General features: G+C 37.4%; 1 protein-coding gene and 1 pseudogene across 2 annotated transcripts; one reads left to right on the forward strand and one right to left on the reverse strand.

Moving 5' to 3' along the window:
* Window positions 1-10010: 10010 nt before the first annotated feature.
* Window positions 10011-51484, reverse strand: LOC148055852 (uncharacterized; annotated as a pseudogene).
* Window positions 51485-52044: 560 nt separating this feature from the next.
* On the forward strand, window positions 52045-56085 carry SLITRK1 (SLIT and NTRK like family member 1). Of its 2 annotated transcripts, XM_087757198.1 has the most exons (2): window positions 52045-52218; window positions 53193-56085. In XM_087757198.1, exon 2 carries the CDS (start codon window positions 53396-53398, stop codon window positions 55208-55210), a length of 1815 nt encoding a protein of 604 aa, XP_087613324.1. In that variant the 5' UTR covers window positions 52045-52218; window positions 53193-53395; the 3' UTR covers window positions 55211-56085. The 2 variants fall into 2 exon arrangements, with proteins under 2 accessions (XP_087613324.1, XP_009466950.1); XM_009468675.2 differs by lacking the exon at window positions 52045-52218 and having other exon boundaries at window positions 52877-56085.
* Window positions 56086-72089: the final 16004 nt, after the last annotated feature.

Here is a 72089-nt window from a genome sequence, read left to right on the forward strand (position 1 = left end):
GTAGTTCTTCTATGGCCTAAAGGAGGGGTACAGACAAAAGAATGTCAGACTCCTTTCAGGGGTGCACGGTGAAAGAACAAGGGACAGTGATTACAAGGCACACAAAGGGAAATTCTGATAAGATATAAAGGGGGATGGGGACAAACCAAAAAAACACAATGAGAATGGATAAACACTGGAACACTGTGCCCAGAGATGCTGTGGAACCTCCATCTTTGGAGATATTAAAAATATGACTAGATAAGACTTTGAGTAATCTGACCTAACCTTAAGTTTAGCTGGGCTTTGAGCAGGAGGTTCAAACAGATGAGTATCTCCAGTAGTCCCTTTCAAACTGTTTTTTTTTTTTTTAAGTCCCTTCTTAATATTCCCCTCCTTGGCTCTGCTTTCTGAAATTTGCTATTAATCTATTGCTTGAACAAGGAGAAAAGGTTCTAAAATTACAAAAAATAAATTAATTACTATGAAGTTCTGTAACAGACTCATAAAAGACTGAAGACTGTAAGCCTCATCTTAAAGTATACTAAGGGTATAATCAAATCTAATATTTACAATGGGAAGAGTAAGTGACTGTGTAGAATTATGTGGGAAGTGAGTACATTTTGTTATGTAGCACGAAATGTGTCTGAATCAGCCCTTCATATTAAGTTATATTATGCATGACAGATGAAATCCTTCAGAAATTTAGAAGGTAATTTAGTATTTATTTTAACAGGAAGCTTGTAATTCTTATGCAGAAATGAGTCAAAAAAAATCCAAACTAGTTATTTTGTTTTTAAATATATTTAAATGCCTCATCAAAAAGTAGTAGAGGTCTTCCACAACATTCTTAAAGATCCTTGAAGATGAACTACAAGAAAGAGTGTCATTGCCCAGAGGAATTAATAAATGCTCTGTAAATGTGTATGCATTCCGTCACGATGTTGAAGCATTCAGCATTTTCAAAAAAATAGTTTGAATAGAAATGAAAATGACAAAAACAACAAACTTGAGGAATGATCTTTTTTCTCTTAAAAGTTCGTTTCAAAACGTTAGGGAGCAGAAAGCAAAAAAATATTCACATGGAAGTTACTCTTGCTGCCAATTTATATAGTTACTGAAATCAACAAAAATTTTGCAAGATATTTCAGTGTTTTGCATTTTCATCTAGGGAAAAATGTAGTAGTTTGTCTAAAATGACATAAGCTGAAAGTAATGCTCCTTTAAACATAATATGTCTTCACTGTTTGTTCAAACATAAACTTGGTTTTATAATTGACAGTGTTCATTGAGCTATAAATGATATTGATAATTCAACCTGCTGTCTTGGTTACACTAATGGTTTCGTAGCGATGACAGAGGTACAAAAAATCCTCCATTTCCCATAAAAAAATAGTTAGAACACACTCAAGAGGGCTAAAATTCTACATATGTTTAAAAATACTTATGTAGAAAAACAATAATTTAGAAGGGAGAAATGGCAAAAAGTGCCTTTTCTGTCATCTGAATAATATATTATGACTCAGACATGCAAGACAACTGTGTAAAGAAGAATAGAACAGTATAAGTGGTACCCACTTTAAGTGTCTTTAGGGTAATAATTAATTCATAAAAAGATGTGCTACCATTGTTATAGAATGATGAACTGAAAGAGTTTTTGACATTTCCTTGTCCTAAGTTAGACGTAGCAGACAGCTATCTTATAAAATGGCTTTAAATAAAATGCATTGGTATGAAAAATGAATGGAAACAAACTAAAAGTATGATTTTTGAATGAAGGGAGATTTTTCTATGTATTCTACATTTCATATCTGAAAAAGATGGGAAGAATTATTGTCTTCAACTACAGTCACGAGACTTGGTTCGTTTGCTTGCAGGAAAGTTACAGCAAATGTCCTAGGTGAAAAAATTTGGGGTCACGTGAAAGTTATAAAAAACTAGCTACACTACAACAAGTCTATTAATCTGGGTGAAAATATTTGTATATATTTCAATTCTCATTCCATCTCGGATAAAATTTTGGTCAAATATGTAGGGGGATGACTTTCCTAAAATAACTTTTGAGAAGAGGTTAGTTAAAGACGTTAATAATGACATGCAATTCTCAAACTACATAGTGCTGCTCAACCAGACCTGTAGGCAGACAATTATTTACTTAAGTTAATAATTTATTAGCTCATATTAATATTTTGCACTAATTGAAAAACAAGAAGTTAGTGTTCCTGAGTGGCTGGATCTGGGCCTAAATCCTGAGAGTGAAGGAAGTAAAGCCAGTCTTCCCTGGCTCTGAGTAACTACTGGACACCAAGAAAAAATCAAATATGAAAGAATGAAGCAGCTTTATGATGGATGAAATCTGGTTAAAGAAAACTTAAAAAGCAGTTCACACCAAATCAAGAAGCATCAACAAAAAAGAAAATCAGAAGCAGCAATTCTAGCAAAATGTGACAATTTAGATGTTTTAGAGGTTTTCAGTTAACTGAGAGCATCACTGTGGTGCTCCATGAAGTTCCTGTTATAGCTTTTGGCAACATAAGGATACTGAACACACTTAAAATGGAACTTGGAAGAAAGAGACATTTAAAAAAAAAATGAACAGAGCTGAAAGCATAAATGAAGGTGAAAGCATAGAACAATCTGACTGATACAAGTATAAAAAAAAAGAGACTTAAATTTTGAATCCCTGCCAGGAGATCAGATTTTTATTAGAAAATGGAAAAAATAATTTAGAGAGGGTTATGGAGAAAGAATGACTTCTCCAAAAATGGCAGAGAGCAAGAAGCTGTCGACTGAAGATCAGTTTATTGTAGAATTTCTTCAGAGGCAGTAGCCTAGCAGGCTTTGTCAGCTAAGACTCAGAAGGCAAACAAACCAGAACAAATTATTATACTGCCACCTGATAGCAGTCATCCTGATTTCATAAATTGTGTTAATGTAGTCTTTTTCAAATAAACATATGTTTGCTTTTCTTGTTGTTCAGTTCTGAACCATCTCTGAAACGGAAGAGATGTATCCATGGTAAAACGGACGCTGGACTTCAGACTGGGTATTCATACACACCTTTGGTAGTGTCAGGCTTTGTAGATGATGGCTTATGGGTACTGAGTTTGTAAAAGACCTGTAGATGGTTATGTACATATAGCCTAGAAGACTTTTGTTAGCCAACTTGTCAAAAAATGTCATTGTATTTCTTTAATGCATTTATTTTTAAAAAATTTTGTTGTTTGTTAATAATCTATTTACTGTAGGAAACATAGCTTGAGGGAATGTATCTTTACGATACTCTCCAGAGTCATTTAGAAGTAGTTGTTATGTAACGTGAGTGCTCATTTTATCCCATGCTGATCAGTTAAAATGAAAACACTCAATAAAAATTATTTCTCTCAGATTCCTTTACTTTGATCTCTAAAGATCATGGTGATCAGCTCTTAGAAAGGGAGAATTCATGTCCTGGTATGGTTGGACCCTAATACTGTCTTGTGCCTCAAAGGCACACACCTGTGCAAGGCAGTTGTGGTCTATTGAACCTGTGTGATTACCCATCATGAAGATTCATATTTACCCTAGAAAGCACCCAGTGAGGGTAGACACCTAAATAATATACCTAAATTTAAAAACACTCAAACAGTATATAGGCATTGTTTTAGAAATAGGCTTCTGTACTCTCAAAGGATAGAAGAAAAAGGGAAAGAGATGGGAAGATGGTGTCTGTGATGAGACCTTTCTGCAATAACTGTCCTGATCTGTATTTGTGGCATGCTTTGTGATTTCACAGTGTTACCAGTTTGGGATTGATTTGGGAACTAGAAAAAAAATTTTTTTTTTTTTGGTCTTCAGGGGAAAAAAATTACAATGGGAGAATTTAGAAGTGCCTTAATGTATGATGGAATTATTCTGTACAGAAACTAATTGTATATGACTAGGAACAAGCAGGTAGAACTTCTTATTGTCAATAGAATTGCTAAAACAATTATAATACAATATCCATACATCCCTATTTCATTCAGTTGGAAATCGTGATTAAAATTCTTTTTTACCATGACATAATGCCAAGAAATAACAAAGGAATAGAAGAAACTGCAAACAAAATGCAACCTAGCACACAAGGGAAAGATTTTATGAGAAAGAACAGCATTACTACCATAGCAACAATCTGTTGTGTATAGAGTTTTTTAGCTTTAAATGCAGCTTTATCACTTTAGTGGGTGAGGGAGGTGCCCAGCTGTAGTATTTTTATGTCTAAATCTTAAACTTGGGCTTCTAGCACTGAAGCACTTGATATTAAATCTGTTCCACTGAAAGGATGTTAAATTGGTTCACTATATTCTAATAAAACAGGTAGATTTAGGCAGTGAAAATTATAATGTAATAGAGACCAATTACTGCTGAAAAGAAAAAGAATGGATGTGTTGCCATAATAGTAATTAAAAGAAGTGAACATCTAGTGTATAAAGAAATTAAACTGGAATCTAATCTCATAAGAGGTGAATGAAGGGGAGAAATAACCACAAACCACAAGGTAGGAAAGGGTTATGAGTGATTGCACCTGAGTCACATGAATGCATACATGAAGCTTTGGTATTTCTGTCTGAAAACTCCATGAAAAATGTGTGTCCATGTCATTCATGCATGTGCTGTACAACTCCTTGAACAATGAAGCTGAAATAGAGGATATGCTATAATTGTAAAACATTCTGGAGGACTGCAAGTCAGTTCTGCAGGTCATGCAATACATCAAAAGGTCATCAGAGTTACTGTGCCTGAGCAAACCAAATTCACTGGGAATTTATAGTACAATAAATGCATCTCCAATACATCAACACATTGAACTCATTGAATTTGTGCTATGCTATTAAACTGCATATACACAAGAGCCATTTTTTTCAGGATTCCAGCTGTTACACAGCCCAATCAGAACAACCATTATTTCTCTGTAGAATACTACAGATTAGTCTCAGAAATCCCAGCCGCAGGTTTTATAGTTAGGATACCAAAGCCACATTGGCTCTCTCTTTCAAAATGACAACTGGGTAAAAGAAAAAAAAATCCCTGAATAAGTACAAAGAAAGATATCAGGGGAATGTGAAAAGAAATTGAAAAATTGAATTAAGGTTGTTCTAAACAAAGAGTACAGAAATTGAATATTATGCAGAATTTAAAGTAATTGCCTTAATTTTTACTGGCTTAGGATATGTTATCATGTATAAAAGGACTTTCATAATAGTGTGGGACCTTTAGTACAAATGAGATTAGATTATTTTACTTTTGGAGCCTGGCCAACCTACAGTATGGAAGTAGGTACATCTATTCCTACTGATGTATCTTCCAAAGGTATACGCACAGTGTTGTCATACTTGAAGGTCTCATACTGTTTTCAGGATTTATCCTCCAAGCACATTGTCTCCTGCCACTATACCTTGAATCTATACAGAGACAATTTCAAGGTTCAGCCTTCCTCTTACAGGTAATGCAGACATAACTAACTATGGGAAGATGGTATATTATACTCAGATATGCCCTCCAATGTTAAAATAGAGGTATAACCAGAAAAGGTAGGTCCAAATACAATACACAGGTAGGACACCTGAAAAAGATCCTGGGCACATTAGCATCTTCAGACACTCAGGTTAAAGTATACAGATACACAAGTTTTCATATTTCCTAATACACCTGAAATCTATTGCTCCCCCCAACCAGATCAATTTGCATTGTGGGCTAGGAAGGTCAACACCTGTTCCAAAAGTAAGAGACATGCTTGGTTGGAGCGAAGATTCATCTAGAACATTATCCCATCTCTGAAACTAACCCACACAGAAGCCTAAACAACAGTATATACATAACTGTTTACTTCCTTGCTGTCCACCAACTGTTTCCAGAGATTAGTGACTTAGACTTCTTTGTAAAGAAGCAGTATCTTACTACAGTACATATTGCTTAGTTTTAGGTGTCTGCAATCTATACACACAGCTCTACATCTCAGCTAGTGTCCTTATTCAACCTCAGTAGTCCATGGAGAGAAATAGAAACTCTGGGGGTAGGTTAAAGAAACCACAGAGACTGAGGAGACTACCTCAGATTTAGATTATTTCTTCACTTTCCACACTTGCATTTCGAACCAATGTAAGTATTTGGTATCACGAATATCTGGCACTCAGTTCCACAGCTTGAGTTATGTTCTGTGACCTGCGTTTTATGCTCTCCTTCAGCCCAAAAATGTTCTTTTCAGTGGCTAACACTGAAGAATGGGATGAACATTTCATTTTCTTACAGTGATACTGTGTCACCTTGCTGAAAGTATACCTTGGTCCTAAAAAGAGATGGTTAATCTGTTGTTAAATTGAACTAGACATGACACCCAGGTCTTCCACATCCTGAATGATTGCTTTGTAAGAAATCCATTGTAAAATGTTGTTGGAATGCCACCTACTTAGATGGCAAAACTGTTTATGATTTGAGTACTTAAGCTCATAACAAGGAGCATGTTCTGGATATATAATGTAATGTTAATGCTCCTAAGTAAGTTGTCTAATTTGATGCCCTAATCAAGGATATGAGCTACTTTCCAGGAGCAGCAACAAAGGAACAGGTTTCAATACTCCAACTCCCAAGTTTTCTTTGGATATGCTCCTACAACAGCTCCTGATGTTACACTGGATTAATTTAAACCAGCAAAGGTAGGCAGAAACAATTACAGGACAGGTATGCATAGGATCCTGCTTCAAAAATACATGAGCAGCCTGTACACAAACCGTCTCACCTATGGGTGCAGGAAAGATAGACTATTTTCATTGTCTCAGCTTGTCAGTTCAACCAAGCGTCTGCCTGATTTGCAAGCCAAGTTTAGCATGCCTAGAAATGTAAAAAATCCACATTAAAGTTGGAATCTGTTCTAAGAAAGGTGAAAAAGTTGTTATGTCATGTATTATGTCTTATTATTTCCCATATCCTAGTGTTTCCTGTTCCTCCTGTTCCCATCTCCAAACATGAATTTAAAAGATAGTGGATGAAATTCCTTGTTATAGTAATGTTATTGACAAGCTATACATTGACTGAAGCAGAATTTGAATTTAATGTCTTTTTCTAATTGATATTCTTGCAAATTCAACCAGGGATCTGACACACAAGTTAAATGTTTCTGTCTTTGTTTGGTTTACATTTTATAAATCAAAGCCAGCAAAAGAAGTTTCCCAAAGTATATCCTCCTATACACTTTTGCAACTGATTTGTCCCTAAATTTTGTCCAAAATTACATGTGCAAAACTATAGTTGTATGCATCATTTAGTCAAAAAATCATTTTGGTTTTCGTATTGTAATGCATTGGATAAGAAAAAACAATTTTACCTGTCAAAGTCCAGATGGAGTTCATCCTGATGTTATGGAAAACATGTATTTTACTGAAAAAAGGAAAATAAAGAAAACCTGATATAAAAATTAGTAGGACTCATGTTGTCAATGATAAATCATTCACATTTCAAATTTGCAACACCTTTCTAACATCAAATATTCAATATTTGTGATTTTCTGGAAAATATTTTCTGGGAAAACTTTTGCATGTTATGGGCTTGAGAGGTTTTGATTTTCTTGTCATTGGAAATATCAGTAAAAATAGTTCATCTTCAAGAAACAAAGTTTATCTTCAAGACACAAGAGAAAGAAAATCACCTTTCATAACATTATCTGTAACCTTCCCCTAACTTGGTGATTGCTGAATGGAAAGTCAATATCTTGGTCATGAAAGGCACTAGTTAAGAAGACATGCAAAATCACGTATGTGCCACCTCTGGGCCTACACTTTGGGACAAATAATTGCCGAAATTAATTCTTGCTTCTATCTTGTAGGTGTGATAAAATGTATAAAATGTGTGCATGTGTGTTTGTGCATGTGCATGCACATGTGTGCATAAATTAACTGACACAGAGGACTGCTTTGTGTGACTGTTTTGTGATAAAATTATAAAGCAACATTCTAAATTGAAGTGATAACACACTTTTTTAGAAGAGAGCAAATCAAAACCACAGATGGAACCTGTGCCATTTTTTAAAACATTACATTTGAGCTAAAAGAGAGCTTTGACTTGTTGCAAGATACAAGCCAATTTGCCTTGCAAGGCCAAGTGAGTATTTTTAATCATGAAATCTGCTAAGAGAAAGAAATAGTTTCCTCTAATTCTTCTCTTGCTCTGCAGTATAAATAAAAGTGAAGAAAATAGACCTTGATTTTGATTCTCTATGTGTTATTGAAATAGTTTTTATAAAGTTGAAATATTTCAGTGGTAAAATTAATCCTGATACTTTTTAAAAAGTTCATTTTTTTGGAATAACAATTTAACTCATTATACAAATTGAACACCTTCATTTTAACTACTAAACACTCTTACAAACCCATGAAGTCTGCAATTGTTCATATACAGAAATAGGTATGTGTAGATTCATTGGTATACAGAGCACAATGATGATGTTTTAAAATTACCTTGACTTGTTTTCTGTAGCAGGATGTGGTAATCTTTGTACAAAGTTGATTCCTTGTACAAAAGAATATAACCTTTCTTTAAGACCGTGTGTGTAATTTTGCTGTATGCTGCACATAGTGAATTACAATCTTATTCTAATACATTCTTAGATCAATGCCTCTTTTGAGTTTTTTAATTATTACTATAAAATCACTAATGTCCTTTTTTTTTTTTAAGGACTGAATGGGCTTTTGTTTATTTTTTCAACAAGTTATCTTTTTTCCTCCTGCAGAACTGTGATTTTGGTTCTCTGTCAACAAATGAATACACAGGGTATCCCCTGAATACTTTTAATAGAGGGTTTGTTTGTGTGGGGTTTTTTACTATTAGCTTTATTGTGCATCCTAAAAAGATGATGGACAACTGTGTTTGTCAATGTATGGGAGGCTCCCTATAGACCACATGATTTATTACTAAATGCAAATCCTGTTATATTGGGCTATGTAAGAACTTCGGAATCCATTGGTTCTTTATTTTCCCAGGCTGTGCTTTAAACAAATGTCCATAGTTTTTGCTTATGATTATACTTTCACCATTAGCTTTTTATCATTGCAGCATAACTCTGCTTGGATAGAGATAGATTCATTAAGGTGAGTTTCTGTAATCATCTTTGAGAAGTATATACTTCTCTGAGCAATCCATTAATTTCTGTAAGGTAACTGGATTTATACACAGGAGTTACTTTAAATTGACCTGAATTTTCCTGAAACAAGGTAAGAACAATACAAAATAAAACAACTAATGAAATAATAATAATAAAATATGTCAAATAACATAAAATAAAATAACATACAGTAATATAAAAAGAAAATACTAAAATAAATTAGAAGTGCTGTGTCAATCCTGCTTTTATCTCACTGGCTTTATTTTCTGACTCAGTTGTCTTGGCTTGCGTGTGTTGAGTCAGAGTGCTATACCACATTTTGTGGAATACATGACAGTTTTAAACTTGCTGGTGCAGCTCAGTTCCTATATCACTGGTAGATTCACATTTCCATATATTCTTTGTCTTATACTATATTCTGTTGGACTTTCTCTTGTGTGGCTATATATCACACACACTCTGGCCCTTAAATTACTCTATAAAATATCTTTACCTATCTATCTATCTATCTATCTATCTATCTATCTAACTATCTATCTATCTATCCATCTATCTACCTATCTATCCACTTGTCTATTTATAATGTTGAAATTTAGTTTTTTCTAAACTTATTCTCAAATATCCATTCTGCAACTCATGGAGCAGGTTTGATGAGTCTGTCTGGTGTCCTATCCTGCTGGGATATTTTGGGACACAAACCCCAGTGGCCTGGTCTGTTTGACTGTTATCTGTTTGAGCAAAGTATACATCTCATTCAGGCACCATTTCTTTTCTGTGATAGGTGGAAAGAGAGGACTGCGTAGGCACAATGCACTCTAATTTAGAGGCAAAATGTGAATGAAGAGGAAGAAATAGGAATAATAATGTAGATAGAGCTGTAGAATTTAGGCAGATTCCAATGCATCACTGCTGCATTTCATAAATAGGCTTTTTGCCATTTCCACTGACTGTCAATTTCCTTTTTATGTTTGCTGTTCATTAGCACTTCATACAGCACTACTCATCATCCTGTCCAGCTATTCCAGAAGATACATATTCTGGTTCTGTTGAAAACCTATAGAAAAAATGTTGCTCCTGTGAAGTGGAATTTCACTTATTTCTAAAACGCATAATATGAAGAAGAGGTTCTGATTTTTAGAACTCTGAATTATTGGGATTTTTTAATTGAGAAAGAAGAAGAAGAAGAAGAAGAAGAAGAAGAAGAAGAAGAAGAAGAAGAAGAAAAAGGAAAAGAAAAAGAAAAAGAAAAAGAAAAAGAAAAAGAAAAAGAAAAAGAAAAAGAAAAAGAAAAAGAAAAAGAAAAAGAAAAAGAAAAAGAAAAGGAAAAAGAAAAAGAAAAAGAAAAAGAAAAAGAAAAAGAAAAAGAAAAAGAAAAAGAAAAAGAAAAAGAAAAAGAAAAAGAAAAAGAAAAAGAAAAAGAAAAAGAAAAAGAAAAAGAAAGAAAGAGAAAAAGAAAGAGAAAAAGAAAGAAACAAGAAAACCAGTGAAGCTATCGATAGAGAGTTAAATAATTTCTAACAATTTAAACAATTTCCATCTTTGAATTCTTGGTTTAATAAAATATAAAATGGAGAAGCTAATTAATGTTAGTAATAATCCTCATGCAGCTGTGACAGTGATGTATGTCAGAAGTACTCCCAGATAGAAAGGCAAAGAAAAAAAGAATGAAGAGAATACGAATGCAGAGTAAAAGTGCCAAAACACAACAAGCTGCAAAGCATCATAAATTACTCCTCTGATAAACTGGGAGGAAATGAAATGTCTTTTCCAGATTCTATCAGGACACTAGCAAGATGGGACGTAACTTCTGGAAACATATTTGAGACTGCTAAAATATTTTCACTTTTACCAGCCATGTGTTATTTCTGCCTACTGGAGTATGGACAGCTACTTACTATGGTATAACTTCTTTCATTCCCCAAAATCCATTCTAAATAACTATATATTTGTCCTACACATGTCTCTGTTGTGACACACAGAAAGAAAAAATGAAAACAGAATGGAGCAGTATATCAACATTTTTCCCATAATCTCAAGAGATTTCCTATCTGCAGAAACTCCCAAATTGCTTCAGGAAATGTAAAAAAGTGGTAAGGAAAGAGATATATTCTCCATAATGTGTCCCTGTGTCTTGCAACAGATGTATTTCCTTCGTGAAGAATGTATTCCATAATGTATTCTGGATGCCCAATGGTAAGCCATTTCCCACAGCAGTGGTCCTAGAGAAGTGAAAATGAGTCAGTCATAGAGGCTAAACTGGGGGCTCTGGGATTGATTTTCAGCTGCTGAGGGTAGAGGCATCCTGACCTCCTTTTAGTGTAAGACACAAGTGTGCATCATCTGACACCCTCCTTAGATTCACCTAGAAGGGAAATAAAAAATACAAGCAGGTGGGAACTGTGGTGTGTAATAACAGCTCTCCCCATCTGGAGGGCCAGGGACCAGAACTGGAGTATGCATGATCCAGCTAAGATGCAACTAAAATGTTGAAAAAACTGAGTTAATTTCTCTGAAAAATGAATAAAGGCCATGAAATCCTCCACTTTATGAATGGTACTGCTAAGGAATCTTGCACCAGAAGAAACAGCATATTCCAGAAAGCAAATATTCCTACGAGAAGGAAAAATCTACATTTATATTATTTGTCTTCTACAAGTTTCTATATATGTGAAGGAGAATAATTTCACATTGCTGGATAATTATCTTAATTAAAACATGTAGAAATACAAATGGCAGCAAATGCACCATAGCATCTTTTTAAGAATACAGATGTGAAAAACATCAACTTGTTCTTAATGTGACCTACCCAGTGTTATGACTCACTTTATGATTCATGCAGTGCTTATTATGTAATGCTGTTTATATTCACTTCCAAATCCTTGTTACTTTTCTATGGTCTTTTATTTGGCCTCCACCCTTAAAAAACCCCCTGTATTTTATTCTGTAAGACATTCTAGTTGGGTGGACCAATTAAAGGTAACACACTAAATCTACCTTTGGCTGTTTCTTTATGTAGTAATTGACTAATTGAAAATATATGGAGAGCTGTTTTATTGACCCTATAGCTCCCTGCTCCCAAGCAAATCATCTAATCATTTGTCAATGGTGCAAGCCATTCATCCTGTATGACTCCTACATTCCTGACTGTATAGTGACCCAGCTTGAAATAGAGGAAATGGTAGCCCCTTTTCCCAGACTACCTTATAGTCTAATGGTTAAGACATTTCCCAGAGTAGAGAAAAGTTGTTTTCCACAGGTTTTGGAGAAAAACAGAACCCAGGTTTCACATTTCTGAGCACAAGACCCTAGCAGCTTTCTGTCATTTAAGTGATGGATACCAACGCTACCTTTAATAAATGCACATGTTCGGTTCAATACCTATGGAAGGACACTCGTCAATATCGAACATTTCTTCCAGCTAGATCTAGGCAGTGCTTCACTGAGCACACAGACTTTTCAACTTATGCTTTGGATTAGTCTAATTTAATGGACTATCAAGGGAACCCAGGTGCACACAGCTTACAAGGTGTCACGTATCTCACATGCTCAAATGCTAAGTCAATGCTAGTTATCCTTCTAAGCAAAAGATAAAGTCAGTGTTTCCAAAGAAAGCATAATTCTATCCTAAAATGTGTATCCAAAATAACTCAGAGAAATCAGTCTTTGTAATAACTCTTTCCCTTTTTAGCTATCTAAAATTAATTGACATGAATTTTTTGGTTTTGGAGGTTTGGGGTGTTTTTTTATGACTTTAGGAATATTTTAGTAATTTAGGAATGTCTAACTTACATGATCCAAATCTTGAGTCAAAGTATAAAAAGCATAACCAATCTCAAATATTAAACCAAAAGTAGTAAGAAGGGAATAATGATAAGCAAGATCCAGTATCATTTCTGTTATATGAGATACACTGATTTATTTCCAACTTAAATGAAACAGAGTAACAAAGCAATATGGGAGAGACATGATCAAAGTAGCTGCTTGTTCATAACCTCAGGCCAATCTGGTGAGAGTCCTAAGACACAAATGACCAGTCTTTAGAATTCCTGCAGTTTGCAGAGTGTTCAGTACCCATTTGCCTGTGTTCAGATTTTTCTTGTTGTTGGTTTTGGCTTCTAAATTGCAATATTATTAGTGGCCCATTGACTATATTTAAATACCTTCTCATGGATGAATTAATGTAAAACTGGCTTCTGTTTGCTTAGTTGCTACTTTCCTGGCTGAAATCTGAATATGCGGTGTCTTGTCTCTTGTTTGTTTACCATATCAGTCATGTTCTCATTTTACATTGTCTCACAACTACTTACAGTATTCATCAACAGTAATCAAGGGCCTGATCAAATCTGCACCTCTTTCTTTCAAACTTATTGTGGTTGTTCATTAAAAAAGAGGGCGAAGAAAGAGAAAGAATCTAGTATGTGATTTTCTCCTTTAAGCAAAATGGAGTCTCAACAGACAAAATGGTTTTACTTTGGCTTTATTCTGCCACAAAGAGATTGATATTTTCTTACGAACAACAAATACAGTTGTTTATGCATTAAATAGATATTTTATTTAGGCTGATAGGTCTAAACGATTGTTTCATTGCAGATTTATACATGTGAAATAGAATGCAGCTTTCATTTCAGCTGTTAACATTGTTCATAATTACCTTTGACCAAAAAGAAAATATCTCTTTTCTTACAGTCTTGACTCTGTTTTAATCTAATATATGATATTTGTCACTACTCACTGACAAATAAATCACATAGATACAGAAAATAAAAGACTGATATTGTGTTGTATTGCATCAGTTTTACCTTTAGGCTGCTTACATTGGATTGCACAGTTTATTTACCTTTATTTTGTTGTTAAAAAAAAAAAAAAACAAACAACAAATTTTATGTGCAGATAAACTTGGGAATAGGGAAAAAAAGAGGTTGTTTGGGTTTTATGTATATAGTTAAAAGAGGTTATTTTATATATATGTATGTATGTATATATATAAAAAGCATATTTTGTCTTAGCCTTTTGATTTTTTTAGTATTTTTGTTTCAAATCAATGCACTTCTTATAGATATTCCTGCGATCTTTTCATGAAGTCATTGTAATACCTTCAAGCACATGAAGTAGTAGTTTCCCCACAACAAATGTCCTGCCATTTTCATTTTCTTATCATTATTACTTTGAAAGGTATGTAATTTGTTGTGCTATGATGTGGAGCCCTCATTGGTAAAAGGAATAATAGCTTGCAACTCTTATGGTCTGTTCCATTTAACAGGAAGAATTTTCCTCTCATACTTAGATGGTTCTGTTCATTCTTTCTATCTGTCCTGAAGACTGACATTTTTGTTTTATTCTGAATGCTATCTGACAACTTTTTCTTTAAAAGAAAAAAAAAATCCTGTAAAGCAGTTTTCTGAGCCAATTACAGTTTTGCAAGTGTACCCCAATGGGAGAACACGTTTTAGCAGTACGTGAGCTGTTGCTATTGCTCGTATTGGAAAAGTTTCTCTCCATTGCAGATGGTGGGGAGAAAAAGAAAAAAAAAAACCAACATTTAGAAAACTACTAGATACTTACTTGATTTTCTGGTCATGATTAGGGAGGCCCTAGGAAAATGCATTTGTAGCAGTGACCTTAGATGATTTTTCACTGAGTTCTGAATTAATCATTCTCTTTGCTCTTCATGGCTGGTCTGTGTATGGAGTGAGTTAAACTCTCAGAATTATCTCATATGGTTCCTTTTGTGTCCATCATTGTCCTTTTTCCAAACTTTTTGTGGTTTTTTTATTCCTTCATGTCCTACAGGAGGTACTTCTTGATTTACATAAATTCTTCTAAATCTGGTCCAGCATTAACTTATTTTAGAATCATAGAATCATAGAATCGTTAAAGTTGGAAAAGACCCTTAAGATCATCGAGTCCAACCGTCAGCCTAGCACTGCCAAGTCCACCACTAAACCATGTCCTCGAGCACCACGTCTACTCATCTTTTAAATACCTCCAGGAATGGAGACTCAACCACTTCCCTGGGCAGCCTGTTCCAATGACTGACTACCTTTTTGGTGAAGAAGTTCTTCCTAATATCCAACCTAAACTTCCCCTGGCGCAGCTTCAGGGCATTTGCTCTCGTCCTATCGCTTGTTACTAGGGAGAAGAGACCGACCCCCATCTTGCTACAACCTCCTTGCAGGTAGTTGAAGAGAACGATAAGGTCTCCCCTCAGCCTCCTCTTCTCCAGACTAAACAACCCCAGCTCCCTCAGCCACTCCTCATAAGACTTGTGCTCCTGACCCTTCACCAACTTCATTGCCCTCCTCTGGACACGCTCCAGCACCTCAACGTCCTTCTTGTAGTGAGGGGCCCAAAACTCAACACAGTACTCGAGGTGCAGCCTCACCAATGCTGAGTACAGGGGCACTATCACCTCCCTGCTCCTGCTGGCCACACTATTCCTGATACAAGCCAGCATGCCATTGGCCCTCTTGGCCACCTGAACACACTGCTGGCTCATGTTCAGGCAGCTGTCAACCAACACCCCCACGTCCTTTCCCACCAGGCAGCTCTCCAGCCACTCCTCCCCCAGCCTGTAGCATTGCATGGGGTTGTTGTAACCCAAGTGCAGGACCCGGCACATAGCCTTGTTGAATCTCATACAGTTGGCCCCGGCCCAACGATCCAGCCTGTCCAGGTTTCTCTGTACGGCCTTCCTACCCTCCAGCAGATCAACACTTCCACCCAGCTTGGTGTCACCTGCAAACTTACTGAGGGTGCACTCCATCCCCTCATCCAGATCATCAATAAAGATATTGAACAGATCTGGCCCCAGTACTGAGCCCTGGGGAACACGACTCGTGACCGGCCGCCAACTGGATTTGACTCCATTCACCACCACTGTCTGGGCTCAGTCGTCCAGCCAGTTTTTAACCCAGCACAGAGTGCACCCATCCAAGCCATGAGCAGCCAGCTTCTCCAGGAGAATGCTGTGGGAGACAGTGTCAAAGGCCTTACTGAAGTCCAAGTAGATAACATCCACAGCCTTCCCCTCATCCTCCAAGCGGGTCACCTTGTCATAGAAGGAGACCAGGTTAGTGAAGCAGGACCTCCCTTTCATAAACCCATGCTGGCTGAGCCTGATCCCCCAGTTGTCCCACACTTGCCGCATAATGGCACTCAAAATGATCTGTTCCATGACCTTTCCCGGCACCAAGGTCAGACTGACAGGCCTGTAGTTCCCCGGATCCTCCTTCCGACCCCTCTTGTAGAGGGGTGTCACATTTGCTAGGTTCCAGTCATCTGGGACCTCCCCGGTTGACCAGGACTGCTGATAAATAATGGAGAGTGGCTTGGCAAGCTCCTCTCCCAGCTCCCTCAGTATCCTCGGGTGGATCCCATCTGGCTCCATAGACTTGTGGGCATCCAGGTGGAGGAGTAGGTCAGTGACTGCCACCTCTTTGACAACTGGGGCTTCATTCTGCATCCTATCTCCATATCCCAGCTCAGCGGCCTGAAAACCCTGAGGAAGACCAGTCTGACTATTAAAGACTGAGGCAAAGAAGGCATTAAGTACCTCAGCCTTCTCCACATCCTCTGTAGCAATGTTTCTCTTTGCATCCAACAAAGGACGGAGATTCTCCCTGGCCCTCCTTTTGTCACTTATAGATTTTTAGAAACACTTTTTGTTATCTTTAACGGCGGTGGCCAGTGTAAGTTCTAGCTGGGCCTTCGCCTTTCTAATCTTTTCCCTGCATAACTGCGCAGTATCCTTGTAGTCCTCCTGAGTCACCTGCCCCTTCTGCCAAAGGTGGTAGGCTCTCCTTTTTTTCCTGAGTTCCAGCCAAAGCTCTCTGTTCAGCCAGGCCGGTCTTCTTCCCCGCCTGCTTGACTTTCAGCACATGGGGATGGCCTGCTCCTGTGCTTTTAAGACTTCCTTCTTGAATAACATCCAGCCTTCCTGGACTCCTTTGCCCTTCAGGGCTGCCTCCCAAGGAACTCTGTTAACCAGACTCCCGAACAACCCAAAGTCTGCCCTTCTAAAGTTCAGGGTAGTGGTTTTGCTGACCCCCTTCCTTACTTCTCCAAGAATTGAAAACTCTATCATTTCATGGTCTCTGAGCCCAAGACAGCCTCCAACCACCACATCATCCACCAATTTTCTTTGCACATGTGCAAGCAGCTATCTTTTTGCTACAGTTAATTTTGATTCAAAGGATTTTAAAGGAGATTTCTGTGGCAAGAGGTTTTTTTCGGCCTATAGCTGAAGAGTTTTTCTCTTTTTTTATTATTACTGCAGCAATATCGCTGATGTATCAGACAAGCAGAAGAGATGAACAGACTACCACTGTAATTATTCATAAAGAAAAACAACAAAAGTTATAATAGGGTTTTTTTTAATTAACTTTGTAGTTTTACTGATTTCTGGGTACAAGAGGTATGTACTTTCCACTTTATTAAAAAGAAACAGGATAGGACTGAATGTAAAATAAGCAAAAAGGAAAATTCTGTAGTGTTGTTTCACAAGCAAGCCTGATGATTCAATATTATGGAGATTTGTGTATGATTGAAGAAACAATTGAAAGACAATCCAACCTTGGTATATTTATTAAAATCACACCTTTTTCATTTTTTATAAATTTTATTTCACCCCGAATTTTTCTCTGCAGAAAAAATATGGGAAAGAAATCTTGCAAGTTCTGGGTATTCTAAGCCATACCTCAATATCTTTTACTCCTCTGGAGCTGACAGCTCCTATTCACCAGTGAAGAGAGCTTAGGTAGCCTTGATAGTTCTGCATCCATGCAGCGGAAACATTTCTCTGGGAAAAGAAGAAAGCAAGCAATGAAAAAATGTAGTCTGTCAAATTTAGAAATATAAAATTAGCTATTTAAGCCTGAGCTAGTTATCTTAAGCTCTCTGTGTAGTCAATAGAAACAGACACCTTCAGAACACAGCTCATCTCATTCTATCTACCTATGATAGATTAAAATGGTCACTCCCAAGAGATGCCTGCTTTCTTCATTGCCTACAAGGAAGGTACCTGAAGGTTCATGGAATTTTAAAAGCATAGAAAAACCAAAGAAACTTTCAAAAAAGCAAGGATATCTGTACATCTCATCCCTTTTCTTTTTGATTGATAGCTTTACTAAATGAAGAAAGACTTTAGGGATGGCATTCAATTTTAAAATTATCCACATTCTATACTGCTTGAGATATTATTAAGCCTTCAAGATACTTCTTTAGAATTGGTAGATATGACAAAGGACCCAAAGGAGATCCATCCCCTTCTGAAAAGACAGCTGGACAAAGGTGGAACAACTTTGAGCATGTAAAATGAAATTAAATATCTCTGATTAGGCATTTGGGTGGGATTCAGCTTGCCTTAACTTTATGTGTCTATAATGAGGGTACCTTTATTTGAAATGGTTGCTTGAGCTCCCATTATGCTCAACAGAGATTAAGGGAAGAAATCACCCATAAGCACTTGGTACCTTTTTAGACATTCTAGTATATGAAAGATACCTGTTGACTTGCATGACATCTTGCTGACACAGGCTTTAAGAGAAAGCCATACCCTCTGGAGTGGCAGGATAGTTTAGGATACCTGAAATAGCACTGAAATTGTATATCATTTGATTAAGCTATTAATGTATATGTACATGTATATATATATGCATGCGTATATGTTTGTATATACATTCACATACATGGACAAACCCTCAGAATATCCTAATAATATTGTGTGGATAAGCAGGAACATTTTGGCGTTAAAAAAGACAGGAAGAAAGAATTTAAAAGAATGTTCATGTGAGTATATGTTCCTGTATGTATGCATAAATACGAAAAAAATGAAGTCTATATGAAGAAAAAAAGAGAAAAAAAAAACTCTGTAGCTCAAATTTACATGAGGGGTTTTTCTTACATTTATTTTCCCCCTTTTTTTACTGCTACGTTTGAACTCATTTAATCCATAATTTCTTTGGTATAGTATCCATGTTTCTGCAAAGTGCTAATCATACCCATGGGTAATATAAAATTAATAAATAACAGCCCTCATGGACTTGAGCAGAAAGCAGTCGTACTGCTGAGTATGAAATTCTCAAAGGAATGTGGATACAAGACAGCTATCACTATAGAAATACTGAAATCCTTTGTCACATTTAGGAAGGACATTAGGGCCTAATCTTATGTTAAAGAAAAGGCTCAGAAATCCTTTTGGAGACTTGTAGGCTGCTGATATGATTTTGAAATGCTTGGTGTGTCAAACATATCGATCAAAACATCCTAAACAACTATTACGTCCTTTGCAAAAAGCACAAAGACCTTGGTAAAATGTATTGACTGACCTCTTTTACTTTGAAGTCACAGACTATTTCCTCATGGTGCATGGACTTGCTACTTATTTTTTCTTGTAAGACATATTGACAATAAATATTAACTCACCAGGAACAAGTCAGTGATAGTGAAGTAGGAATGAAACACAAATCTTTGCTTCTACCAGTCTGTGAACTGTGTGTGTGTTTATGTGTATGCATGTATCTATCTGTAACTATGTATTCTCACTTTTGAAATGCATTTTAGCAATATTATCAATGTCAGATTAACTTTACTTGTGCTTCATGCTGTATCTTCTGCTCTCAGGTTCTGGCAAACACATCTCCCACAGCTGAGACTCAGCGCATCTCTTGGTTTTACTTGAGACCTTTGTGATGACACCAGCTTTCCCTGCTGTCTATACAACTGATCTGCCTAAGCCGTTAAGAGTGGTCCTCAAGGTTCCCCTTATAGTCACTATAAGTAGGTAAAGTCCTCTAAGAGAGCATATATCAAAATTATACTGCAGAGGTTGATCTCCATTCTGTCTCCTTCTAGTGGCTTTATTAAAAAAATCTGGAAATTTATCAATAAAAATGGCAGCAATATCTGTAACTTCTAAATACTGTGATGGCATCACAAGGAGTGCTTTAAAGACACTAGGCATTAAAATGAAGACCATGGTACCTGCTGAGCTTTGCTTTAGGAATCTAGTTGCAATGGCGCCATGTATAGCTTTAGCCACTCTGCCATTAATTTCTTACAAAGAACAAAATGCACACATTTGACACTTGACACTTTAAATTTGCTAAGTTTCTTTTGGTTTAAACAATCATCTGTAGGGCTTTTATGGTTATTTTTGCACAACAAACAAACCCACAAGATTGCTTTAAAATCTCCATGGCTTTTTCTGAAGATTCTAGATTCTCACTAGAAACTGCCTTGCCCTAGCTAGTTTATCATCTTCTTATCTCAATATTTGTAGAAAATCTGTCTCTAGTATCACCATTTTTGTCAAAGCCATTGCTTATTGGTAGTATGTTGTTTACATTTGAACTATGTGGTCCTGGTAGCACCATTAAATGTTCAGTTTAGACCTCTTCCTATGCCAGAGATGCTTACACAGATTAAATTGCTGCTTGACAAAATCACTTGGTTTTTAAACTAAAAGTACAGGCACAAGTTATGCAAGATCTTTAACTAAATACTTTGTTTCTTATTAATGCTAAAAATAAAATGCAAAAACTTAACTCCCTTTCTGTACTGGCACAATGATGAAGGAGATTATTTTGAAAATCACACTTGATAGTGAAATACCATTAACAGTAAAATACCATTAGTAGTAATATATTTCCCCTGTGTTAAGCTTCAGTTTATTTCTGAAATTGTGGAATCCTTCTTCAAGGAAGAATCAATGTTAACCACATCAAAGCTGCAGAGGCTTTTTTCTCTTCTTTCTCCTTCAATTATCTCCTCTCTCCTGTGACAGAACAGATTTTTATAAATAGGACTTCTAAAATTATTTATTTTCATGTTTGATAGCTACTCACGTTGTTTAATGTTACACCAACAGCATTAGGAGAGCTACATGCTTTTACATATTAAGGCTACAAAGATATTCTTCTGCTTTGTGACAGTAGGGTGCAGCCAAGGTATTACTGTCTACAGTTCATTTCATGTAAGAGTGATGACTCAGACCTGATGATCTGATTAGCAGATATATTTGGAAAAATGATGAAGGGGAGTCCTTTAAGGGAGGTTATAGGCGTAGTAGTTGTAAGTTGCATCTTTTCGAGAGGGCTGTGTTTGATTTTCTGTCATTACTGGTTGATTATATTGCCACACAAGCTATAAGAACAAGGTAGACAGTCAAACCAAAGGTTACCAGTATACAGGTCACAGAGCAGTAGCCATAGACAGACCCTTAGGGAGAAGTAAGAACAGCAAAAACATATTTGATATTTCCACCTAATATTCTTCCATTTTCCTGTCACTTTCAGCTACGAGGGTTTCTTGAGCTAGATTTTGTTATGCACATTTTGTGCCCTTATTGTTGGGTTTTTTTTGGTTCATGATGGTCTATGTAATTTTTTGTATCCACAAGGAATTCTTCTCAAGGAATTCACAGCATTACTGTCTACTGACTGAAGAATCAATTCTTTTTATGTGTTCAGATGACACCATACCTTCTTAAAGATTTGTAAATTATTCTTTCTGACAGGTTTCTTTGGTATACCAATGTATGTCATTTTGCTTCTTGACATAGTGGAGCCATTTCTGAGAAAACTTACTGCAGCTCAGAATGAATAATGTATTTATTAACTGTACATCTCAGTGACAGCCTTTGTTATTACTTCTCCAGGATCTCTGTTGGTTTCAGAATACAGTTTAAAGGTACATTTTGGAATTTTTGTTCATTGCGTGGAGAATATTTCTATTTTAGTTTATATTTATTCACTGGCTGTGCATTTTTGGTGAGTTTCCAGAGAATACTTAAAATCTCCCATATGATCACCGACTGCTACCAGAGTGGTTGCAGTTTTTCTTCTGGGATACTCTCACAGCTTTGGCTGGCAGAGGTACTCAGAATATATCCTCCTATGCTTTCTGAGTCACAGCAAATTTTCTCACATGTGGCTCAGTAGAGCCTTAATTTAAAAGTGAGTAAGCTGCCAGTAGAGTGTACTCAGTAAGAAAACCTTGGTTCTGAAACAGATTGGAAAAATCATCTTTAGTGATCTTTAGAAGAAGTTGTTAGAGAACCTATTACTACAGGCTTCCATTCAGGTTGAGCTTTGATAAGAATTGATCTTTGGAGCCAGCACTAAATATTCTGTTATTCTTTGTTAACTTATTATTCTGTTGTTCTAGGTTAACTTCCATTAAGTGCTTTTTCTGTTGATTTTTACCTCATTAAGTAGATAAAGTAGGTGAAGCTTCCAGGTTTACAGCCCAGATCCACACTGGTTTTTAGGCACCTAATTCTCATTATTTTTAATAGGATGCAGGTTTCTCAATCTGATTATCTATGTTTTGCTAAAGCACTTGGTAAAAATCACTGATGTCTTGCTTTTGAAAGACTGAGCTTTTCTTTTGATGGAGAAAAATATGTACCAATATTATTTGTGATTTCTATACTATAACTGCAGGTTGTTAAGATTTCAGTTTAATGGACATCATTAACTATGGTAAAACATACTTAATGTTAGTCATCAAGACACTTTAAGAAGTTTTAAAGAGATAAATGAACTGTAAAATATGAATATCTGTTAGCCTTGGATTATACTTCTTGATGAAGCTGTTAATAACTGCTGGTCATTTTGAAGTAAAAGCAGTATCACCACTTCATGTGCATGAAAAGTCAAAAAATGGTCCTTAGTTCCTCTAATATACGAAAGGTATAATAAAGAATCCTAATTCATGGCAATTGTGTTTGAATTTAAAAAACTTTTACAATTTCTATACTGATTAAAATTATTTCTGTTTCTTCCTTTAATTTTGGGTCCATTCATCCAAACTGATGTTAACAATTATAACGTCTATGTTCCTCTGCAACAGTGGCTTTCAGCCTCCTTCAGTCTACAGACCTCTACAGAATTTTGACTGGACCCTTTATAAAAAAGTTAAACCTACTAACAGTTGGATTAATGGATCGTTTTTCTTACTTGTCTTTCACAGGTTCCTTTTATATACTTTGTAAGCCCTTACAGGTCCATGTATCACTATTTTCAAAAGCACTATTCATATTGTCCATAGTCAGTGGAACCAAATAACTCAGTCCCATTCATCATCAAAATTTCAGTTGCTCTTTCCATGTCTAGGGACATAGAATGCAATTTAATCCCTTTTGTCTGAGTCACAGTTTGGGATATGGGCCTGAATTCACTATCTGCACCTCCTATTTATTAGCTATTTACACATGCACCTCTCATCGTCATCTAGGCTTTGGGCATAGCAGCATTCTGGTTTAATTTCTCATAGAATAATAAAGTAGTAAAGCAAAAAAGAATTACCTTAACCACAAAAATGTCTCTATTTATATTAAGCAAGAGCTAAAGGTATCTGAAAATAGCTAAAGATCCCAAGATATCCTTTTCCAGTATGTGATACCTTTGACGATGTATGTTCTGTGTGAGCGGACCAGTGCTAAGCATGGTCCATACACAGTGACACAAGCTCTTGCAGTGCTCCCTGCTTTCCATTGCCCAATGTTTTCAGGCCCCCATGGAGATTGTATCAAAACTGCCAATGTCCTTCAGAAGTAGGGCATCTGAAATGACACATGATCAGGCAATTAAATCCTGACACTTGTTTAGGCAAAAAAGGTTAGACATAAAAGATTAGCAGCAGATAATCGGGACACTGACTAATATGCTTGAGCAGGAGGATCATCAGAACCATGTTGGTGTCTAGGGGGCTGGAAACACATTGATGAGAAAATGTGATGTTCCTTTGATCATTTGTCCAGGCTCCTACACAAGCAAAGGCTTTCATTTCTATTTTATTACATTGTATTGTCTTCTGTTATATTTTCTGTCATTTTACTTTATTCTCTACTTTCTATTTTTCCTTTCATTCTTACATTCACTCCCAAACGATAATTTACCTTCAGAGAAAATAGAAAGAAACTGTTTCTTATAAAACTAATAAAATGTTGAAATGTTTGACAAGATTTGCTTTGGAGGCAGTACTTTATTATTAAAAAGAAGAAAAAAAGGAAAAGATAAAACTTAAACCAATGCACAGAAAATATCTTAAACAAGAACACAGGTTTCAGAAACATCAAGGTGCTAAATCTGAAACTGCAGTCTGAAAAACCCATGCTCATGTGCCATATAATTTTATGTCTTTCTAACTTCTGTATATAGTCCTTGGGATGAGCAGAAAACAGACGTATGAGCACATTTCAGTGGTCTGGAAGTAGAAGCCTTGGCATTCAGTCACTGTGTCAAAGAAGCTGTAATGTTTTTAATCCCATCTCTGTTTCACAAAAAAAATATCCAAACCATTCTGGGAGCAGAGAAAAGAACTCAGATTTTGCTGTGTGCAATATATAATATGTGTTGTTGTAAGCCTGTGAACTTTTCAACGTGACAGGTATATGCTGGTTTATATTCTTTTCTGCAGAGTGTAGAACAGACCTCTGGGTCACCAGCTGCCTGCATTGGTGTCCTAATACCTAAAAAGACCAAGCCCATATTATTCTTTTTCTATTCCCTACTAAAAGATCCCATCCACTCATCCAAATAAATAAGTAAGTAAATGGAATAAATCTACCTTAAAGGGATAAGCTAATCTTTGAAGGATAAATGAAGGAAAACTTCCAACATCCTCTCCTAGTGAGCTCTTCTACAGCTCTACACCAGGTGTCCTAATTTCAGGAATATTTCCACTTACAATATTTATTTTATTTAAAACACTCACAATATTACACTGTCTAAAACCTCTTTCTGAAAGGTACCACTCTGAGTAACTCTCTGTATACATTGTAAAGCGTGTGGATACCTTACTCATGGCTCTGGCTTCAACTTTGGTGGCTGGGTATCTAGCCATTAGATGTTGCAGCAGCTAAATTTTGATACCTAAACCTTATTTGGCTCTTTGTCTCCAATGCATAAGAAATGGGCCCTATTCAGAAGCATAACTTGTCTTTGGAATGCTGGTAGAATTTCCAGATGTGCTCTCATGTATCCAAGTGCAACACTGGTGCAGTAAAAATCTGTACAGTTAATACAATTTATTAATAGGCAAGATGTTTTTTAAGATCAGCTAACAGATTATGGTCAGATTTATTCCATTTAATGCTTTTCACTGTTTTTAAAGTGAAAAACAACAAGGCAAAAAGAAACACAAACATGTTATGGAGAAAGTACCAAATTGCTACTCCTACATAATGTTATGATAATTATATGGGGGAAAATTGTCCTGGGATGTGTATTTATCTTTTACTCTTATAGTCAAATACACTTGTTATGCTGTTATGTGCTCAGAAATTCCTTCATTATGTTGCTTAGCAGGATCATAAGAGCTCAATAGTTTAATCATGAACTGTAAGAAACATTTCAGGGGTGTTTATCAAAGGTAACTAAAAAAGAACATATTTTTTCATGTCTACATGATCAATAAGAGAAAAGTCCAGGTCAGTGGTAACAAGCACATTTTTCTTTTGATGATTATTGGATCATGTGATGTCTTTCTACCCAATCTGAAATGTCAGGTGTCAATTTTTGCTGTACAGCTTCCAAGTTTATTGGACATTAACACTGACTGTCACTTTTGTTTCACTACTGGCAAGAATGTCATGAACCATATAAGTGTTTGAATTAGTATTACTGTATTTCTAGTCACCTTTTAAAGTGGCTCCTGTAGGTTGGAGAAAAGACACAGTGGGAGTCCATGCTGTTACGTATTTTGTTAATCCAGGCAGGCTGGTGGAAGATATCTGTATACAGCATCCTGGTACCTTTTGGAAGTTATATAGTGCCATAATGTAGCAGATATTAAGGAATAGGGGGGAAAATCAAACAAAGAAACCAAACCAAACCAAACAAAAAGCTATCAAACCCAAGCTGAAATGCCAAAACCAGAAAAAACGTTATAAAACAATTTATATGATGTGTTTGGCTAGAAAGTGCACTTGTCACTGTATTCAACTTAAAACTTGGAAGAAAAGAACTGAAGACAGGAAACAAAAAGCAGCTTAGACAGTGGATAGCAAAGCCAGAGGCAAGTAAAGAAAATCTGTACAAATGCCTATAGAACCCACCATGAGGCCCAGATGCAATTACTAGAAGAATATCCTCCAGATGCAGACATGCAAATCCTGTGATGGCTAAGTGAAAAGAAGTAGACAAGGTGAAACAAACAAACAGAGAAAGCAGGATGTGTTTGTGCTTCTTTTTAAATATATATGGCAGTGAAGTTCCCAACCTGTAGCCCAGCTTGCACTTGTGGCCCTTGAAGTCAATCCTGTTAAACCAAAAGAAGTAAACGTGCCTAATTTGAGCACATTCATTGAGAATTATAAAGTTTCCTTTGCAATCTTTAAACAAAGTGTTTTATTCTATCTTGTTGTTCAGAAATGAAATGGGACAGGGAGGGCGGAGAGGGACTTGGACTTCTGCAAATGTTTTTCAATAGCCCTGTTGGATTTCCAGAAGTACTCATGTTGTAATGAGAGTTCTCCCTTATTGCAGCACTGCTGGCAAGCTACACTGAGGGTGGGGAAAAAAAAGGAAAAAAAAAAAAAGTCATTCTGGTTCTTCTAGTATTTTTTTACATGTCAGACTGTGGAAACCACAGTTCAGCTTGGGGAAAGGACTAATAAAACTTGGTTCTCCTTCCCCTGAGTCACTCAAGGTAGACCAGGAGAGAGAAAAAAAAAAAATCACAAGTCATCCCTTGTATTTTTTTGGCCAATCCTAATGCAAATTAGAAGGATGATGAAAAAAAGAATTCTGACTTCTTTCAGGGATTAAACAACATTCTTCATACATTGGCTGTTCCTCTTTCTTGTAGATGCCCCTCTACACAAGGTAGAAAGATGAAAGTAAAGGAACCATTTATGCTGATTTAGAGCTCCTGTACGATGACTTTTACTGCCGTTATGCCAGTCAGGCACCATGTCCAAAGTTACTGTATACAACCCTTGTGACTTTTTAAAAGTCAGAACTAGACCCAGAGATTGACAAAACCTGGGGCCTTCCATTCTGGAGTCTCTTTGCAGCACTTTTGAAGGCAATGACTCTTTTTGTTGTCCTATATTGGAAACAGATTTCTTAGATGGTGAAATATTAGTGTAGCATGAAGTCTGGAAGGAACAATACTAAAGTTAGCATTTCAGCTATATAAATTTCTTGGGGATAGATTTGGATGGAAAAGATGTTCTGTCTTTAAATGACTAGCTGTTTAGAGATATCTGAGGATTTAATTTTCACTTTTTTTTTTTCTTGCATGCTATGTTACAATTACAGGAAAATAATTATAATTCTACTTTTTCTTCTAGTTTTAGTAGTACTATAGAGACTCAATATGATGAAAAATTTTGGAGGTTGATCCATCTGGTATTAGAACATTTATTTTAGGTTCTGTCTACTGTGGGGCAAATATGATCCCTGGTGTACCTTGAAGGCTTGTTCCCAGTTTCTCAGACTAGGGAATTTGTTACATAATCTGTCAATTCTCATGCAAAGACTTTATTTCAATGGGAAAAAAGGCAAGGAGAGAAAATGTTTACTGTTCACTGTTGAACTTCATGTTATCCATTAATGATCAATGAACTGCCTAGAGAAATGTATTTGCTTTTCTCTCTTTTGGATTTCAAACTGAGGCTAAAAAAATTATTCCTAAAACAGTGCTTTCTAAGATTATTGCCTTATAACCTTCATAAATAACAGAAGATTTGTTACAGAAAGAATCTGGATTTCAATATTTTTTAAATAAGTCTATAACTAATAATTTCTGTTTGCCTTAATGATAAATTTTCTATCAAGTTGAAAACGAGGTAATTCAGTGATCAAGGAATACCGCACAGATTCATCAGCCATCTTAAAGTAGAAGCAACGGGTTCCCAATCACTGAAACTTGTAAAATATGTGAACTTGAAAAAAGTCTACAGGTAACAATCAACCACAAAGAGTATTTTACATGAAAATGTCTATATAATTCATTGCCACAGGGAAGTGTTATAGTATATAGTTATAAATTCTCTAAAATATTGTCTTAATGGCAATAAACTTTTCCCTCTGCTTTGATTAGAGATATGCTTCTGCCACCAGCTGAACATTTTTTTGCTAACAAGCTGATGTTTTTCTCTTCTATTTCGAGAATGACCAGAGATGAAACATTGAGGATCAAACAGTGAGTTTTGCATCCCAGCAATTCTGCAGAAAGAAGTATCTGCACAAAGAAAGCTTGCTAATATATTTATTGTTTTAATCAATGAATGAATGATCACTTTTTTTTCTGCTTCTGCATCAATAGATTTTAAAATATCTGCCTTAGGCATTTTCAGGAAGTTTGTTTTTATTCCATATTTTTGTAGGTCTTTGATCAACTGGACCTCTCCTAATTTCTGTTAAAACAATTTGAGCTGATAGCAGTTGTACATATATGATGTGACATAAATCACTGAACTGTTCATTACAGCTGATTTATTGCAAGGAATATGACTGTCAGTCCGTTTAACTAGGAGTTTGCCAAATAAAATGCAAAATTATATGGTGTCCTGGTGAGGGCAGCAAAACATTCAACATACATGCTTTTAATAAGCCAGTTGCTGTTCTATGCAAACTAATTCTGAAATTGCAAATGACAGGAAAATATGCTTTTTGATTTAGGAACAGATGATAGGAAGCTGCATTTTTTTCCATTTTATTAGTCACTGTCTGATAGAGTTTTCTAGTATTAATAATAACCCCTATTCTTAGAAATTTTTCTTCAAACTTACATCCCAAATTAGAATGGGTCTGCAGATGAAAACAGATGTTTAAACTGGAAGCCATTTACAGTCTTAATCTCAAAGGACTGTGAAAAAGATGGAAGCAACCTGATTTTTTTTTTTCCTTCGGATGACTTCATATGTGCTATAAAAAAAAATGCTGGAACTAGGATTGGTTATCTCCTACAAAAAACACATTATTTTTTGATGATTTAGACTAAATGCTAAAGTAATTCTTTGAAAAATAATTCTGATTGCTTGAGAATGCTGGAAAATATAGAATGAGGAAGAGGAGAAAAAAATAAATCTCAACAATTAAGTAGCTGGAAATCAGTAAAGAGAAATTTACTCATCTTTCCTCCAGGATCAAGATTTTCCTTTTTTAGTGATTCTTTCAATAATCTCAACATATACTTTTTTATTTGCAGTAGAAACAACTATCTAAAATGGAAGACAGTTACCAAATCGACAAATATTCAGTCTTATACAAGACTAAAATTAATGGCTGCTCCTTTTTTCCTAGGGGAAAAAAAAAAAAGCGCATTTATGAGCTATATACTCAGACTTTGTAAATATCTATTCATTTTGCTCATATGCTGCTGACTTTGGCTTCCTTTTCACCTGATTTATGTCAGAATCTGAAATACATATGATGGAAGAATGGTTTACGTTATATGTTTTTGTCAAATGGAAAAATAATGTTATGTTTCAAGCTGAGTAAAAAGCAGAGAACATTTTTTAGAGGAAACGTGGACTGCAATTATTGTTAAGCATGTTTGTTAGGTTTATGTTTGGAATTATTTCCAACATTCAGTCTCAAACTAACCTTGAATATGAATTGCACTTTATATTTCAAATCTGTCTGTTGCTCTGTATGATGTAAATGTTTTCATTTTGTATGATATGTGTTCTGTTTAGGACACTATTGTGAAGCTTGGCTTTCACAAATTACACAAACTAGCAAGTCATTTAAAATGATACATGGTTATTCAGTTCTTAAAATTTCACTGTGAAGGGGATTATTTGAACATCTATTGCAAGGTTACTTCTCTCTCCTGTGGTTTTTTGTTTTGTTTTGTTTATCTAACACTGTAAAAATTAAGTGTTATTACATAACTCTTCTGAGGCTGTTTTATGTAGGTGTGGAGATGAAAAAACAAAACATATTTTTAAAGGTGTACTGGTGTGAAATAAATCTTGATACGCCCTGCGTTCTTTCAAACTTACTTTTGAAGTACTACACAACATACTTCTTAAAGAAGGACATTCATATTATTTGAAGAACTAAGACATTAATATTATACATATATAAATTAATAAGTAACTAGCCTGATCTAAAAAAAAGATCAAGTTTTGACTTTGTTATTCACATGGGCCAATCTGCTGGTTTTCAAAATAAGTGTCAGGTAAACTGCTACAGATTAGTTGCTCCTTATCATACAAAAAAAAGTGATATTTTTCTGATCATTTAATGATTTATCTGAAATCAGTACTTGTAGGATTTAAAAAAATTTAAAAAAGGAAGAAATTATGAAATTATGAAATCTAAGTAGCCTAAAATATGTGTTGTTGTTTGAACAAAAGGATTAAGCAATGTCATGAACACAGTTGCATAACCACACAAAAGGTTGAAGTGTTTCGAGGGAGTCTCATTCATCCTTCTGTGCAAACTATGATCACTGCTGGATATCCTTTAACTCTCATAAAGTGAAGAGCAAATGGACAGACAGACTTCAGGACAACCCATGCATTAGAATTTCTCTGTGGAAAAGAAGATGAACACTTAGCAGAGGATTTTTTTGAGGTGGTGTTGCTGTTTGGTCTTCAGTGGAGGGTTTCAGAGAGGTGAGGGTACCAAAGGGATTAAGATGTGTTAAGAGGGGACAGAACCTTTGTTGGAGAGGGCTTATTTGCTTTTTGATTTTTGCAGTTGTAGTCTTCAGACCAAGGAGAATGCTGTGAGGAAAAAGGGAAAGAAAGGGAAATTCTGCTAATGAAAGCAGTGTTTCTGTTAATGAGAAGTAATAAATCTCCTTTCACCTTTTAGTGCTTTCTTTTCTTTTTATTCCCCATGAAGGTCAGTGGTCAAGATTGCAAGCTAGCTTTCTGGGTTTTTTGAGGGAGATTAAACAAAAAGGAGAAAAGTAAAAGAAAATCAGTCATCATGGAACCTAAGAGCAAAAAGAATTTGATTATTCTTATCCAACCTAATAGAGGGATTGAAAAATAAAAATGGCCAGAAAAAGGTCTCTAAAATCCTGAAAAGAAACAAAATTCCTTCCTTTCTTCCTTGTCTACATCATCTATCCTCATTGATAATTCCAGAGGGAGCTTAGGCAGGCCAAAATATCACATTGATACACATATCTTATATTGATAAACATAAGGAATATATTTACTGCCAGAAGAATTACATGTATTGCTATCCTCTTTCTTCTTCGAGAATGCAAACTTCTTTTTCAAGACTTCTGGAACTGCCTCAGGCTGGGATTTGTTGATGGTACATACAGTGATAGTAGTCAAAAGCCCAAACCCTATAATTCATGTTGGGATTTTACTTTTTATCTATTTCCCTCTTGCCAAGGTTAAGCTTGCTAGCTCTGCTAGACAGAACTGGAACTAAAAGCTAGAGAGTAGCAATTAGTGTTCAGTGGCCTGTATTATGCTAACTAGCCTTGCTAACAACAATGGGACATGCTCTTCTTGAAATCTACCCAAGAGTGAAGTTGTCACAACAGAAAAATGAAAACATGGGGATGCAGTAGATGATAGATTATATCTATCTATTATATCTTTTATTAAAATAATCTGCACATTTCTTTACTTCAGCTTCACCAGGTAGTATGATATCTATATTTAGGTTTCATTGGCATCCTTGGGGAAGTAAATATTCCTCTGACTCATTGGATTAATCTCTTCTTGTTTTCTACCTACCTTCTCATTCTACTTTTTAATAAAAAATCCCTGGCTTAGTTTTGATCAGATTGCATACTTTACACTTCAGTAACTTGCTAAGAATTTCTGTCTTTCCCCCAACCCTCCTATGCATGAGTTGATGAGTGGATGTTTTATAGGCCTACTTGGTAGCATTTGCACAGAAAGATAAGGATTTTTAACTTTAAAAATTGGTGAATTATAACTTCTTTGCATTTTCTTAACTTTTTTTTTATTTATTTTGCTGTACAACTATATATTGCTATGCGTATGAGATAGAGCAAAGGTATCCACACACTAGCATGTAAAAAAGTATACAGAAGAAAGTGTAATTAAACTCTTAGAGTTGAGTTCTATACAGAAGACCATTGGATTTAACAATATAAATATGCCCTCTGAAAATCACCTGCAAAGCATCCAAATTATATTGGGTGAATATTTTTACAAAATTAGAAGGTAGAAGAGGGCTAGATCATAATCCTACAGGAAAGAGATATATGCATAGGTGTTATGTTACCTAGCAACATAGGGCATAATCTGTTACCTACTCCATTTCTCCAATCTTACTATAGTGCACGGGGGAAAAATGACACACAATAGGTGTACCAAGTCCTTAATCTCTGGTTCATTCTCTGGTCTAGAAAAAAGTGGAAAATGTATATTTGTATACGTGGCTCTGGATAAATATTATGAAAGGCTTATGTCCCTGCACATGGCAAGCACCAGTCCCTATTGTCAGCTAGTATTTCACAAGAGTCAGAAATGTGTTCAAGTCTTTACAGATCACAAGAAGAAGAAGAAAACAAAAGCCAAAACAAAAATAATTTTAAACCCTACAACCTCAACTGTTGTAATTAAAACAAGTAATTTACTTCAGGTTCTACTGATGTGACAGCATGGGAAAATATTGTCCTTTATTCAGTCTTAGACACAATGAGCATCATAGGGAATGCACTTGTAAAAAAACCTCTCATTGTGCCATAATGCTTACTAGCTCAGAGGGTCTTTTTACATAAAAAGGTTAGGAAACTTACAGGAGAGTAATAACAGTTACAATTAGGCAAAAATGGCAAATATGCCTACATTTTTTCCTTCATAGATACAGATATCTATTTTTTTTTTATCCGTAGCTCTGACACCATATGGTTTTCTTTTTAGCTGAAGATGAATCACTAACCAGTAAGGACAGGAGTACAAAAAGGTTATTATGCAAAACTTTTTCAAATAGAACCTTTTCTATCAGTTGACTAGGTTAGGCTTGGTGTGCAGTTTCAAGAAATTCCCGATTTATATGTGCCCATGTGCCTGTGCTCGGGTACTGTCTGGATATCAGATTTTTTTTCATGCTGAAAAAGAGGAGCAATCCCTCTGTTATATTTGGTCTCCCAAGGATACTAATGTGGTTTTGCAGGCTTTCAGAGAATCTGGGAAACTCTCTGATCTTTCACAAACTGGAAAACTCTGCTCTGGCAAAGACTCCTGACTAACTGTAGAATCTGCCATTAACACAGCAATCCCAATGACTTTGTGTGCATATGGGTGTGTATGTGTGTTTAGGACCTGATCTGCCATCCATGTGAGTCTTCTGTTTAGGACTCCTCTTTTTATTTCTACTACTGAACAGAATAGTCTAGAGGGTCACCTGGCTATTCCTCAGATATCATGTAGCACAGAATGACGATTTATGTCTCTTCTTTGGGTCCTGACTCAGCCATGTTTAATCAGTATAAGGGTTAAAAGTTAATGGCTGCACTGGTCTATTAGAGGGTCTTTTAATCCTCCAAAAGGCACTACAGTAATCACTGGTGTTTTGTGTGGTCTTGTGTACAAAAGAAGCGAATGCAGCAAAGTGAATTTGAAGCTCAAGATACATGGTTAGGTCCATGAGCTCCAGAAAACCCTGGGTTCACTGAATATGAGGACTACTTGAGGAATAATTCACTACTCAATCCTAAGAAAAGACAACGCAGCTCAGCATCAAAAAGTTTGCAGAAACTTAAATAGGAGATCAGAACAGCTTTGACACACTGGTGGATGATGCTGAACACTAAGAGAAAAGGGGATATTCTTGGGACCAGCAAAAGCATTGAACCAGCCCAAGTAATAGCCAAAACTAGTTACCTACCTCATGAAAACAAAGTATATATTTCTTTAAATAATCTCAATTCAGGTTAAAAAGCGAAAATTTTGAATATTTCTTTTCCAAAACAAGTCAGAATGCTTTTCTGCATTTGTAATCTTTTGTATTCCTTTAATTCATGTGTGTTTCTGTCTACAATTTAAAGTAAAATAATTTTGGAATGGAAATCTAAACTTTTTATTATGAAATGTCAAACTAGGATTTTAAGGTTCAAAAGCCTCCTCTTCACACACCATTTTATTTCCTCTGAATTTAATATTGCCTGAATCAAAATGATTAGTTAATTATTTTTGTTGTTAAATTGGCATTTTCTCATGGAAGCCTCTTACATATTTTATTTCTTAACTGTATCTAGTCATGAGACACTGAGCATCTGAATGTGGCATGCCATTTCCAGGGGACTTCTGGAATCAATGTTATTTGACTTCCATCACTGCTGCTTTCTTGTGAATGCAAACCCTAAGTGCTCAACAATAAGCAAAACCAAATGAAACTACTAAAAATGGCTATTACATTCATCACAGGCCTTCACTAACTTACCTTTTAACAGTAATGCCTTCCCTACTCCTTTTCTTTCTTTCTTTCTTGTTATAACATCTTACCTCCCTCATCAGTGAAAACAACAAGGGAGCTAATTCTGCCCAGTACTCAATGCCTTTGATTCGTATTAAATTGAGGAGAATGAGATCACACAGCAAATCCCATGAACAGCTGCTGAAGTGACACCAAGGTCCTGTGTACTTTGGAGAGTCAGGCATTGATGTAGCTGTAGCTGCGCAGCTCATTTTCTGATGGGCAAGTTTTCAGTCACACAGGCTTGAGAAACAGTGACAGTAAGATCTTGCTTCTCTACATCTCTTCAGCTCCACTGATGCCTGCAATCAGGGCAATTTATGAGTGAAAAAATAAGGCCAAGAACAAATGCTTTGGTTCTTCTTTCCTGCAGTGGAGTTTAAAAGCCCTGAGGATCAAGCCCCCTGGCATTTTTTTTATGTTAATAATAAAAAAAAATAAACAGCTCTGCAGTATGTAAGATATGACACATTATTTTCTAGTATTACAAAGTTTTTCTTTGCTATTTTTGATCCTTTAATTATTTTTTTTTAATTAATAACAGTGTTTTATGAATTCTGTTTCCTTTTTCTTAAGCATTCTGGATTACAGCTGCAAAAATGTCTTCTGTAGAGTGCTACTAATCAGCAGCCCGTGAGGAACTGTAAGAAGCAGCTTAGCAAAAGCAATCAAAATTTTTATAATCCAGGAAGTAGAAGGGAAAAGAACCCAAAACAAATACACTTAAGAATCCACAGAGGCAATTAGAGAAGATAGCAATAAAAGGCAACAATGATGAGTATCTGTATCACTGTAGTAGGCCTAAATTTTCATCAGCTGTTCTGCTATATTTTCATTTTTTTCAACTAAACACTTTTGTAAATTCTCACTACATTAGAAGGATAGGACCTTTTGGAAGGTAATTTTCTTCTCAATTATTTTGCAAAGAGACAATTATGTAGAGTGAACTCAATTAAACATAATTGAAAATTGTATTTAATTCTCAGGAATTATGAAATTAAAAGAGAAAAGAGGCTCTAGTTATTTTGGAGAAACTGAGGAGCCAAGAGTTACCCTCAGTTACAGTAATGCAGTCAATGCTTACAATATAGTGATGAATTATCATTTCAATGTTTCAGGCAAAGATCGACTGGTAAACTTCTTTTTTTTTTAACCGTACAGTTTTACCGAGTAACATTTGCCAGAGTCCTGCAAAAAAATTCAATACTGTCTATGCGGGTAGTTGGTAGAAGTTCGGAGTAGATGAGTCTGTGTTCAGACCTAGCCAGTGAAGAAAACCTTTTGTGGATGTTGCCTTTTTACAACTACTGTTACCAATATTGATCTTGGGCTAACCACTGCAGTACACTGAAATCAATCCAGCTACATTCCTTGGAGTCACCTAAAACTAGAGCACTCCATTGTTGAATCAAGTCCATTGACTTAAAATAGCTTTATTTACACTGGAATGTTAACACAACACAGAGATAACACTCGAATGTTAACACAACACAGAGACAAATAGGGACATTCCCCTTTCTCATGTCTCGGAAGTCTGCACAAAACAATCTGGTAGGATTTGTGCTGAAAATAATAGGAACTGAAAGGAAAGAAATCTTTTTCTCTATGTAGTTTCCTTTATAGCCTAGAGGGCACAGGATGTGGGAATGTATAGTCTACATATGAACTAATTTAACTGCAGAAGTATAATCATTAACCTGAACCAGCCCTGACTGTTTCTGGTTTTGGTGTAACTTGCTTGGCAGAGATGTGCTATTTTAGTTAAGATAGTTCATACCCAAACAGAGAATATTTTGTAGATGAAGATCTAAAACATAAAGTATGTGAGCATCCAATGATTATGTGTTGCCATGAAGATAGAACATCAAGCATGACCACCAGATGTCCTATCTGTCTGTTCATTAGTGCAGATTAAATGTTGCTGCTGTTTGTTGGACTTACCAGTAGTAAGGGTAGTGACTGTTAAGGAATCATTGAAAAATAAGTTTACTTTGGACTGGTTTAGCTGTTATACTGTCTTTTATACTTTTGCAGCTGAATCAAACTGCCAGACAAAAAACTGAGAATGCCCTAAGCCCCTACTCATATGCCAGGAATTAACCTCATGTATTTACTTCTAGTAAAGCAACAGAGACCTGCCTCCACTAAAATTTGATGGTGACAGAGCTGATGACCATTTTTATCCCCCTATAGAAAACACAGTCTTTTTGGCAGTTAGGGTTTAGCCTAAGGCAGAGTTGAGGGACTGTTATTTATGCTATTTTACTTTATTAGCCTACAAATATTTGCATCTCATTTTTCATTCTTACAAATTTGCATGTATAAGTTGCTTGAATATATATATGTATATAAATACATACATGCATACATACATATGCACAGAGGTATATAGCTCTATGTATGAATTTATACAAAAAAGAATCTGGTGAGTTGCTGTGTGGCCTGCTAACAAATATTTTCGGTTGTTCTCTTCCTCAAATAGCAGAGTTTCATTTGTTCTGTTGTGCCAGGATCCTTCTCTCATTCACTAACCCACCTTTATTTATATCTTGAATCCAACAAGATGTACAGAATATTGTACTGAAAATAATGCAGACTACAGATTTAGACCACCAAAAAAAGAAAACCTAGCCCTCCTGGATAAAACCAGCCTTCATGGATGAATGTCTTTTTTTTTAATTGTCCCACTTGAGTGGTTCCTAAACATCTTTAGGGCACATCCTGTATTTGGTGTATCAAAATTTGTTAATACCTTTGCAATGGATCTTTAGTCTTTCAAAGCCTAAAAACACAACTGCATTCCTCTTGTACAGTGTACATAAGAGATGCCAAAGCACCTCTGATTTCTTAAGATGGATTTCATTACAGTTTAAAGCAAGGTCCCTTTCTAAACAGAATATTATTAAACAGGTCTGCTGGTCCAGACCAGTTTAATAAAAAAAAATTTAAAAAAATTTTAAAAAGGAAAACAAATCTTTGCTTTATCACCATGTCCCCCAAATCTTAAAGCTATTTGTGGTCTTCCTGATATGGACCAATTTATGCTTCTTATTTGTACAGGGACATCCACTACCATTAAAGGGAATGGAATCTCCTGACACCAAAGTTGTCCTCAGCATAAGGATCAAGTCTCCAGGCTGTCACTGGGTTCAAGATGTTAAACAAAATTCAAAGTAATTTTAAATTCTAGCCTGATAACATTGAGATGTGTTGAAACATTGTTTCTCGCAAGTGGTAAACCTTTGTTAATTTGCTTATTGATAATTGCCAAGTTGTTTTGATTACATCTGATGGGATAGTGTTGTTTAGCTTTGTTCTTTGTATATTTATTTTAACCACAGGCTTCAAAGTTATTCCACATCTGTTATCAAACTGAGAGGAAGACAGGCCGCCTTCTATGCAGATAACACACAGGATTCTTATACTGCTAGCAAATATGCGCTGTTATTATTTACATTGTGTTATTCCCAAGCAACATTGGTACTAAGACGTCATTTGAAGATACATTCCTTTTACACATTTTAGCCTTTAAAAAAAATTTATATTAATTGTCCAAGGCAGTTAATACAGTAGATTTATATCTGTGCAAAAATAAATAGCTTTAGTATAGACAAAAGACTAGTTATTTTTAGTATTATTCCACTAGTCAATCTAATTCTTGACCTAAAGACACTACTGCCTAAGCTATACCTCAGTTGTTCTACATATAGGTGAGCAACACAATGATTCATTTACTTAAAATCTCATTAGATTAATATTCCTGTCCCAAAACTTATTTATTGTTTTTGATATTGCCGTTGTTTTGGTTTCCCTCCTTCCCTTTCTCCCTCCCTTCCTCCCTCACTCCTTCCCTCCCTTTCTCCCTTTCTTCTTTTCTTCCTTCCTTCTTTCCCTGCCTCCCTCCTTCTTTCTCTGTCTTCTCTTCTCTCTCACTTTCTCTCTCTCACACACCTTCTCACTTTCTCTCCTTAACAGACAGAAGGTCACAGCAAGGGGAAGAGTACCAAACAAAATAATTCCTTCCCCATCCCCTTCAGCCGAATCTCTCCCATGTGATTTAATTTTTAGTTCATTTTTCATATTATCAGTATTGTTTTAGTATTCAGTTATGCTAAATGCATAAGGAAAAAGTGAAGAAGGAGCTATTTTGCAGTATTTTGCATCTTTGATTCAACTTGTTTATCTTTGGGTTATAGGAGAAGGCACATGTCTAAACAATATTAGAATGTATTATCTTTACATCTGAAATCGAAAAAGAAAACAGAGTGTAAGCCAACAGCAGGTTCTTAAATACAGTACCAGATGTTCAGAAAACAAATATCAAATTAACAATTTATGGAACAACACATAAAGATCAAAACATATTGTGCATTTCTGTCAGAAAAGTGCTGTTTTAGCAATTATTCTGGCTTTAATTTTCAAACTCCTGACTGAATTGAAGAAGGTATCACCAAGCCAAAAAAGTCCTACAGGTCTTTCTTCACATTGTGTAGAAATTCTAAAAAAAACCCAACCAACCCCACATAGTTCTGTTTTGGTTTGACCCTGTAAAGTACTGAGCATCTCCGTTTCACCAAGAATTCACTGCGAATTGTGGACACTCCATGTCTTTTGGGATCAGCTTCCATATTAATAATGCTACAAAAACAACCCTACCCCCCAAAAAAAACATCCAATGAAAAAAAAAATGTTTAAAGACTTGTAAACTGTTACAAGAAATCATGGTGTTGTTTTGAGCTTGTGTTTTCCACTTACAGAACCTGCATTTGTAAAAGGATGTATGGCATGTAAAATCTGTGGTTGTATACGTTTATAGAGGCACAACGGATGAATAAGATTGCCAGGTTTAAACTTTTAGCAGCAGTGCATCTATACTGTTTCTGATACTAACACAGCTTGTTCAGAGTTCTGAGGCTACCTAAGTGCTTTACAAATAAAATATATATTATTGCCCTAAACTACATAAAAAGATCATGAAACACTTTAAAAACGTCAGCAAAATAAACATCACGTATCTTCTCCTAATTTAATGACTGGGGCTGTGAGCATGTATGAGTAAAGATAAAAATTCTCAGCTCTTCCTCAAGTGATCTGTAACTTGCGGGAGCAGCTGAGCTTGTTTGTTTGTTCTTTGTTTTTCATTCAAGCATATGCAAGTGGCAAAGCTTAGAGCATAGGCACCTGACAATAAGAATTTTTATTTTTGAACAATTTTTTATTTTTATGGGCTATTTTTAAGATTCTCCAAGTTCTAGAATGTTCACATTAGTGGTGGAGGTGACTACAGCTATGATCATTTAACATGGTTTTGTAACAGATCCCCATTTTCAGTTTTTTACACCTTTGCCAAACTGAAACTATTAGGCTGGTATTTTTTATCACTAAGTTGGAATAGATATTTGTAAAATAAAAGTTTAATTTAAAATAGTTTAGCTATTTATCTCACTGTGATATCTTGTTAAATTATATTTAAGAACACATTTAAAAAAAAGGTTGAGAATTTCTGGTCTGTTTCAGAGAAACTTGAAACTTGCCAAGGAAGTCTTCTTGAGCAATGTTTTGCCTTTTAGCTTCTTTGTGAAACCTTGACAGCTTCTAAGCTATAACGAAATCCTGTTATATCTGCTGAGCTAGGTGGTGATAGCTAAATTAATTATAGTTTTGAATTATACACAGGCTGAACAGAAGACTATAATAAACACTGTATTTACTGGACAAATTGTCCATCTAACCCTATATTCCATTTCTGACAGTGACCAATATTAATTAAGGTCGTTGTTTGCAACACCAGGGAGGTGTAGCTTGACAGGTTAAAGGAACAATTGAAAGCGTGGCCTACTTTTTGTCCTCTGTCCTTTGTGTAATCAATTTGCTTTCAAGATTTTTTGTTGTTGCTGCTGCTTAATCAGATTATACATTGGAAGCTTCTACACAAATTTACTAAGAGGTTGGCATTTTAGTTGTTTATCTATTCATTAATCAATTTTTTAATTAAAAAAAAAGGACACATTCATCTCATAAACAGTAGCTAGAATCTCCTAGCAACAACAATGCCATTAAGATGTAATTTCTTCTTTTTCTTTTTTTTTTCATCATTGCTATTTTAAATATCCTTGACTCTTCAGAGTGTCTGAATTTAAATGCTACTTTGTCATAAGATTGACATCTTGAAAGAGGTTGATTTTCTTGATGTCAACAAGATAATGCTAACTTATAAAAGAGATAATATTCAAAATGTTTGTAATAAATAGTGTATGGAAGAAAATATTCCTAAGTATTCACAGAAAATAATAAATACAAGGAGTTTTTGTAATAATTAGGAAAATTGCTTCCCAAGCATAATTTTTGTACGAGTCAAGATTCAGCACAATAAAGCTACGGGTACATGTAACATGCTCAATAAAATCCAGGTTTTATGACACTCAGCAACATAGCACTCTTTTCGTTTCACCCCTCATTTCTCTCTGATATATTGGTAGAGAAGTAAAAGAGAAAATAAGTGAACAGTCCTCTGTAATACTGAAAGATAAGAAATAACAACTTAGCATTCCTCTTGTATATTTATCTTTTCAAATAAAATTTCTGAAGACATGACTTGATGACTTTTCTTCTGCTCATTCTGCTTTGAAAAATAATTTCCTATTTTTATATTGAATATCTGACTACACCTAGATGACAACTTTCTGTTCAGCTATTCATGAAATAAATGAATGAACTAAAACATTTGTTCAAACTGTTCATTCTGTTCAAAAAAGAGTGAAAAAACAGACCTTAAAAAAATTTAAAATTATGCCTATATTTTTTCAGTAAAATATTATTTCTTAAAAACATCCCCTTGATGTCAGAGTTAATCTCTTGAATGGGATTAGCCGCATCTAGAATTAGTCATCTAAAAGTAAGTTAGCTTTAGTGTAAATTAATGTAAATTGTAAGGGTCTTTGTAATAAAGTGTCACAAATAGTGACACAACCCAACACAACCTATTCTACTTGTTTTTTATGTATTATAGTACAAGCTGAATGGCTAATTTCTCTCCATTGACTGTAAGGATGTCTAGATGGGTATCTCAGACTGATTGCTAAAAGCTAAAGCTATCACCAGACTGCTAAAGTGTTCCACCATAGATTTGCTTCAGTTTCACTTTTAAAAGCTAAGTTTAAAAGCAGCAAAATATTTTCTTTAAATGATTTAAATATTTAATCAAAATCAAAACATTTTATAATCTCTTCCCAATTTCCTCTCTAAAAAAAAAAAGCCAGAGCCATATTAATTAAGAAAAAACAAGAAAATGGTTTAGTCCAAAAATCAATGGGTTTTTTTAATATTCCAGCAGTGATCTAAAAAAAAAAAAAAAATCAATTGTTCAGAGAAATGTAGCTCTACCCTTTAATCTTTTTAGATTTTGGGAAATCCACCAAAAAAGGGAGCTGTTACTCTGAGTTCTCAGACAAAAAGCCTTATATTTTCAGCTGATCTCTTTTTCACTTTGTTTTGTTTTTGCTTTACCTTTAGTTGACCTTTCATGGTTAGAATGAAAGTACACAAGTTATTGAGTCAGTCCTCAATAACTTGAACTTTCATGATGAGTGTTGCGGGGAAGGAAAATGAAGAAGAGTGTCAGAGGAGTGTAGTGGGTCCTTCAGCACAGACCCTGAGTGCCCTCCTACAGGTATTTCCCACTTGTGGTGCTGGAGTCCTTTAGCAATCTGTTACACACCCATAGAGAGGGCAGATCTACTACATTTTAGTGATGCTACTCACAACCAGATGCAATAAAAATAAAGAAGTGCAGTGTTCCTACTGCTGGAATGGTATATTTTGACTATGGTATGTCTGTGCTGCCTTCACGGGAGGGTTAGGCCACTTAATTTCTCTTAGTCCAAGAATGGAAGGACTATACTCTTGTACAGGTTCATCAGATCTCTGGTGGCATGAACCACTCTGCATGTGGGCAGCATAGTTGGTTTATGATGTCTGTCGATTCATCCGAGGCTCACTTGTGCGGTTCTGCAGCGCAAATGCTGTGCCCTGTGCACCAAACAAATTATCTGTTTGAGAGCCAAGCACATGAATCCCAGATCACAAGCATCCTACAGGACCATATAATGCAGAACTGGTCTACAGCTTATGATCTTTTTTTTCCTAGTTATAAATGCTGAAACTCTAGAATGTAAATAAATATTCATGTCAAAGAAGGTAAAATAGTAAAAGTTAACATTATTTGAATCATGTGGTAAACTATCCTGACTTTTCTCAATCTCTCCAACTGAGAACATACCAGAGAAGCCCTTGTACATGAGAGTAAGCAAGGAACTTCCATCCAAAGGAGAGAGAGAGAGTACAAGCCTACTTAATAAACAATGGCCCAATTCTTATGCCAAGTATTAAAAGCAAATCTGAAGTAACCTATTTTCAGGTTTATCTGCAGAAGTTATGACACATTTATGAATTTTAAATATCTGTGTAGCTTATGGAGTAAATATTTATGTTGCTTAAATAAAAGTCTTGCTGACAAAGCAGAGGCCTGTTGCACCCATAAAGTTGAAACAGATTGAGAAGGGCATATTTGGTATTTGCTTGCCTGGAAGCTAAACGTAAGCATGCTAAAATGACTAAACAGCAGCACTATAACTATTTGTGAGACTGTACATTTTGTGATGCTACTAATGGCATAACCAGCAACAATGTCTGAGCACTTGGACACAGCTAAATGTACATATAAAGGTAATATGTAACTGCAAGGGGAAAAAAGAGACTTTTGTGATGCAATTGCACAAACAGGGTACAATGAAAATCATGTACAAGGCATAAACTCTGCAAGGTACAAACAGTGGATGTAGAACAGGCTGGAAACATGGCTGGAAAAATGAACAAGTCCTGCTCCTGGAAATAAGATAATCTATGTTGAGAGCAGATGAGATTCACCTTTTCTTTTGGGGAGGTTGTAAGGATCATAAAAATACCATGGATGCATGAGAAAAAAGAGGAAGAAGGATGACTCTTGGCTTTGGCCCCAGCTTACCTCATCAAAGAGATCTCAGAACTGATCCTCAAACCTGACTGCAGCCACCACTGCTGACTACATGGCATCAGCTCTGTGGTATTGAATACACACAGCTAATGTAGGAAATGGTTATTAAGGACTATTTGAATATGCAGTAATTACAACTAACAATGTGTAAGAACTTGCCATTGGAAAATGTGTGTTGTTAATGAACGCCAGTCTAGTAAAGCACTACTTTGATGCTGGCATGATTCCTGCCTTTTAAATACTCCCATCACAGTCATGTCTAACTCCCCAATACATACATACATCTATATCTGTACACACACACACATATACTCAGATGTAAGAGTCTCATGTGAAATTGCATTTTAGATTCTGTATATTTTACATAATAATTTAAAGATAATAAGGTCCAGATTCACCCAAGCTAGAGTTTTGTGGGGGCCAAATCCTGGACTTCAGTATGTATCCGTCCCCTCTAGATCCTGCCTTAGTCATCTCAGCAGCAATGCTGATTTGATCTTCTCATCAAGTCAGGAAGGACAGAATTGTTTGTGGACTGCAATATGAACTGAATCAATAAAATGATCTTGGTTAGATAAAAAGCCTCAAGAAGTTAAAATTAGCAGCTGGAGGCTAGTGAAGGCAGTAAGGGATTTCTCAGATCAGCTTTACCAGTGGAGAAAAAAACAAGATCGTGAGTCACCACTGCAATACTCTAGCTTTACATCAGAATAATACATTTGAAATCATTTGGGATGCCATGATGTAAAATCGAGTAGTACAATGATTAATCAGGTCACCAACCTCTTCTCCCTTATGTCTCTGAAACGTTATTTAATTAAAACTAAAATGCCATGTGGGATTGGTCCCAGGGTATGGTTTCTAAGCACTGCATAAATAGGATGAAGGTATTATTTTATTGTTAATAATGTTTCATCTATTCAGTCTTCCCACAGTTTGCTGATGCCCAGCAATTCTCCTTTTAATGTTCAGACATCATTGGGTGCTCTCCTAATGGATAGTTCCAGAAAGATTTTCAGAAATTTTCTATCAGAAAATTCCAATTCAACTTAATCAAAGTAAAGGAAAAATAATCTTGACAAAATACAATTTTGAAAAAAAAAATATGGAAGACAATGAAAGACATCAAATTCTGATTTCCTGATATTCCATTCTGATTTTCTATTTCAAAATGTGCTTTGTTTTATACTAGAAAACAAAAATAGCAAAAAAAAAAAAAAACAAACAGAAGAAAACATTTCACATTTTAATCAACTCAAATGGTTTGTCTCAGGTTTCTGTTTTGAACTACACTGAAAATTATTAAGTTGATTTACATCTTTACCTGGTTGGTTGTTTTTATTTTCATTTTGTTTTGTAGCAGAAAAAAGGAACTGATAGACTTCCTGAAAACAAAACCACTTCTTCACAGTTCTCATGCTTAAACAAAGATATTTTTTTTCAGAAGTGTTTCTTAAGTGAGAGGTACTTTGTGTTTCAAATAGTTTATTATTTGTCTCTGAAATCTGTGTGGTTTTTGAAGTCTGAAGTCTGAGTCAGGAAAAGACTGAGGAAAGAAAACATTTTTTTTCCCCAGTTAAAATAATTCAATTACAGTGAATTAAGATGTGAATTAATAAGAAATCCAAGGCTTGGTATTACTGTCACACCACATAACTACATTAGGCCTCCAGAAAGAAAATGACTGGCATATGAAACCTTTGATGCATAAAATCAAGTCTGAGAAAGGAGGAAAAGGAGGCAGGAAGCCTTTTGTTTTTCTTTTGGAACAGGCTTATTTCTATAAATCAGTACTTCTGTATCTCTAAAATACTGAGGTAGAAGGCAGGGGTGGCCCTTCTGAGACTTGGGTCTATTTCTAGCACTATCAACGGCTTGACATGTGACCTTCCCAAGGTCAGTGCTTCTGTCTTCCGATCTGTTGAGCAAATAAAATTATACTGTATTCCATTGTAAAAGCCTCTGAGATGGGCTGACAAAAAGAGGAAGAACTGGGTAGTACTCTTACATAAGATTTGACTGTTCACATTGTACCCCTGAGTAATGATAATCACCTCAATCACCGTGTTTGTCCATCACAGATTTCAAAGCACCTTTGGGTGTCATAATTCCTTCCACTTCCTCAGACTGGGAAACTGAGGCACGGGAAAGAGAAAAGAGCTGCCCAGAGTCATGTCAGCAAACTATTTGTAGAGGCGGGTCTTTGCCTCAGTGGTGTGTTCTGCACTCTAAGAAGCATTTCCCTCTCCATTATTAAACAATGGAGATACATTATAGTTAGAGAGAACAGAGACATAAACTCTTATCTACTTTTGTCCATTTAAATGATCCTTATGTTGCTCTGAGACTGTGCCATGAAAATGGATAAGAAAAGAATTAATTATTGAAAACACATTATAGATCTATTATTCAAGCTGATGTGATTCAGTGGGATTACTTGTGTAAGCAATAGATTGAAAGTTTGGACACATTTTTTTTTCCTTTTTTTCTTTTTTTGGTTGAGAAAGATAATTTTCAATGCCTTGTGTAGATCTAAATGACAGTGACTTGTGTTGCATGAGTTAACTCATACTCTTCCTGTCTCAACGTATGAGTTTTCATAACAGGATAAAAGTAATTTTTAACTAATTTTAAATTGTATGAATGCACTTTACTAAGCTACCTCAGTCAGTTAAATATGTTGCAAAGCTACCAGCTATTTCAACCTGTTGCTTGTTTGCAGTCTCTAATGTTTCAGGAACGAATGAAATAAGCAAGTAATCAAACTACAAAAAGGTCACATTAGTAAAAGTGCAGTATTATATTGTGTATTGATCATACTGCACAGGAGTCAAGTCTTACAGGATGTTGAGAATTATTGTAACAAGTACTTAAAACAATAACGCTGGAATCTGTTAAAAAAAAAATAATTGTGCTGAGGTTACAATATGGTGCAAATGTTATAGCACTTTGAGGGCTATAACATTATATTAGTACTTTCTCTGCTATCGCTGACCAAAAGAACAAATATTTCTCACAGCTCCAGTTAATTTCACTGTAATATTTTTCCCCAGACTAAATGTATGTCTTTTATCACAAAGAAAAAAATAAAAAAAAATCTGTGTACTTCAGTGCTGCAGTGCTGAACACTGCAATACCAAACTTAGGAAGCAGAAGCCTGGAGTGAAATCCCAGTCCCCAAGTCAGGCAACCAACCATCTCACATACTGCACTGGGAAAGGTAAAGAATCAGGCCTTCACATCAGGATCGAAAATATCTAAGTTGCAGCTCAGTGGATATTTCAGTGAAATGCTGCAGTGGAATCTCAGTTCACGTTCCGGGGTCAGGGCTGCAGCAAAACCATCTTGCTCCATCTGGGCTCCACAACTTGAAATTCTCTCCTGAAAACAGATAACCCACTTCTGTTGTATCAAACTTTTAAAGGAAGTGTGTGTGTGTGTGTGTGTGTGTGTGTGTGTGTGTGTGTGAGAGAGAGAGAGAGAGAGAGAGAGAGAGAGAGAGAGAGAGAGAGAGAGAGAGTGACTGAGTGACTGAGTGACTGAGTGAGTTTTGGGATGAGAGGAATAAAAGGAGGTGGGTGATGGGCAGAATATGCTTTCCCGATGGAGACACAGGGTCAATTCACTGTTAAGTTGGAAGGGGTTTAAGTCTGTCCCTTGACCTCCCTACAGTACTCTTTTCATTTGAAAACATGCCACTCTAGAAGACTGTGCTGAAGACTATAGGCTGCAGGGGGGGGCGGGAAGAAAAGGAAAAAAAGAGTGAAAGGAACAGAGAGAGGAAGATAAAATATAAATGTCTGTGTGAATTCAGTCCTTCACCAAACAGCTCTTCTGGACACTCTCACCAGTAAGGACAGTATTTCTGGGGTTCAGTCCTGTCCTAAGAACTGCTCAGGTATTTTAATGTAAGCAATCACAGTGGAAACTGGGTCAGAAACTCAGATCAATATTTATAGTTTAAATAAGAAATTCTGGTCAGGACCCTGGCCTGGCCTACTCGCTAAATACACCTCTTCCTTCCACATCATCAGAATTTCAAAGTAAAATGACTACATGGCTTTTATGACAGACTACACCCAGGCTGGATGCAAAATCTGCCCACCTTTGCGACTCCTATTCACTTTTCTGACACCTAGCATTTGAACCTTTTAAGACTAACCCTGTGACCTATTCGAGCCAATGTTTCCAACACAAAATTATTGCAAAGTCTGATGAATATATATACTGGAGAAAGACTGTCTATGGGTTTTACTACCAGCTCCACAGCCTAAACTTCTGATGTGTGAAGTCTATTAGGTCAAGGTCAGTCTCATATGAAAGCAAAAGGCAAGAAAGTCATCCCAGGGCTCTGCACACCCTGGTTGGTGCTGTAAGCAATAGTTTGCAAACTCATGCTCCCCCACTGCCTTTCTCTGGTTCAAGGGATCTCAAAATTATTTTTCTTGTAAAGTAGAACAGCTGCAGCAAGAGGGCTGGTAGCCTGGTGGTTGAGGGTATGAGCCAAGAAAGAGAAACATGTGGGCTGGCTCTTACACTGCAAAAGATAGAGAATTTTTATTTTCTCATCCTGAGCCAGTCTCCTACCCACTAGATAGAAGTAGTCAAAGCACTTGTCTAACTTTCTTTTCTTTCTTTCTTTCTTTTTTTTTAATCATCATCATCCACCACTGCATCATTTTGCAAAGCTCCATCTGGTGAACATATCACAGGGAGATTTGGAAGATGCTCACACATCACTGCCCTCAGGAAAATGAAGAAGAGAAATATCTAGTTTCAGAAACCTTGTTAGGCCTAAATGCAATTTAGGTAGAAATCCTGTTCTGTGAAGACTGGCCTGTGAAACATACTGAGATAGAAAATTCTGGGAGGACATCCTTGCATTAGTTTAACCCCTCCTAAGTTAAAATCAGGTAATCTGAACTGGTTTAAAGTCATTGTATACATCAGGGAACATAGTTTCTGCAGGAGTTGCATCAACATATAGAGGCATCTTTTCAACTTTCACTCCGAGCACAGCCAGAACCTGAATAAAGACATAATTTCAAATGAAATAATGATCCTATGACTTTTCTGTTTGCTGAGTCCATCATAATTTGTAGGGCATACACACACAAACATTTATATCCATATATATATATTTCAATATATTTCAATATTTTCATGTATATATATATATATAGTGAGTGTATACACACACACATCATCATGTCTACAATGTAGGATGTCTTTATTGTGATTATACCTCCCACAGAAATAATGAAGACAATTTTACAGCACATAGCACAAGTATTGCAAGGAGGGTATCTACGGTTATAAATTTTTGTTCTGTAGAAACTTTGCAGATGCTCTGAGTTCTGCTTTGCAATATCTACAATGTTAGATGAAGTAACTAGTTTTTGAACGTGTTCCAATATAGCACAAATACACCCTTAACCAGTGTTACTTACATAGTCATAGCAACAGGGAGATGGGAGATTACCAATTGGGAAAATGTAAAAGTATCACAGTACCTTTTCCTATTTCAAGACATTTTCCATATTAGGAGTAAAACCATTCCTATTCAAAAGGCAACTGTGATGCCAAAACAGATTTGCTTGTGTTTGGTTAAATATGGGACTTTACACCCAGAAGAAAGGTATAAGTAAGAAGCTCATTGTCTTAGCCTTCTAGAAGTTGCAGAGGGAAACAGAAGATAAAGACATCAGATAAGGAAAGGAGTCAAGGAAAATAGACTTTGGTGCTCTTTCCCTTAGGTGATCTGCTCGATAATTTGGAGGGGATAATGTGAACTCTGCTTATTCAATCTGTGTATGGATTGTAAACTCGGATGCATATGCTGAATTCTAAAGACCCAGATTGATTGGCACTTCAGTGATCTTTCACTTTACCACACTCTCTAAATAAAAGAGTAAAAAATTTCAGAGAGATCCTGATCAACCTCATCCAGGAGCAGGTATTTCCTTAAAACACTTAGAGGCAGGCCTCTTCTCCTAAGATACGTTTCCAAACTTAACTCAAGAAGATGAGGAAATCTAGAAATTTAGGATTATGGCACTGAGTAACGATAGATTAATTTCCTGGCCCTGACACACCTATCCTGTGTAACTTGACTTACAGAACCAAAACTTCACATACCAAATCTAAAATGGATGATGCCTCTTTTCTTCCTCTCTGACTTGCCTTCCAGATGCTAACTTTTACATGGCAGATGCTCTCTCAATACATATATCATATATATGAGACATAAATCTCTCATAGTTCCAAAGTGTACAGCAGAAAACACAATGGGTTCCTTATCTAAATACTCTTTTGGAAGTTACATAGCACCCATAAACACTCTTACATCTTCTGGCAGATTTTCTACCTTTTTTTTTCCACCTTGAAATTCTAGGGCCCCAGATGGCTTCCACTAGGTCCCACCTCTCAGCAGATCCCTTGGAAGAAGCAGGCAATTTGTCCTTCATGCTTTGACAATAGGTCATTGTCTCCTTCCTCTTATTTGATTCGTATTTATTCATTTAATATCTCGTTAATGTTCAGGTCCTCTGGTTGCATTTTGATTGTTTTTACGGTGCCTGAGCAATTTTAATAACATGAAGGTAAAGATGCTCAGAAGCTTTATTCTAAGGTGGGAGGAGAGCAAGCTCTTCAGTCTTCCTGCCCCATATCCCAGAGAGCATTCACCAGGCTCCAGATTTTCAGCCTTTCCTCCCCCGAGCCTTTACTCACCACTGCTGCTGACACCCGGTGAGTGGGTCCCCTACCCCGACCCCCATCTCAACCCTTGCCCCTTCCCCGACTCTCCCTCCTCCCTCCACGGAGTCTCCTGGGGGCTTCCCTGCCTCCGGCTCCCCTTGCACTTCGAGGCTGCAATTTTTGATCCACGGAAGGTTTCCAGCCAGCCTAGCACACACACCCCTCCCCCGACATCACCGAGAGACAAAGTCAAAGAAACCGTCAGGAGAAATGAATTAATGCGCCTCAACGTGGCGCCAAGTTTCCTTCCCTCTTTTTTTTTTCCTAATGAAACCGCTAATATATTTCTTGTGGTGCTTTCTGTCTCAGTGGCATTTTATCTCTTCTGGCCCATTTGTAATTTATTAGGCAGGCTTTTTCAGGTCCAGGATTTCTCTCTTTTTGTCTGTTTCCTTTCCTCCTCCTGTCCCGTTTCCTCCCCCCACTCCCTCTTCCCTCCGTACTCCCTGCCCACCGTAACGAACCGAAAGGCCAAATCTTCATCCTGGGGACGTGAAATGGCCACGGTAACTGTTGTAACTTGTCTGTGGTCTAATTACATTAATTTGATAAGATCATCGTCGGCAGGATGTCTAATTCACTTGCAAGCGGCAGCCAGGGAAAAGCTTTGACCAAATTAGCACGCCGCCGGGACCAGGGGGTGCAGGCTCCATATGGCTCCCTGGCTTTCCCTATAAATAACCCTCCTCCAGCCCACCCCCGCAGTTACATCCCCCCCTACCAGTATGCCGCAAAGTTCACCAGCGGCGCCGGACGGGAGGGGTACAGCCCCGGGCTGCAGGAGGCACCCGGCGGCTGGGCTGTCTCTCCTGCCCCCGCCTCCTCCTCCTCCTCCGCCTCCTCCTCCTCCTCCTCCTCCTTCTCCTCCTTCTCCTTCTCCTCCTCGTCCTCCTCCTCCTCAGCGCGATTTGACAAGGCAGGGGGAAACGCGGGTTTCCACTTGCACCACCAGAGGTGCAACTGGTTCTTCGCTCGTAGGCACCTGAAACCCGTCCAAATGATGCAGAAACTTTTGTATGCTTGGCTCCTTTCTTTAAGGCCAGGCACCGATTTTTCCGCTGTGTAATCTCTTTTGTCAGAAGGGTGGGAGCTGGAAAGGGCGGTGGGGGGGAAAGGGGGGGAGCAGGCGGGAGGGAGTCGAGAGAAACAGCCGTTTTGTTTCCACAGAGAGGATATTAGGAGCATCCCTAAAGAAGTACCTATGCATGTACATACAGGCATCTCTAGATTTTTATGTATAGATAAAAATGCCAAGATGCACAACTGTCAGTTTCAGCCCTCTCCTCCCCTCCTTAAGGGAGACACTATACTCCGCGGGAACAGGTAGCGTGAATTGTTAACAGTGCAGCAATCTCCTCCTCCCTACCCACCGTTCTTCTCTGTGATAATCTAAATTATAAATATATATACATATAATGCAATAATCCACGGTTCAACATTGCATAGAGAACGCCAGCAAGAGACCAAATCCAGCATGAAACACTATAGACTGCAGGGGAGGAAGAAACGCATTTAAAGCAACGATAAAAATGGCGTGCAGAATAATTACCTCAAATTGCTATTCGCTTGACACCCTGACACTAATTCTGTTCAAGCCATTGGGAAATACAATAAGGCAAAAGCACCTTCCTCGCCTGTTTGTGCAGGTGTAAGTGTGTGTGAATGGAGGCAATAGGGAACTGGTCGGGAGGAGGGGAATGCCGAACTTTCCATCTTAAAAGAAAAGAAATAAATTAAATAATCCATTTAGGAGAAAGCATCTAAATAGATCGACAGCTTTTAATGCCAACGTTTTTAACGCTTGCCCTGTACGTGGATTGATTTTTTTTTTTCCTCCAGCATTCCCTCAGCAGATGGATTTTTGCCACTGCAGCTCAGCAGAGGGTGTCAGATCTTTCAGAGTGCACCAGGTTGAAACGAGCAGAGCCTCTTAGCAACTCTCCCTCTGCGTGCATGTGAGTGTGTGCGAGCGTGCGACTCGGCAGCAGCGGAAGAAAAAGGAAAGAAGAGCGAGCGAGCGAGCGAGCGAGCGAGGAGGGGAGGCAGCGCGGCCGGCAGGGCGAGGCGAGGCGCGGCGCGGCGCGGCGCGGCGCGGCGCGGGCGGGCGGGCGGGCGGGCGGCCCCGCGGCAGGCTCCGGCCGCCGGCAGCATGGGCAGCAGCGCACCGCAGCGGGGGCAGGCGCCGCGCAGCGCCGGCGGCCGGGCGGGCAGCGCCTAGGCGGGGGCGCGATTTCAGCACCGGGGCGCTGGACAGCGCCCGGCGGGCGGCGGGCAGCCAGGAGCGCGGCTCCGCGGCCGCGCGGCAAGGTCGGTCCGGCGCGGAGCCGCGCGCAGCGGCAGCCTCCGCGCGCAGCGGCAGCCTCCGCGGCCAACGCCGCGCTCTCCGCCTGCGCCTCTCTAACATGCAGCGGCGGCCGGTGGCTAGCAGCACCGTTCCCGTGCCGGTGAGCCAGCTCGGCCGGCAGACCTCCGCTTAGCCGCCCGGGAGGCGTCGAGGGGGGGGGGAATCGAGGAGAGGGATTTTTTTTTTTCCTTCCACTTTTTTTTTTTTGGCTTTTTTTTTTTTTTTTTTTTTTTTTTGCGTGCCTGGCAGTACGTGCCTGGATAGTTTGTGGATATAATTATTGACTGGAATCTGGGCTGTTGCAGTTGTACGGGGGGGGGGGGAGAGAGGGAGAGAGGTGAAAAGAAAGAGTCCCCCCCCTCCGCCGACCCTCCCTGCTCCCTCTCATCACATTTTTTTTTTCTCCCCCTTTGGTGGTGGTTCGGACATTTCATGTATTGAATTAACTGGAATTGCTTTCCGTGTGAGGAGGATGGTTGCTGTTACTTTGTGATGAGATCGGGAATGAATTGCTCGGTTTAAAAATGCTGCTTTGGATTCTGTTGCTGGAGACGTCTCTTTGTTTTGCTGCTGGAAACGTTACAGGGGACGTTTGCAAAGAGAAGATCTGTGCCTGCAATGAGATAGAAGGGGATTTGCACGTAGACTGTGAGAAAAAGGGATTTACCAGCCTGCAACATTTCACCGCCCCAACTTCCCAGTTTTACCATTTATTCCTGCACGGCAATTCCCTGACTCGACTTTTCCCTAATGAGTTTGCTAACTTTTACAATGCAGTCAGTTTGCACATGGAAAACAACGGTTTGCATGAGATTGTTCCTGGGGCTTTCCTTGGGCTGCAGCTGGTGAAACGCTTGCACATAAACAACAACAAGATCAAATCGTTCAGGAAGCAGACTTTCCTGGGGCTGGACGATCTGGAATACCTCCAGGCAGATTTTAATTTATTGCGGGATATTGACCCGGGAGCATTTAGGGACTTAAACAAGCTAGAGGTGCTGATTTTAAATGACAATCTCATCAGCACCTTGCCCCCCAACGTGTTTCAGTATGTGCCGATCACCCACCTGGACCTCCGGGGAAACCGTCTTAAAACCTTGCCTTATGAGGAGGTCCTGGAGCAGATCCCAGGCATTGCTGAAATCCTGCTAGAGGATAACCCCTGGGACTGCACTTGCGATCTGTTGTCATTGAAGGAATGGCTGGAAAACATACCCAAAAATGCTTTGATCGGCAGAGTGATTTGTGAGGCTCCCACTAGGTTGCAGGGCAAAGATTTAAATGAGACCACAGAGCAAGAGCTGTGCAAAAAGAACAGAGTGGATTCTAGCCTAGCTGCTCCCCCTGCCGAAGAAGAAACCTGCGATCCTGGTCCCATTCCAACCCCCTTTAAAATACATGGCAAAGAAGACCCTGCCACGCCAGGATCTGCTCCAAATGGAGGTACAAAGATTCCTGTCAATTGGCAAATCAAGACCAGACCCACTGCTGCCGTGTCGACAGTGAGCGTCAAAAGCAAGCTACCGGCTACCATGTCCTGCCCGCAGATCTGCAGCTGCGATCAGATCCCTGGCTCGGGTTTAAAGGTTAATTGCAATGACAGGAATGTGAGCAGCTTGGTGGATTTGAAGCCCAAGCCGTCCAATGTTCAGGAGCTGTTTCTGAGAGACAACAAAATACACACCATCAGGAAATCTCACTTTCTGGATTACCGGAAACTTAATTTACTCGATCTGGGCAACAACAACATTGCCACCGTCGAGAACAACACATTCAAGAACCTCTTTGATCTCCGATGGCTCTACATGGATAGCAACTACTTAGACACCCTGTCCCGGGAGAAATTCGCTGGGCTGCAAAACCTGGAGTACCTGAACGTGGAATTTAATGGGATCCAGCTGATCATGCCCGGCACCTTCAATGCGATGCCCAAACTGAGAGTCCTCATCCTCAACAACAACCTGTTGAGGTCTCTCCCAGTAGACGTGTTCGCCGGGGTCTCACTTTCCAAGCTGAGCATACACAACAATTACTTCATGTACCTCCCGGTGGCCGGGGTGTTGGACCAGCTCACCTCCATCACCCAGATAGACCTGCACGGCAACCCGTGGGACTGTACTTGCCCTATCGTGCCTTTCAAACAGTGGGCGGAGATGCTGCGCCCCAAGGTGATTATGAGCGACCTGAGGTGTGAGTCCCCTGAAGATTTCTTCAAGGAGGATTTCGAGTCTCTCTCCAATGACATGATTTGCCCTCAGCTAAAAATCTCACCCACATTAACTTCTACTAACAAAAACAGCACCGGGTTGACAGAGACAGGTACTCATTCCAACTCCTACTTGGAGACCAGCCGGGTCTCTATTTCGGTGCTGGTGCCAGGGCTTCTGCTGGTTTTTGTGACCTCTGCCTTCACCGTGGTTGGCATGCTGGTGTTCATCCTGAGGAACAGAAAGCGGTCCAAGAGGAGGGACGCCAACTCCTCTGCATCCGAAATCAACTCCTTGCAGACGGTCTGCGACTCGTCCTACTGGCACAACGGGCCCTACAGCACCGACGGGGCCCACAGGGTTTACGACTGCGGCTCTCACTCCCTGTCGGACTGAGGCGGCGGGCGGGGCGAGGGCCGCCACCCGGGACCGGCCCTTCGCGCTCCGGCCGGTGGGGCGGCAAACGCCGGCCGGGGATGGCTCTGCACCTCGGCTACCGTTTGTGAGAAACAAAATACACACATGCACGCACGCACGCCCCTCCTCACGACCCCCATAGCAAGCACCGAGGTCCGGTGCGCGGTGGGGGGGAGCCCGGCGCCCAGGCGCATCCTCGCAGCTCCGCGCAGCCCGGCGCGGTAGGCGCATCCTCCGCCCGTGCGCTGCCGGGACTGCAACGGACGAGAGAGGACGCGCTTCCTTCGGCTCCGGCAGGGTGAAACACGGCTCCTGGTTTTGTTGGGCTTTTGTTCTATTGTGTTGGGGTTTGTTTTGCTTTTTTTCCCTCTTCCCTTGTGGACCACCCCTCTTCGAGAGGCTGGGAAGAGGAGGGGGGCGGAGGAAAGGCTGGTGTCGGCCTCCTCCTGACAGCAAAGCAGGAGTGGAAAGTTGCACGAAGGCATGAATGTAATGTAAATAAATGACTTCGACTCCGAAACAAACAGACAGATGGACAAAAAAAAAAAAAAAAAGTGCTGCATGGCTCGCATGGATACAACGCACCCCAGGGACGCTCCAGCCCCAACTGGAAGCAGCGTCTAGTTCACACCATCGTCCCTCTTACCTGATAAGTCCCTTCGTATCAAACCTTCTATATAAGAAATACAGTATAATAATAAAAAGTGCCATTTCGCCATTTTTGTGTGATCAATAGGCAGTAGAGATCGTACTTTTACCGTGGAAAAAATTGTAAAGGTTTTATTTAAGACATAGTTGCATGAATATTCTCATCGGATTTTTTTTTTCTTTGTTTTTTTGAGATGGAAATTACTTTGCTGGGAGAGATTTGCTTTGTTGATGGTGGGTTGTTTTTCGGTTTGGGGGGCGGGGGGGAGGGAGGCTTTGGTTTTGTTTTCTCTCTCTTCTTTTCAATATACATATTCAGTATTGCCTTTCCATCTGAATGTAAAAATTAGTACCCTTGATTTCTATTATGGTAACAGTGTAAACATTCAAAAAAAAAAAAAAAACCAAGGCAGTTAAGCATGACCAATTAATGTCACTCTAGTGCTTAGGCTGCAAAGTTTAATGGTAGAAAACTCTGTGCTGTTGTAAATCTTACTATAACTTGAGGAAAACAGAACTGAGGAAGCAAGTGAAACTTACTAATTCTATTCGAGGATTTTATAATGGCATATTTTTTCAGTATTAAAGTGAAAATGTTTTCAACTCCGGGTCCTTACCATTTTTCCATCATCAGTTCTTGCAAGTGGGTTATTTGGGTTTAGGGGACAGAGCCTCCTTTCAGTGCCCTCTGTGTGCATTTCTCTCCCTCTCTCTCTTTTTCCCTCCTTCCCTCCCTTTCTCCCTCCCTCCCTTCCTCTCTCTCATTCATTCACACGCAGAGGCACAAACACCCTTCCCTCACCCCTTCCCCAATGTAAATAATACTCAGAAGTTTCCTGCCTCCCCTCCTCCCTCGTTTCCTTTTTTTTTTTTTTTTTACAATGCGGCAGTGAATCCCTTTATTAATACTGTGAATCTCTCGCTGCTGCCGCCGCTGCCGCCGCCTCTGCTGCACACACTGCAGATATATTAGGGATGTTAGTGGGAATTTGATTTAATTGACTCTGCCCAGCTCGGTCTCATTAAGCCGGAGCCGGATTTCACCGGTCAGCACTTCAGGCCCGTAGGCAGCTTGCCGGACTGCCGGCGAGGCGGGGCTGCTGCGGGCGGCTGGGCTCCAGCAGCTGCTGCAAGTGGGAAAACTAATTAGCGAAGAGCCTTTCCCATCACTGCTCTGGGTAGCTGCACCCTTTGATATTAAATGCTGAAAAAAAAACCACGGTGCAGTGCTGCAGTTGGATTTCAGGCAGCTCGCATTTGATCCCGTTCCTGTAAGGGAAGTGCCACTAAACTCAGTAAAACCTGTAAAGGCGAAAGCCCCTGCAGATTGCTTGTAACTCGCAGCTCAAGTCCCAGTGGAGATATGGAGAATTTCAGTCACGTTGCTTCTGGCTTTCTCCAGGCAGAGAATCCTTTTAAAGAGTAAAACACCGTAAGGGACTTGCTAAACTTCAAATACTGATTTGGCTTGCTTTATAGAAAATGTCCACCTTTGGGATATGCAAGGAGAAAACAGATGTACATACATACACATCGCAATAGATACACTCTTGAAAACGAGGCAGAAGCCTTATCCCGGGTGTTCATGAAGTATGTAACGTGGGGAATAGATCATTCCCCCAGCATCCTTCATCACTGTGGAAAAGTCTGCAGTCTCCTAGAAAATACCTTGAAGTTTGGTCGTGTAGCTCTCAAAACGGGATGTCCTGCTTAACTATACAAACCGTTCCTATTTCGAGGGCCCTTCTTTATTCCCCCTTGCTTCTTTGTTAGACTGATTGTTCTGCCAGGACTTTCTGTGTAAGACAAAGTAATGGCAGTGGAGGCACTAGTGTGCCATTGTGCATTGTGCAATCTATCAGATGATTGAGAAGAAAAAGAAAATGCATTTACATGTGAGCCTGTATTTCTGTCCTCAGGCGGCCATCAACTTCAGCTTAGACATAGTCAAAAAAAACATTTAAGAATAAACCAGTGCACCCCTAGATGACTACCTAAGTCTTGCTACTTTCTCCACAATATTGTGGTGATAAAATTGAAGAACTGAGAGCATTAAGGATATATCTCATGCTTAAAAATCATAGTTACCTTACAAGCACTGTTACAGAAGTTAATATAAAAGATATAGTAAATTAAAGATGTCAAATCACTGACTGAGATCAGACATGCGTGTCTTCCAGAGAATATAATGGTAAATATGTGTCATTTTGGTTTGTCATCATTGAAAAGTAGCATAAACTTGTAACTTTGTTCATCTACTTTCGTTAAAGTGCTAGTTCACTAGCACACTTAAATAGAAATATCAGTTCAATTGAAGTGTTGAAGATGTGCATTTATCACCCTGTTTCTAGGTTGGGGGGAAATAAAATTACCCTTTCTCTTTCTATGTCATTTTCTGATTTTAACATTCACATGATTCTTTCTTCCATCTTGCAGACACTCGCCCTTAAGACACATAGAATCACCTAACTCTCTGATATAGTAATTATCAGGCTTTGAATTAGGATGTTTATCTTATTTGTATGTTAGGACTTCCAAGGTTACTTCTATCAAAACAAAACACTCAACCAAAGAGAAAAATAAGAGAAAGAAAAGGGATGATTGAGGATGTATTGAAGGAGAGTGAAGTGCAAATATGTTAAACATGTTTAGCTGCATGGCATTAACAACAATAACAAAAAAAAATTAAGTGTTTTATTCATTTTGATAAAGCCTAACTGCCGTGATAATACTTCTAACATTGGTAGCCTATATAATATCCATGTTATATCAAAATGTGCATTTTTTTCTGTTAACTTAAGAAGAATCTCATAACTTCAAGCATAACACATATCACATTAAGTTAATTCTTATCGCTTCTTAATCATCACAGTAAAGAGATTTCTGTTGTTTCAGAAAGGACAGACAAGAAAAGAAGAGATATCTTGATTAGTTAGTTTAAAAAAAAAGTTGGGTTGTTTTTTGTTGGTTTTGTTTTGTTTTTTTGTTTTTTTGCAGACACTTCAACTAAGAATAGCCTAGAATTGAAACTGTTGCCATAGAAATATATGCCTGTATGCATGGTAGCCTCTTGCATGCCATTGCAGAAGGCTGAATGGAACTCTAGGAGCAACCTGATAAAATTTTAAATTAATAACCATAGGTGATATGTATAATTTTGAGCAGATGTGTACTGTTGGAACTGCACAAGAATGTGTTATTATATTGCATTACTAAATTTATTGGTTGTGTCAGGTTATTTTATAACTTTAGTGCAGTTGTGCTGAAAATACACTGTTTCAGTTCTGCTTGCAAACTAAGGTGATGCAAACTTTTTTTTTTTTTTTTTTTTTTAGCAAGAGCGGGTCAGATTTTATCTGATGGAGAAGAAAAGGCTTTGTGTATTAATCTTTCCTCGGGCAGAACAGCCATTAACTACAAAAGGTGAACATAACCCACTTTCTTAAGCTAGTGACAAAACTCATTAGGGTGAAAGTTAGGGCAGAAAGAAGCTGCAAAATGCTCCTCCTTCCCAACAGAATAATCTCTAGCTTCCATTACCCATGAGAAGTTTTGTAGGTCTCCCAAATGTGAAAGTGTTCCAAAGACAAGTAGCTCTTAGTAAAGGGGCAACATCTTTTTCTTTGTATTTTTGTCAGTGGCTTGTTCGGTTGCAAAACAAAGCAGAATTTTGTCTGAGAGTTTAGTGTAGTTGTTTATACTATTTGGATCAGTCAGAGTGGGTTTGGCTACATTTTTATTCACCTGTGATCGAAAGTGAGCATTCTTAGATGACTATGGACTTCAGCAGGTACATCCGTTTGTATTTAGAAAAGTTTCCTTAGGTATATACGTGAAGTAGGACAATTTCTGTGGCTGAATCTTACTCCATGTGTTTGTGCAGTTCAAATTTGTGGGAATTCTTTGTGACTTATGGTACAGAAATTTCCAGACAATGGGCAGGAGGACAATTCTGAGCTGGCTGCTGCATAAGTACCTTTTTTTGGTATTCGGGAATAAGTCAGAAAATGAAGAATTCATGGGTTTTGCTGGTAAGCTACAGTTGCCCTAAGATCACCCAGATATTTGTTTAATCTGTTTAAAATGTATAATATGGAATCAGTTTAAACTGTATTAGGAGTATGGACACGGCCAATCAAAATCACAAGAAACTTTTTTATTGTCCTCAGTTTTTGCCAGACAGAGGAATATTAGTACTGGAAAAAATGTGGATTAAGAAATGTTGCAAGTATTGTATTATATTACATTACACTCATTGTGATTCTGTTTAGCAATGGTACCTTAATGGGTTAACCTGTAACAGAAGATGATATTCAACATAATTGCCTGAGAGCTTCAGGAACTTTCATGATATTATCTTATAGGTGGAGAAATATAAATGAGATCCATCAGTATTACTTCTCCAAGATTAATTACCAGGTCAGTTGACATATTGTCATGCTGCATGGTTTAATTTACCAGCTAAAGTTTCTGAATCAATATATATGTATACTTCTTAAATATATTCTTCAGTTATGTGAGAGGAACCAAGTCAGCAGAAATTGCCCTGAAGGAAAGAGCAGTCTCCTGCATCGAGCACTTGAAGGCTAAGACTGAAAATTCATAGTGGAGGAAAGAATGGACAATAACAGCCCATTGTAGAAGACGCTGAGTTGACTCTAAGTGAATGACTGCTTTAAGTGTCATTGTTTTAGTGGTATCAGTGGCACAAAGTGCTCTAGCATTTGCCCCATAGAAATAATGGTGCCATCAAAACTTGTCCAGCCTGCTCCCTTTCCATTAGGTAGCAAGACTGATCCTCCTCAGATAGTTTCCAACTAAGTCAGTGGAACAAATTCTCTTAGCTGTTAATGATTTTTACTGATGTCATGACTCTTCATGAGTCTAGGTGGGATACATTAGGGCATCTCAAATAGGAGTAGACACTCATTTGGGAACAATGGAATTGAACCTTGGATCTACACTAGGAGGCTGGTGGCTTGATTCAGTGGGCCCACATAAGTAATTTGAATTACATTAGTATCTGACCTGACTGGATGGTGCTGACAGAAAAGACTCAAGGCTTGTAGGACATATGGTCAGCTGGTGCCCAGGCAAGGTACTTTAAGACACCACAAATGGCACTGCGTGTCTACTAATGGGCAGAGGACGGGAATCCTAAATGTAGTGCAGTTGTATACACCTGCATTGCAGATAATTAAATGCACATGAGGTCTAAGTCAAACCCTTGAAATTATACAAAATAAATTATATCAGAGATGGTTAACTGAGACATGACAATTAATTTTTAAAGGACAACTGTTAATTTTTAGAGGGTATCAATTAGGTCAGATTTCTCTCACACTTTTTTCATCTGTTTTCCTAACTTGGATTTTATTTCTGTCTTTTCAGATTGCTAACTCTTTGACTTGGGGATTTCATCCTAATGGTTGCTTTTGAATGGGATTCCTATTTCAGCCGATGCCTTTAGAAATTGCTATAGTACATAATAACTATAATAGAAACATCATAAAGTAATAGAAGGCTCAGGAAACAAAACCGTAACAACAATAAAAAATTCCTGACAGTTATTGCTGCTACCATAATAGTAAATAACTGGTTCTTGGGTCAAGCTTGAAATATAAATGAGGAATACAATACTCCAGGGTTGTAGTCATTACTGAAGTCATTAAGATGATCACAATGAGAGATAAATACTAACAATGGATGAGAAAATACAATGGAAAGTGCTTCAGAAAAAATCTGGTTTATGAAAAGAAAGTGCCAAACTGTAAGTGGTTTTTCACAGGAGGACTGAAAAGGGAAAAATATAATTTAATTATGGACATACTGTAACAACCTATTCACATGAGATATCTTAAAAGGAAGACAGATGGTAGGAAAGATTTAAGTGCAGGATGTAGAATATGTGGCTAGACCCCAGAGACTATTAGTCATATTGTAAGTGGATGTATCAAGTTGCCCAGGATAAATATGGCACAACAAAGTTGGCAGTATTGTGTACTGGGCACCCCACAAGCAATATGGGCTTTTAGAGAGAAGTGTCAGAACTTAGACTGGATACAAATGGAGAGAATGAAAGCATAAAAACAGTATAAGATTTTTTCCACTGTTACAGTTCAGGAAGCAAAAGTTTCAAAATTAGTTACTGTGGTTGTAAAGGTTATTTTATCAGGTGTCTTTATTGTGGAATTTTCTCTATTTTAGTTAACTTGGTAAGAAAATATTGATAAACAGGATCTACTCAAAATATAAGAATAGTACTAATTCTCTCGTATGTAGTGAAGATCATGGCAGTTGAAAAATAAGTGTGTGAATGAAAAGATGATCCTTTCCTGGAAACATTCTTCAAATAGCTAGGTCGATGGATACCTGTAAATCACTGAAATAGAAACAATATTCTAAATTTTTGGGTGCATTTTCACTGTTGCAATAATCTTAGTTCCCTATCAGAAATTGTGTTCTTCCCTATGACATTATGGATAGCAGAGAATGATAATATTAATAGCAGTAAAAATATTAATGATACCTTTCATATTTAGAGGGTTTTCTGTTTTCTTACTTCCTATAATAAATTAAGATGCATACATCCTATAGGGAGAAAAACACTCAAATCTATTTTCTCTCTCTCTCCCTTTTTTTTTTTTTCCTTTTTCTTGTGCATTAATTTAGATACACATACTTTTGAATGTAAGAACGTGATGCACAGACAAAACATGACAGTGTAAGAATTAACAAAAGGAATGAACTAAATACAGGTGCTAGCCTCTGCAGATTTGCTGAAATTATTCAGGAAGAAGAACTGCAGGTCTGAATGGCAGAGTGAAAGGTGTTACTGGCATTGGCTAAAGGTGCCCATGGGAACAGGAAGCAGTTATGTTTTTGGAAGGTCTTTCTATGACTATGCTGCTACTAATGAAAGGTGATCTTAACTAACTAAAGTTTTACTATAAGACAACAGTCCTCTGGAACTAAGTAGATGAGAAAGTATGTTTAAGATAATGATTAGACTGTTGATTTGGGCCTTATAATAAGGCAATATTGAAATTAAGCTGCGAAGGAAGTGGTTCTTACTACAGCTTCATAAATTGCTGTCTGCCCAAACTTATTAGCTCAGTTGCAGGCACATATATTAAATTAGGCCTATTTGTGCTTTGGAGAAATTAATAAGTTCCAATCTGAATAATAAATGTAAGGATTCTTAGCCTCATTTTGCATTGTACCTGAGCATGTCCATTATGTTATATGGATGAAATTAGGAATGAAATAAAAGTGAAGAAAAAATTTTGCTAATAAGGTTTAAAAATAGGTTGCACATTTTAAAGGATCAGTTCTGGCTACTGGTATTACATCATTAACAGAGTACTGGTCAGATAATGCTGCAATGTGGTTCATTTACACAGATTTTATCAGTGCAGTTGGTTATTTGAAAGCAATAAATTTCTGAGTATGAAGCAACAAGATTATGATAAAGACATTTAGTAGAGAATGCTAAATTTAAGATAATTGCTATAGAAGGGTTGATAGTACTAGTATTAATGGAGCTTTAATCATACCTAGCATGATACAGAAAGCACATGGAAATTATCAACATACATGTCTGATCAGAACATATATTTTTTTAAATGAAATCCCATCCACAGATAAATTTCTGTAGTTTTTACTGAATTAACACTTTTGTCCAAATGTTGGAGTTTACTAGTTAATTCAAACCCAACTATTCCTGTAGAGAGAAGAGGCAGTTGCAAATCCCTGCTCTGTCTGGACTGATGAGGAATCAATCTTAATCTCTCATGCAGGACAAAATTGTCAAACAGTAGTGGAAGAAAAAGAAAATTTAGAAAATATAATTGTGTGACGTAGATCCTTTTGCATTGGACTGAGTGGCCCCATACCTCTTTGGCTGGAACGTGATCCTCTATCCTGATAAATTAATGAAACCAGAACCTGAGTGATCTCAAGCACTAGAGCTATAATCCATAACAGATAATCCATAATGGAGAATCTCTACTGAATAACTGTTACATCATAACCTAGCTCTTTTTTGGAGTTCTCCGCCAGCTCTGTCCAAGATAAAATTTCTACAGAGGGGACTAGCCCTTGGCAATGTGAACATGAGCCAATTTGTATTTGGGATTGAGCCTATGATTTAATTTTACTTCTTGCTCATTTAGAAGTGTGAATACATACAGTGTATTTCCTGTGGGCTCAGCATTTGGCCCAGAGATTCATTAATGGTCTTAAAGTTGTGGGTTTTTATAATGTTGTTCCCATCCCCTTCGTGCTTGCTAGGGTTTGATTATGCAATTCCTTCTCAGAAATCCTGTTGGATATCTGTAACCACCTTTGATGTCCCTGCTTTTGGCTTTGACTGACATTGCCTGACTGGACAAGCAGACAAGAATATATCAATGAGAACTTTTGTTTAATTAAAACAATAAAAAATAGGAGTGATTTTTTTTGTCATGTGGGCTAATATTTTATATTAAAAGTACTAGAATGTGTTAGCAGGGTTAATTTAAATTATTGTAGTTATGACCAATGGCATTCAGATATAATCCCCTCCTCTTTGAACTCAGGGTAGACATTTGGGACTGGATTTTAAAAAGAATTTAAATATCATTTGAGTTGCACATGTTTAGACAGTCTTTAAGGCTTCCTAGGATACTTGGGATACCTGCACAGGTTTAATACATTTTCTTTTCTGGACTGGCAGCTGGAGTCCAGGCAAGATACTTTAGAATACCTTAAGTGTTATGGATGATTATGTTAAGGCATCTTAAGTGTTCCCTGGCTGAAATGTAACAGCTGTATTGTGAGCACATGAATTTAGACATCTCGGTCTGTAATTGAATTGCAGCTTCTAAGGTTGGGTGAGCTAAATCACAGCTAAGCTATTTAACTTTTATACTGCTAAAATTAAGTGTGATGAATCTCACACTTATGAATAACATCCTCAGGATGGAACTTTCAGTTAAAAATAAGAATACACACATATAAGAGAGTATTCAAATATTTTTTTCCCCTGTCAAATCACAATTTATTAAAAGCAAACCAAAATATTACTGATGATACATACAACTGATTATCTTTGGTGATGTTTGTTGTAAAATTAGGACACAAACAGATATATAATTGCTTGTAAAGTTTTTACACTGTATTAATATTTAATGTTGCATTACTTCATATAGGAAAGTAGGATAATATTCCAGTAAAATAACAATAACAGCAACAATAAAAATGAGGCTTTTTGTGATTTTTTTTTTCCCCAAGAGTGTTCCTCTGTTGGCTTCAGGAGAATATCCTCAATTTAGTACAATACAAGTGGGATCAGAATAAGACTCTATCTTAGACAAAGTATATCAGCTAACTTACTTTCATAGTATCATAGTATGTTTAATTATGAAATAAGTAAAGAATAATTTATGTAATATTGCCCCCAATAAACAGGGTAAAATTTTGCTCATTTTACTAACATCAGTCCAATTAAAAAAAAAATCAGTAAATAAAGGAGAAAGATGAAAACAGCTAAGCCTGACTCCCTTCTTAGAAAAGTAGCCTTAATATTTAATTCAGTAGTGACTGAAAGTTAGAAGCCATGGACTTTGCTGTAGTATCTGGGTTTGTAGAAGGAGTATAATTCTAGGTAGAATCCATAAAGCACACAGGTCAATATAACCACAATTGACACTAATTGACAAGCCAAATTGACAATATTAGGGCAGAGGCCAAGAAACCAGATACTTAATATCTTTTTTTTTTTTTTTTTCCTTCTCTCTCTATGATGCATTGATTTTGAGAAAATATCTAAACTTCCTGAAAACATAGATTATAGATTATGTGCATCAGATTAACAGTTGTGGCTATTAGGATTTTTTTCATCATTATGTTCTGAAGCTGAGTTTCAGTATTCTTCTGCTGAATTTCTCACACCTGCAGTGTAGAGGCCTCCTGCTGAGCAGGTCACCTTTGGCTTTCTGCACAGTCAATGGGGAGAAATGGGAACTTTTAAGGTTCATGTGCCATTTTGGGATGCCAAGAAGAGTTCAACTGTCGAATAAGACACCAAATTTAGGTGAGTATATATTGTCATATGCGTTTGAACTGGGTGTCTAAGCTCTTATTACAGTCATCAAAGGGTCTAGTCAGTACAGTCAACAGAGAATAGAAAGTGTCTCAGCCCAGTTTAAATAGACAATTAAGATAGAACTTGACTTTTAAATGTAATATTATTTTGGGTTTCCTGGAGTATTCCACCTGGCCTCTAGCTGCCACTCTAGAAGGCTGTAGTTCTTTCACAAGTCCTGTGTCATACCTGTGAACTCCATGAGTGTCCTGGATGTCTGAGATATCCTCAGGTATTTCAAATGGTAGTAGTCATTTATGCTTTGGCCAAGAAAAAGTTTTTCATCGACTGTATCTGGAACTTAGATGCTTAGTTGACATTTGGACACCTATGTTTGTGTCATGGTTTAACCCCAGCTGGCAACTAAGCACCACACAGCCGCTCGCTCACTCCCCCCTTGGTGGGATGGGGGAGAGAATCAGAAGGGTAAAAGGGAGAAAACTCGTGGGTTGAAGTAAGAACAGTTTAATAATTGAAGTAAAATAAAATAAATTAGTTAAACAGGCAAAGCAAAAGCCGTGCACGCAAACAAAGCAAAACAAGGAATTCATTCACTACGTCCCATCAGCAGGCAGGTGTTCAGCCATCCCAAGGATGGTTACTTGGGAAGACAAACGCCATCATACCCAATATCCCCCTCCCCCTTCCTTCTTCTTCCCCCCCAGCTTATATACTGAGCATGACGTCATATGGTATGGAATAGCCCTTGGGCCAGTTTGGGTCAGCCCCCCGGCTGTGCTCCCTCCCAGCCCCCCGTGCACCCGGCAGAGCATGGGAAGCTGAAAAGTCCTTGACCAGTGTGAGCACCACTTAGCAACTACTTAGCACTACTTAGCAAGAACCAAAGCATCAGTGTATCATCGACATTGCTCTCATCCTAAATCCAAAACACAGCCCCATACCGGCTACCAATAAGAAAATTAACTCTATCCTAGCTGAGACCAGGACAGTTTGAAAGTCTTAATCTCTAAATAAGTCTTATCCATATTTAGAAAGAGATAAAGCATGTTTTAAAAGTTTTATTTATTTCCATTGACTCTAATAGGAATCTAGGGCACTTAATCTAAATATATATCTACAATCATAAACAGCTGCATTTCCTCAAATTAATTCCACACTTTGCGTCTTTCACCTGTACTGTATATTCCTTTGCTGTAAAATGACATAGTTTCATTGATCTTCTGGAATGGAGAGGCAAGGATTCATGTGTCTGGCCTCTCTCTCTTCTCTCTTCCCCCTTGCCTCAGCAGCCAGCACATCTGGAAAACACTGGCCCCACAATACGTCTGAGCTCTCAGACCCCAAAGGGACCCTCCCTCACTTAAAGGAGTCTGACTCCATGAAGAAAGGGTCCTATTGAGCACAGACATCTTTGCTCTGGATTATATCTTTGGGGGTGGGGGGCAAGGGGGAAGAATATGGAAGTTTTAGCTGTGAATATCTCAGGGATATTAAAAACACAAATGAAAATATGAAAATACATGGAAGTAATTTCCTATCTTGAGAAGAGCTCATATATGCAGAAACGTCATGTCAATTCCAAAGAAATCATGCTGATGGCTGATAATGAAAATATTCTTCTCCTCCTTTAATGCATTCATGTTGTATTCATTGCACAAAATTGCATACTATTACACAAAAGTCCGTGGTGGTTTGAACACTCCTCCTGAAAATAATGTTGAAGTTATGAGAAGAATTAGTGGAGATCTTGGCAGACTTAAGCACAAATTGTTAAGAGGAGTCAAAACTAACCAAAAGTTCCTTCGCATGGTTCAGAAACAAATTGTAAAATCCATTTCCAAGTTAAAGTCATTAGAAATATCTTTGGATTTATAGTAATTAACTATATGGCTTGTTATCTTCAGTCAGATTTAAAAGATTACAAGAAACAGAGTTAAAAAGAGAATTAATTGGCCTAAGTTACTTAGCATCAGAAACATCAGCAATGTTTTTAAACGAAGTAAATGTTATCATCTGTCTTCTGTCTCTCATGAACAAGGCTATACAACATAACCAGTATACATAATCCATAGAAAATTATTTGGAAAAAAAAAATCAAATCCCCAAAAGTCTGCACTGAAATAGAAGTTTCATTTGAAGAGAAGTCTGAGGAGGGTGAAGCAGAATGAGGAATTTCATGCTGGATTTTTCACTACATTAAGCAGCCTGTGTGTGACAAACAAAACCAGCTCAAGTTTTCATTCCTAGTTGACTCTGATTCCTTGCAAATTATGCATATGAACATAGTTTGGTAAACAAGTTTTAATTATTTTTTGTGTTAATATAATACTTCAAACCAGATATTGTACATGACTATTATGTTGATCATCACACTATCTTGCTCATCAGGTTCAGTGTATTATTAAAATTTCATTGAATAGCCCTACAGAATCGTAGAACAGTTTCAGTTCATTAACTTTTCTCATTTCTCCATCTACCAAAGTAAAGTTTCAAGCTTCAATTCTATCATAGAATTTGTGTAACAAGTCATTTGTTAAAGACTGTGTAGATACTGGTGCTGCTTTTTAAATTGCGTGCTATATTTTTAGCAGTTTCCCATTATTTTAAAATAGTCACGTGGAAAATCAATTGCAACATGTAGCTAAGTCTTCAAAAATATGAAGGAAGACTTTTGCCTTGTCATTTCAACAGGCATTATGGTAATAATGCATTAATGTAAAACCTGAGAGTTGCTTTACAAACAGGAATTTTTGTTTTGTACACAAAGTTTGAGCTGTTTCTGAACTTTCAGACCATATGTGTAGGCAAGGCTAATTGAAAAGCAGTTTCACAACTGCACATCTGTATTTTGATACTATATAATAGAAAATCAACTCAAATAAATACAGAATTTCAGTTCAAAAGCAGTAATAAGGTTAATAATAGAATGGAGAAAGGTAAATAAATGGTATTTTATTTAAGTTTAAAAAAAAAAAAATTAATACTTTGTAAATTGCCAGATACATGGAACAGGATTTAACTTCTTCCATAACTACTTTCTTCCTACTGATCTTTACATAAGAATGTTAACATGCCTTTAGTATATCACACACCCACCCACATATAAAATATGATAATCTGATTTTACTTTGATGTATACGTCCGTAAATTGTCATTCAAATCAAGGAGTGTGAGACTCTCTAATAGTAGAACTGACTTATGCCTATTTATGATATTTTACATTAATGGAAAAATCAGCATAAATGAGGCCAAATCAAAGTTAATACTCTGTTTGCTTGGCCATGTTAATACTATAGTCCTGTATTCATTGAACATTCAAAAATTCCACATACTCAGTGCAAATAATGCAGTAATGGTGGGCAAATCTTTGACCAATAAATTCAGCTCTTAGTTAAGTCCCAGAGTTGAATTATATTAATATCTAGAGCATATGTTTTGAATTGGAGCTGATACAGTTATTAATATTCTGGTTAGTGGAGAGGAGGGATGTGTTAACCAGAAACCCAGTTACTTCTTCCTATTTTGGGAACTGAATAACTGTATACAGGGAAGAAATCTTGTCCATGTTGATATCAGAAGTGTGGAATAAAGCAAGAAAATTAGGACCCTATTGTATATGCCTAACACCGTTTAAGATACCTTAGGGTAGCTGAGGAATTTATATAGTGATGGCAGATGTGACACAGGACTTATGAGAACCTCATATCCTTCTGGAGAGAAAGATGGAGACCAGGTACCATGTTTTAGGACACCTAAAATGTCACTGACACCTATGTTAAAGCACTTGAATGAGAAGGACACACTGACGCTAATATCAGTTGGTTCAAGATTCCCATATCAGGTCCCTGAACCTAAGGCAGGGACTGGGGGAAAAAAGTACCTCCCATCATAGGAGAAGATCCAGTTCGAGACCACCTGAGGAATCTGAATATACACAAGTCCATGGGATCCAATGAGATGTATCCCAGGGTCCTGAGGGAATTGGCTGATGTAGTTGCCAAGCCACTTTCCATCATATTTCAAAAGTCATGGCAGTCAGATGAAGTCCCCTGTGACTGGAAAAAGGGAAACTTCATGCCCGTTTTTTAAAAGGGTAAAAAGGAGGACCCTGAGCACTACCGACCTGTCAGCCTTGTCTCTGTGACTGCTAAGATTGTGGAGCACATCATCCCAGAAGCTATGTTGAAACATATGGAAGACAAGGAGGTGATTAGACAGCCAACATGACTTTATCAAGGGCAAGTCGTGCCTGACTAATCTAGTGGACTTCTGTGATGGAGTGACTGCATCAGCGAACAAGGGAAGAGCTACTGTTGTCTTCTATCTGGACTTCAGTAAAGCCTTTGATACAGTCCTCCATAACATCCTTGCCACTAAATTGGAGAGATGTGGGTTTCACAGATGGGATGTTAGATGGATAAGGAATTGTCTGGATGGCCACGTCCAAAGAGTTACAGTCAATGGCTCAATGTCCAAGTGGAAACCAGGAACAAGCAATGTCCCTCAAAGGTCCATACTGGGACCAATACTATTTAATATCTTCAGCAATGACATAGACAGTGGGATTGAGTGTACCCTCAGCAGGTTTGCAGATGACATCAAGCTGAGTGGTGCAGTTGAAATGCTTGAGGGAAGGGGTGCCATCCAGAGAGACCTTGAGGAATGGGCTCATTCATACCTCATGAAAGATGTCTCTGACGATGGCAGGACAGTTGGAGTAATGATCTTTAAAGGTCTCTTCCAACTCAAACCATTCTATTATATGACTCTATGATTCTAAGGTTCCTACCCAGGACTTTTCTTAATTTTTTCAAAAGTTACATTGCTTCTTATTTTTCCTTTCTTTCTCATGGATTATGCTTTTATTTGCAGATAAACTGCACACAGGAATATTCTTTCCATCTCATGTAATGTAAATTGCATATGAATTTCAAGTACCTTCTTCTTCTGTGTCTTATAACTGATTGTAGAACACGGGCTTTACTTTGAATGCTTTGAAAAAGGTAACAATATCAGTCTATTAATCTACTGAGGGATGTCTTTTTACAAAAAAGTAAAAACAAATAGCATTAATTAAAGCAGAATGCTTATGGTTCTACAACCAAAATAAAGGAGTGAGATCTCAAAAATATTCAAATTCTTCCTTTATGAAACATACAGGCCAACTAGAAAAAATATTTATATTAGAAGTAGAAGTGTATGCAGTTTTAAAATTAATCATGAGGGGTCAGTATAAGTGAAACACAATTTAGACTCTAGCCAATCTTTTTAAACCCTTGGGCTGGATTCATATAAAATAAATTATGGCACCTATCAAAAGTATCTAAACTAAGAATCAAACCATTTATATCTATTTCTGTTATCAATAAAGAGCAAGAGAGGTATTGCCAAAGGCTGATTTTACTAGAGGTGAAATCTTAAGCAGAAGTGCCTAACGTTAGCCTGGATGAATCTATGAATTACTACTTAAAGGGAAGCTTAGAATTTTGTGTTTTATTACATAATTTAAAATATCCTTTTTTTTTCTCTTTTTTTTTTTTCTTTTTTTTTTCTTTATTTTTTCTTTTGGAAATGCTAGCTACTTTTACCCTCACTGAAACATAAAACTGTAGATACTCAATTATTCTGAATAATAGGGTCCACTCACAATTACACATCTAAAAGTGAAACATTAAGGACTCAGTTTTGAAAGAGTTGGTTTAGGTTTGAAAGACTTTTCTGTTGACTTTCAATGTTAACTGTATAGGATTTGTAATGTATTTTTCTCAGACTGTAGGAGCTCTTTTGTCTTTTATTAAAATCTTACCTAATATTCTTAGTGAATTATTGGTTATACTAAATAATTTGTCAAGTTGATGTATTTTCTGTATTCAGTTGAAGTACTTCTACACTTTTACTTCCAGACCCTATTCATTCATTAGCTGTATTTGGCGTATTTCAGTGCAATACAACTTAAGTCTTACATATTTTTCTTTGTGTTTCTAATGCACATAACAGTTCTTAATATTTTTATACTCTTCTTTATCTGTTTTGGGATAGATTTAAAGGTACGTATAAGACAGGTAGAGAGGTAAAATCTCATATTTCTTTTCAATGTATTCAGAAACTATCATCTCAGACAGA

The sequence above is a fragment of the Nipponia nippon genome, unplaced genomic scaffold (genome assembly GCF_047370975.1).
Source record: "Nipponia nippon isolate SJK-2023a ecotype South Korea unplaced genomic scaffold, ASM4737097v1 scaffold_2, whole genome shotgun sequence".
NCBI classification, from domain to species: Eukaryota; Metazoa; Chordata; class Aves; order Pelecaniformes; family Threskiornithidae; genus Nipponia; species Nipponia nippon.

Bases quoted from the DNA above. Each gene is read 5' to 3' on its own strand.
- SLITRK1 (XM_009468675.2), top strand. From the start codon at position 53,132: ATGCTGCTTTGGATTCTGTTGCTGGAGACGTCTCTTTGTTTTGCTGCT.